At 50.4% G+C, this 70,475-nt stretch overlaps 3 protein-coding genes and 1 long non-coding RNA gene across 10 annotated transcripts; 1 reads left to right on the top strand and 3 right to left on the bottom strand.

The window, feature by feature from the left end:
- Positions 1-20,541: 20,541 nt before the first annotated feature.
- Positions 20,542-27,559, bottom strand: LOC137929949 (uncharacterized). Its single transcript, XM_068773106.1, has 14 exons — positions 27,223-27,559; positions 26,699-27,043; positions 25,001-26,031; positions 24,734-24,851; positions 24,314-24,607; positions 23,667-23,837; positions 23,423-23,594; positions 23,132-23,272; positions 22,861-23,053; positions 22,020-22,284; positions 21,743-21,920; positions 21,292-21,443; positions 21,088-21,199; positions 20,542-20,955 (listed from the first exon to the last, which is right to left on the bottom strand). The coding sequence occupies exons 1-14, from the start codon at positions 27,557-27,559 to the stop codon at positions 20,745-20,747; spliced, it is 3,720 nt and encodes a 1,239-aa protein (XP_068629207.1). The 3' UTR covers positions 20,542-20,744.
- LOC137929705 (thialysine N-epsilon-acetyltransferase-like) lies at positions 27,535-34,205 on the bottom strand. Of its 7 annotated transcripts, XR_011108849.1 has the most exons (7): positions 34,029-34,205; positions 31,336-31,457; positions 30,810-30,861; positions 30,311-30,730; positions 29,466-29,556; positions 29,132-29,220; positions 27,535-28,519 (listed from the first exon to the last, which is right to left on the bottom strand). XR_011108849.1 is itself a non-coding variant. In XM_068772769.1 (5 exons), exons 2-4 carry the CDS (start codon positions 31,432-31,434, stop codon positions 30,312-30,314), a joined length of 570 nt encoding a protein of 189 aa, XP_068628870.1. In that variant the 5' UTR covers positions 31,435-31,457; positions 34,029-34,205; the 3' UTR covers positions 29,240-29,556; position 30,311. The 7 variants fall into 7 exon arrangements, 4 of the variants coding, with proteins under 4 accessions (XP_068628870.1, XP_068628872.1, XP_068628871.1 ...); XR_011108850.1 differs by lacking the exon at positions 29,132-29,220 and having other exon boundaries at positions 27,536-28,519; XR_011108848.1 differs by lacking the exon at positions 27,535-28,519 and having other exon boundaries at positions 28,855-29,220.
- A 6,568-nt stretch (positions 34,206-40,773) lies between these two features.
- LOC137929964 (transcription factor BCFI-like) lies at positions 40,774-68,212 on the top strand. The gene is given in 10 exon segments (XM_068773126.1): positions 40,774-50,540; positions 50,542-50,659; positions 50,861-51,080; positions 62,239-62,339; positions 62,426-62,643; positions 62,826-62,886; positions 64,898-65,103; positions 66,018-66,182; positions 67,166-67,355; positions 67,499-68,212. Coding segments are annotated over 10 exon segments (1,926 nt in total). The 5' UTR covers positions 40,774-50,123; the 3' UTR covers positions 67,729-68,212.
- Positions 54,335-57,251, bottom strand: LOC137929965 (uncharacterized). Its single transcript, XR_011108854.1, has 3 exons — positions 57,064-57,251; positions 54,661-54,817; positions 54,335-54,580 (listed from the first exon to the last, which is right to left on the bottom strand). It is a non-coding gene; the product is annotated as an uncharacterized lncRNA (long non-coding RNA).
- Positions 68,213-70,475: the final 2,263 nt, after the last annotated feature.

The raw sequence follows: 70,475 nt of genomic DNA, 5'->3' as shown, positions 1-70,475 counted from the left end.
GTGGACACGGTCTTGGTTCAGCTCTTCACGGGGCACGGGGGGTTCTCTGAGTACCTTCACAGGTTCAAGCTCAAGGAGGACCCCTCGTGCTTCTGTGAACCGGGCGTGGACCAGACCGTGATCCACCTTGTGGCCCGGTGTCCCGCATTCGGGGGACTCCGGCTCGACTTCGAGTGCCGGTCTGGTGTTCAGGTCAAAGAAGACACGATACCCTCCCTGATAGGCGATAAAGCTACTAGGCAGGATTTTGTATATTATTGTAAAACAATAGTTAAAAAGATTATAGAAATAAATAAAACCTAGGTATAAGATAAAAGACTGTTATAAAATAAATAATAAATGTGCAAATATGTGATACCTAGAAAATAAGATATACAAAATAAAAAAAGGGATGAAAGAAGAGTAGTATAGAAGGGCACAAAAGAAAGAAATATAGCATGAAAGACAGACTAAAAGAATATGTGATGAAAGACTGATGAGTATGAAAATAAAAAAATATATGTGAAAAAATTACTGTAACAAAAGACCCTGTCCCACAAAAAGATAGGGGTACGAGAGACCCCCAATAGCGGGGGTCATAAAAAAAAAAAAAAAAAAAAAACCTAACCTAACCTAACCTAACCTAACCTAACCTAACCTAACCTAACCTAACCTAACCCACAGTCCGCGCCGCGCTCCCGAGCAGTACACACGCTCCCACGTGCCCGAGATCGTTCCGTAAAGTTAGAAAAATTAGTAAAAGTGGTATAAAGTTAAGTAATATAGAAGTGTTATATATAGAAAAAAGCGCGCTTTTACGAGGAATCGATCGGTACTAAGAAAATAAAAATCGGATTATAAACCGATTTTTAATTAAGAAAACAACGAATTAGACGCGGAGTGCGGCAACGAGAAAAGTGCGAACGCTGCAAATATTTGAGTGCAAAAGTGTGTAACGGCGATTGTAGAAAGTTGCGGAATAGTCTCCTCTACACCCCTGTGCAAGTTTCATAATTTTCGTGCAAAAATTAGCAAAGATACAAATTTTTAAATCATTTTTTCCGTTAAATTCTGCCCATAAATCAACAACAAGTGCCTAAAAATAGTAAATTCCAGTGAAAAATTGTGCAAAATTTTACTCAGCGAGCAACACCTCGTCCTAGGCCAGAGTTTAAGTGCCTTCACAACCAGCTAGAGGCAACCACCTGGCCAGGGCAAACAAAAACTCCAGTATCACACGCCCTTGAGGTACTGGATCCGGAGCCATCAGCCACCAGAGAAATACATCATTGCAAAGGGGACATTGCGGCCATTCCAAAACTGTGCGGACAATAAAGATAAGTTCATGTGTTTTAAAGTTATAGAGCTGCAAAGTTTTGCAAAGTTGACATTTGTTGATAAGGCCGAAACTAGCTAAAATCTTCATTTTTAAAATACGAAAAATAGCTCAAATTTATTTTTTAGTAACGCTTTATTAAGTTAGATATTCAAATTCAGTAATTTCAGAGGCACAACAAAGGTCAAATTACTTTTCATATTACGTAAAAATAAAAATTGTAAAAATTATTGCATCTCTATAGCCACTAAGTAAGAGCAGTGGTTTTTAAACCCTCTCTGATAGTTTTTAGATTTTTTACTATATTCCTTGCATGATATTTACAGCTTCTAAGTGACAATTTTATGTTTTTAACGACCTTTTGTCGATCTAGAAGTGAACGCCATTTAGTACAGTCTTCAGTGAATAGATATATATAAATTAATACACCAATACACCGAATAAATATCAAAAATTTACATGTGCCATATCACATGCCTAGTCACTAACTCATGACGTCATAACCGAGTAGAATCATACGTCGCAAACGAGTAGCAACGTACATCACACGCAACGAGCAGCGCCGAGGTGGCGAGAAGATACACCACAATACACAGTAACTCTGTCAACTAGGGACTTACACACATTAGCTGGTAATTTAGGCTCCGCCCACGAAAAATTGCTATTAAAATTCTAACAGGAACACCAAAAATTTAAATTTTTGCATCTCTAAAATTGTACATCAAGTAGATAAACATAACTAGAAATTAACCAGGATACAAATAAAAATATTCACACAAAAATTAATACGAAAAATTTTTTACAAAACAAATTTTTACACTGGAAAAAATCTCAAAATTCCCAATCTAACATTTTTTAACCCAGCACAAATAAATTAAAATAGATTTCAAATAAAATACAGGGAAAATTCGATACAAAAAGTACTCAGTCACCGTGGATTAGAACACGGGACTAGGGCGTTCCCAAGCCACGCCCCCGAAAAATTCAACCGTATTGACTGAAGACTTGTACACACTTGCGTTTAATATTTTTCTGCTGACATTTGTTGCAAAGGCCGAAACTAACCAAATCCTTATAATAAAAATACCAAAAATAGCCCAAATTCATTTTTCAGTAATACTTAATTAAATTAAATAATCAAATTAAATTTATACAAAGGCACAACAAAGGTCAAAATACGTTTCAGATTACGCAAAAAATTAAAATTGTCAAAGTTTGCTGTCTATAGTTAGTAGTTTAGAGCCGTGGTTTTTTGACCCGCTCTGATAGTTTAAGACTTTTTATATCCTGGTGTGAAATACACAGCTCCATTTGACAATTCAACTCAATTAACGGTTCATAGTAGTTCTGGCATTAGAAGCTCTTAGCACTAAGTCTTAAGTAAATATTTAAACATAAGCCAAAACATCAACACATCGAACACACATTAAAAAATTACACATACCATATCGTATGCCTATTTATTAAAAATTATTAATATATTACGTCACAACTCAGATACGGCATACGTCGCAAACGAGTAGCAACGAACGTACACGCCCCACGCGACGATCAGCGCCGCGGTGGTGGAAGGATACACCACGCAACTCACTAAACCGCGTCAACTAGTGACGTAACACGGTTGTTGGTGATTTAGGCCCCGCCCACAAATCATTGCTATTAAAATCTGACAGGAGCAACGAAATTATTTAGGCCACCACTAAAACATTGCTACTAAAATTCTCACAGGAATAACGAAATTGTCAAAACCTTGCTTCTTTATAGCTAGCAAGTAAGAGCAGAGGTTTTTAAACCCTCTCTTATAGTTATAAGATTTTACTGTTAATTTTGTAGTGTTGTAGTGTATTCTGACTCTTTAAGAAAACACTTACAACTAGAGTAGAGAGGTTTATTGCCGCAAATAGGAAATAGAACCAAACCCAGGTACTAGAAATAAAATAAGCCCGTATCTTTAAATAGAAACAAATAAACATTGAAATGCTCCGCACACCTACAAAAATGGCGGAGAAAGAGGTCGTTGGCTCTGTTGAAGAAAGCGCAGCGGTGGGGCCATCACCAAATAGCAGGGCCACAAGCAGCAAAGGCGACATGGTGGTAAACAAGGGCGATGACGTACCGGCGGGTGGCCGAGCGATAACAACGAGAAAGGTAAATGCATCGCCCGCAATTGTAGATAATGGTGCCGGGGAAAGCACATCAGCACAGGGGAACAAGCCCGGTACCTCCTCCGAGCAGGTCAGTCAGAAACCCGAACAAGTAAAAAGGAGACGCATAGTGCCGGACAAGCTTGCAAAGGGTTCGCTTGTGGGTCAAGGGGCTGAAGAAACCCCGAAAGTGCTCAACCCAGCTCAGACGGATAGGGTCAAGGAGGCCAGAGCGTGCTTAAATAAAGCGAAGCTTAATTTAGGCATCTCTCGCAACCTAAAGACGGAAATTAAGGAGGAAGTGACCCGGGCATTGGATAAGTTATACCAGCTTGTTAAAGAGGCCGAAACTGACAGACTGAAGGCCAGTGGACATTATAGGACTGCGAGCTCGACCGCCGGGCAGACGAGCGAGATAGTAGGGAGGAAAGAGGAAGAGGAAGCCTCCCTTACTGCACCCCCGAGTGTCGGGCGGCCGGAGTCGCAGCCGCAACCACACACCGCGGAGCTCTTTAAAAGACTTGAGGAGCATGGGAAACTTTTGGCGGCTAACACCAAGGAGGTAGAAAGCCTCAAGGAGTCTCTCCATGCTATGAAAGTTAACAAGGAGCAACCACTGGCAAAAGGCACATATGCAAGTGTAGCCGCCGTACCGGCAAAAGGACCGCCACCGGGGGTCGAAAAAACACACTCGGTCGCGGTCTCGTCGGGAACGGCAACGGGAGAGGAGGTGCTCAGTAAAATAAGAAAGGCACTCGACGCCACAAAAACAGGTATAAGAGTAGACAAAGTGCGAAAGGTACGGGATGGCAAGGTGATACTGGGATGTAGCACGGAAGCTGAATTGGCGAAAGTTCGCGAAAGATTAAGAACAGGGAAAGATCTTAATCTTAACCTCGAGGAACTGAAGAGCAAAGATCCTCTGGTCATTCTCAGGGACGTCATGGCATACAACACGAATGAGGACATAATAAGGGCCATTAAATCCCAAAATCAACATCTTTTAGGAGACGTACCTGAGAAGGAGCAGAGGATAGAGGTTAGGTATAGAAAGGGAACACGGAACGCGCTAACGACGCACGTAATACTCCGAGTGTCGCCGAAGGTATGGAGCCGTTTGACCGACACGGGTCTAGTGCACGTGGACCTCCAGCGGGTGCGCGTGTATGACCACTCACCACTGGTACAATGCACTCGCTGCCTCGGATACGGACACAGTAAAAGACTGTGTACTGAGACCGAGGACAGATGCGGCCACTGCGGAGGTCGTCATCATAGAAACGAGTGTACAGACAGGCAAGCTGGGAAAGCACCCACCTGTCGAAACTGCTGCAAAGCAAAAATAGATCGACAGGACCACGGGGCATTTGACGCCGACTGTCCAGTAAGGAGGCGCTGGGACACCATTGCACGGGCATCCATAGCTTATTGCTAAAGGCACCCAGGTGACTCAACGCACCCAACATGCTGGGCTCCACCAGTATCATGTTGTGCAGCAAAATTTGCAACGATCTGAGCTTGCCACGGCCGAGTTGATTAGCGAGGCGCCGAAGAGGGGATGGGCGATCGCGCTGGTTCAGGAACCTTATATCGGAGCTATAGGCGAGATGCGGCATTATCCAGGGACTAGGATAGTACAATGTGTCGCCCGGGACGCAGGCGAAGTGGTCAAGGCGGCCATTGTACTATTCGACGATGCGATTGATATCATCCAATGTCCCCAACTCACGACGGCTAACATCGCTGTCGCTAAGTTGCGAACTGGGGCGTGGGAGATAGCAATCGTATCAGTCTACCTGGAACCAAATGTCGCAGTCGGACCTTACCTGGACCAAATTAGCTCGGCGGTGGAAGACTTGGGGATGGTCAATGTGTTACTGGGAGGAGACGTCAATGCCCGCAACACGGAATGGGGCTGCCAAAGTGCAGACCAAAGGGGTATAGAAGTGGCGGCAACATTGGACCAGCTGGAGCTCCACTTGCTAAATAAGGGGTCTGAGCCGACCTTCGACACGTACAGGGGCGGGAGGCATTATTCGAGTCGCGTCGACGTAACCGCGTGCTCAACCGCTCTCCTCGACCGGGTGGAGAACTGGAGTCTTGCTGATGATATAACATCTTCTGACCACAGGGCAATCGTGTTTCACTTGAAACTTGTGAGGTCCCAAGGTATAGACGTCAGGCGAACCACACGGAAGTTCAACACCCGTAGGGCAGACTGGGAAGAATTCAATACGACTCTAACCCGGCTGCTAACTGACAGCTGCCTAACGACCGCCGAGGTGAACGAGATCACTGAAAAAGGGGCGTTGGACAGCTTTGTTGGTCGGTACATGGACACCGTGGGGGAAGCCTGCGAGCTGGTCTTGCCAAAGGTCTCCAAGCGGAAAGGGGCACAGCTGCCCTGGTGGTCTGAGAATCTCACCCTCCTCAAGAAAGACGTGGCGAGAAAAAAGAGACGGATAAGAAACGCGAGGCCGGCCCGGAAGGAGCTGGTTGTACGCGAATACGTCGAAGCGAAAGAAGCTTACCGCCTTGAGGCAAAGGCGGCTCAGACCTCCAGTTGGAAACAGTTCTGTGAGAAACAAGACAGAGAGTCAATGTGGGATGGGATATACCGCGTGATTCGCCGCACACAGACAATGCGCGAGGACGTCCTCCTCGTCCAGTCCAATAAAGTGCTGGATGCAGAGGGATCAGCCAGGCTGCTGGCAGAGGTTTTCTTCCCGGAAGACAACCCCGGGGAGGACAATGCGGACCACCAAATTGTAAGAGTTAAATCCGATGAAATCAACGCGGAGAGTGGTGGCGAAACCCTCGACCCTCCGTTTACGATGGAGGAACTCCGATGGTCTGTGTCAACCTCAAATGCCAAGAAGGCACCGGGCGCAGACGGACTCACTGCGGACATCTGCCGGGCGGCCATTGACGCGGACCCAGTCCTATTTTTGGCTCTCACAAATAGATGTCTCGCGCTTTCCCACTTCCCCACGAGGTGGAAGGAGGCGGTTGTCGTGGCTTTCCGGAAGCCCAACAAAGAGGACTATACGCACCCGAAATCTTATAGGCCGATCGGACTTCTGCCCGTCATGGGGAAAATGTTCGAAAAGATCATGGTCAAAAGAATCCGGTGGTACACTGCGCCTTATATCAGTAGCCATCAATATGGCTTTATGCCGCAGAGATGTACCGAGGACTCCCTTTATAACCTGACCCAGCACCTGCGAGCTCGCTTGGAGGAGAAGGAGATTGTAGTGTTGGTGTCACTGGATATAGAGGGAGCCTTCGATAACGCTTGGTGGCCTGCTATAAGGTGTAGACTGGCCGAAACGCGCTGCCCCGTGAATCTGCGGCGCCTTGTCGATAGCTACTTTAGCGATCGCAAGGTGTCCGTACGGTACGCGGGGGCAGAGTGGGCCAGAGAGACCACCAAGGGGTGCGTGCAAGGGTCCGTGGGGGGTCCGGCCTTCTGGACCCTCCTCATTAACCCCCTCCTGGAAGAGGTGGTAAAGGGCGGGACATACTGCCAAGCGTTCGCAGATGACATTGTGCTGGTCTTCTCGGGGCAGAAGGCTCAGGACATCTCGAGTAAGGCCAATGAGGCTCTCGCTCATATTCATGAATGGGGAGTCAAGAACAAGCTGCGGTTTGCACCACACAAAACAAAGGTGATGGTGCTAACCAATAAGCTTAAATACGACACCCCATTACTGACTATGGGAGGCGAGCAACTCGACCATACAAGGGAAGTCCGGATACTAGGTATCACGATTGACGATAGACTGACGTACAACAGCCACGTCAAAAATGTCTGTAGGAAGGCCGAGGGCCTCTATCGTCAATTGTGCAGGGCCGCGAAGGTATCTTGGGGCCTGAATTCCGAGGTGATCAGGACAATGTATCTGGCGGTGTTGGAGCCAGTGATTTTGTATGGAGCGAGTGCATGGGCGCCAGCAGCTAGGAAGCTGACGGTTCGCAGGCAGCTCGAGGCGGTGCAGCGGGGGTTCGCGCGAAAAATAGCGAAAACCCATCGTACCGCTTCACTGCACTCGGCCCTTATACTCGCCGGGCTGCTCCCCTTGGACCTCCGAGTCCAGGAGGCGGCAGAGCTGTTCGCGGTAAAACGTGGGCACTCCCGGCGGATAGTAGGCGACCGAGAACTGGAGACACCAGAAAGCTTCCTGAGACTACCACACCCGTCTGTTCAAATTGGTGTGGAGTTCTCATGCCTGGGAGAAAGTGCGGAGGAAGTCCAACTTGCCACCGCGGCTGTCGATCTGGTTATTTACACCGATGGCAGTCGCATAGACGACAAAGTGGGAGCGGCGTTCACTGTCACGCGGAACGCCGCAGAGTTAAAAACCAAAAAGCTCAAGTTGGGTAACTTCTGCACCGTATACCAGGCAGAGCTGTTGGCCTTAGAGGAAGCAACAAGGCACGCGGCCAACGAGTCGGCGCAATCGTGTGCCATTATGAGCGACTCGCGATCCGCCCTCGAAACTCTCGCACAACCGGACACCCTCCATCCCCTAGCGTTTAGAGTGAAAGAGAATATAATGAAAGCGAGAGAGAAAGGAAAGAATGTGAAACTATTTTGGGTGAAAGCGCACGCGGGGATGGTGGGCAACGAGAGGGCGGACCAGCTGGCCAAGGATGCGGCCTTAAAAAGCAAGAAGAGACCAGAGTATGAGAGGTGCCCCGTTTCCTTCGTCAAGCGACAACTCAGGTTGGATACGCTTGACGAATGGAACCGGAGGTATGCGGAAGGCAACACGGCTTCAACAACGAGGATTTTCTTCCCGAACGCAGATATAGCATATCGAGTCCTCCGAAGTATTCAGATGGACACAGTTCTGGTCCAGATGTTCACGGGGCACGGGGGATTCTCGGAGTACCTGCACAGGTTTAAACTCAAAGAGAGTCCTTCGTGCCTTTGTGATCCTGCGGTGGACCAGACTGTGTTGCATCTAATCACCTGCTGCCCAAGGTATGGTAGATTGAAGTATGACTGCGAATTGGCAATGGGCGTTGACATACAGAAGAACACCATCTCCTCTATCATAGACGACGCCCAGAGCCGTCTCGTATTTCTAGAATTTGCAGCAAAAATAATTAAAAAAGCCACAAAAGAAAATAAAGTCAGTCAGTAACAAAAATTAAACGTAAATAGGAAACAGATATTATCAGACAAATAAGTATAAACAACTGTAAAATAAATAGAGTAAGTAGAAAATAAGAAAAATGGTTAAAATTCGAAATGCATTGTAAATATAAGGTAAACATAGATAGGAACAAACATAAGTATAGAAATAAGAAATATTATTTAAGCATAGACTAAGTGAAATATTGTAATTAGCATAAGAAATAAATAAATAGCGATGTAAAAACAAAAATAACCATACTTTAAGCGTAAGCAACAATAGATATATTAATATTAAATGTATAAAATTAAGATAGATAAATGATAAAACAGAGCCGGCGGTGGGGGGTTTTAGTCAGTAAGAGTCTGACACTGTCTGGGCCCTCCATTCCCAGACGTCCATTCGAGGATTTCCCCCCGCCGCCTAGAAATTGTAAACTAGAATAAAAAAGGCTCTGACCATGTTAGAGGTACTTTTGCATTGTATAATTTAAAAAAAAAAAAAAAAAAAAAAAAAAAAAAAAAAAAAAACCTAACCTAACCTAACCTAACCTAACCTAACCTAACCTAACCTAACCTAACCGAGTCCTGCGCACGCTCCCGAGCCGAACGCACCGGTCCGTAACGCTTTACCGCACAAATTGCAAGTTTAAATTAGTTTAAATTAGTTTTGAGTGGGTTATAGTGTGAAAAATCTATCAAGTGATACATGAAAAAATCCGCCAATTAACACTGAACAAAAATCCGTGAAAAGTTTTAAAATCGGAATTTAATTGGATTTTTAAGAAGCAAAAGTTCGAATTAAGTGCGGAATAGTGAAAAAACTAAAAGGACCCGCCGCGCGCGAATAAGCGCTGTAACACAAACTTTTTGAATTGCTATCTTGTGCGCGCTTGCGTAAGCTTTACGAGCGTATTAACAAAAAATTTTTTGGATAAAAACTCGAAAAGTTATAGAAGAAAAAACAAATTCCAATTGGAAATTATCCAATTGGAAACAGTCGTCGAAGCCGGACACCCACTGCTAAGCGAGGCAGAGGGGTCGAGGGGTGCAGCCGGGAGCCTGACAACGCCGACAACGCGGGACAATATAAATTAGACAAGGTAGCCGCCGGGATTTGATTTCAAAATTAAAAATTTATAAGTGGTGGGTAGAAGTGAAAGACTGTCACGGACCCTGCGCAAATTAGCAGGGTACCATTTTTTAGGGCCCACAAAAGGGTAGACTATCACAAAACAAGAAAATCTCCACCCACCACAAAGGTCAAAATCAGATCATAAGATCGATAATAAAACAAAATTGGCTCGTATTAAAATAATAATCATACTCGGCGGCTGCCACTGAGATTGAGGTTTTCTTGACCCATCTCATAGATTTAAGAACTAGGTTAATTAGTTAGTTAAGTAGTTGCAGAAGATATAGCAGGGAAGTCTAAATAAAAAAGAGCGGGCGGTAGACGTTAAAATACATTAAAACGAATCAATTTTGCGCCGCCGCGGCCGTAACAAAACATCTGGCGCGCACCTGGACGCCGCGGACAAGGACAGCGACACCGGGCGGCGCGACCGTCTCTCTTGCACGCGTTGCGTTGCATCGGGAGCGCGCCGGCTGCGCGGACGAGGTCAACGACCCCGGGCGGCGCACCTGTCCGCATCGCGCGAGCCGCCGAGCCGTGCGTAATATAACGTAATAATAAAAGTTGAGATTTCCTTGCTATATACTGTAACATTAATCTAGTGGCCCTATTGCCTTAGGATAAGACGACAAAGCCCTATTGCACTAAGATTAAGTTTACTTTATAATTGACAAATTATTAAATTAGTTAAGCGGCCCTATTGCCTTAGGATAAGACGACAAAGCCCTATTGCACTAAAATTAAGTTTACTTTATAATTGACAAATAATTAAAGTAGTAAACGGCCCTATTGCCTTAGGATAAGAAGCGAAGTGACTACCTATCGCACTAGGGTAGATTAAAACAGACAAAGCGATAACCTAACCAAAAGAAATAAAGAAGCAGGCAGATTAAGTCATTACATTCAGTTTACATTATATTAAGTTGCCCCCGCCGCCCGCGCGTCGCACGTCACCCCTCACCACCGGGCCGCGCGCGCGTGCCGCGCCGCACCTGTGCCGGCGGTCAAGGCCGAGCGCTCGAGTGGAGCAATTAAGTAATTAAGAAGTCATAAAAAAGAATTGCATAACGTTAACAAAAAAAAAGTAAACAAACTACAGGAAATTACAAAAAGTTATAGTGAAACTAAATAATAGGAGTCTAATTCCATTAGGTTATAAGATAGTTTATATATAAAAGATCGCCCTTTTGCACTAGGTTAGGACTTATTTAAATATTTAGAAGATAGAACTTATTTTATACATTGAGTTGACATATAATTATTAAATTTTAAATTATACAGACGCGTATCCCTATTAGAAATGATTAGGACCCCCACAAAGACCACCGACGCGGGCGAGGTGAGCCAGGCAGGCGCCAGCCAGGCGTGCCGGGTGAGCACCTCGCCCACTAGAAGCGTCCGGAGGAGTGTGGGGGAGTGGGAAGGGCAGGTAAAAAAGCCCGGGACCTCTCCCCGTAGCGTCGTGCCGGCCGTGAAAGTAAAGGCGCGTACGTTGCCGAAAGCGGTGGAGCCGACACCTGCTCCCGCGGCGGCCGGGCAATCCCCGAAAGGGGACAAACCGGCTTCCGCGAACCGGATGAAGGAGGCGCGAGCGTGCCTAACAAAGGCGAAATTGCACCTGGGCAGCTCGCGCAACCTAAAAACGGAGATAAAAGAGCAGGTGATATTAGCCATTAATCGGCTCTACGAATTGTTTAAGGAGGCGGAGCTCGCACATAGAGAGAGAACCCAGGACCCAAAAGGGGGTCCAGTAGAGCAGCCGGCGAGCGGGGCGAAACGGGTGGAAGCAGTAGTGAAGGATCCACCCGCAAACCCCCTGCCGGCGAGCCAGTGCGAGCTCCTTAAGAAATTAGACAGCCACGCGAGACTCCTTGAAGCCAATACCAAAGAATTGGAGGGCTTGAGGGAGTCTCTCGTGGCTGCAAAAGTACAAGAAAAAGTGAAGCCTCCCGGCACGTACGCGAGCGTGGCGGCCGGCCCGGCAAAAAGGCCGCCACCGGGGTGCGAACCTAAGCACTCGGTGGCGGTCTCGTCGGGGACCGACACGGGCGAGCAGGTCCTGGGAAAAATACGGAAAGCTCTAAACGCCACCCAGACCGGCATAAGGGTCGACCGGATCCGCAGGGTGCGGGACGGTCGGGTCATCCTGGGCTGCGGCTCAGAGGTCGAGCTGGAGAGGGTGCGTGAGGGGCTGAGGAGGGCAGGCAAGGACCTGAGCCTAGCAGAGGTCAAAAACAAGGACCCACTGGTGCTGCTCAGAGACGTAATGGCCTATAATACTAACGAAGAAATAGTAAAGGCCATTAAGACCCAAAATAAACACCTGCTGGTCGACGTCTCTGAGGAGGATCAGAGGGCGGAGGTAAGGTTCAGGAGGAGGGCGCGAAATGTGCAGACGATCCATGTGGTCATGCGCGTGTCGCCTGCGCTCTGGGGACGGCTGACGGCTGCGGGCTACATGCACGTGGACCTCCAGCGAGTGCGGGTGCATGATCACTCCCCGCTAGTCCAGTGCACTCGGTGCCTAGGTTACGGCCACACCAAACGGCATTGCGCGGAGAGCGAAGACCGCTGCAGCCATTGTGGTGGCCGGCACCTACGCGCCGAGTGTCCGGATCGGCAAGCCGGGAAACCTCCCGCCTGCCGGAACTGCCGACTAGCTAAGGCAGACCGGTGGGACCACGGCGCATTTGACGAAGACTGTCCTGTGCGGAGAAAGTGGGACACCATAGCACGGGCGTCCGTAGCCTATTGCTAAGGGCACCCAGGTGACCCACCGCACTCTCCGCGCAGGGCACCACCAGTACCGCGTGGTGCAGCTTAACCTGCAAAGGTCCGAGCTCGCTACGGCCGAGCTGATATGCGAAGCGCCGAAGAGAGGCTGGGCGTTCGCATTGGTCCAGGAGCCGTATATCGGCGCTATTGGCGAGATGAGGCACTACCCAGGGACAAGGGTGGTACAATGTGTCGCGCGAGGCAACGGGGAGGTTGTCAAGGCGGCCATTGTGCTATTCGACGACACCATCGATATCACTCAATGTCCCCAACTCACGTCTGGCAACGTTGCCGTGGCCAGGCTGAGGACTGGGGCTTGGGAGATAGGGGTGGTGTCCGTCTACCTGGAGCCTAATACGCCCGTCGGACCATACCTGGACCGAATCGGCTCGGCCGTGGAGGGCTTGGGGACTGCCAACGTGGTACTGGGTGGCGACGTCAATGCGCATAACACCTGGTGGGGTAGCCGGTCCACGGACCGAGGGGGGGAGGAGGTCGCAGCCGCCCTCGACCAACTGGGGGTGCACGTGTTGAACCAAGGGTCTGAGCCGACGTTTGATACGTATCGGGGCGGTAAGCATTACTCCAGTCGCGTCGACATTACTGCTTGCTCGACCACCCTGCTCGACCGAGCGGTGGGCTGGAGCCTCGTGGACGACATATCCTCGTCGGACCACAGGGCAATTGTGTTCAATCTGAAGTTTGAGAAGTCCCGAGGCACGGACGTCAAGCGGACCACACGGCAGTACACTACCCGTAGGGCAGACTGGGGCGAGTTCCATCGAACTGTCGCCCGGCTGCTATCGGATCGCTGCCTGACGTCTACCGAGGTGAATCAGATCACCGAGGAGGGGGCGTTGGACAGCATGGTCGGTCGGTATGTGGAAACCGTGAGGGACGCTTGCGAGTTGGTCCTGCCGAAGGTCTCCAAGCGGAAGAGGACAGAATTGCCCTGGTGGTCCGAACAGCTCTCTCTCCTCAAGGCGGATGTCTTGAGGAAGAAGAGAAGGATCAGGGCCGCGAGGCCGGCTCGTAAGGAGCTGGTCTGGCGCGAGTACTGCGACGCGAAGGAGGCATACCGCCTCGAGGCGAGGCGCGCTCAGACCCATAGCTGGAAGCGTTTCTGTGAGAGACAGGATCGCGAGACCATGTGGGACGGGATCCACCGTGTGATGCGTCGCACGGAGGTGAGGCGAGAGGACGTCCCCCTCGTCCAGTCAGGTAAAGTGCTGGACGCAGCGGGATCAGCCAGGCTGCTGGCGGAGGTTTTCTTCCCGGAGGACGACCCCGGGAAGGACAATGCGGACCACAGAACTGTAAGAGCTAAAGCCGATGAAGTCAATTCGGGGGACCATGACGGAACATGCGATCCCCCGTTTACGATGGAGGAGCTCCGATGGTCCGTATCGACCTTCAACGCCAAGAAGGCACCTGGCTCTGACGGACTCACCGCGGACATCTGCCGAGCGGCCGTCGCCGTGGACCCCGTTCTGTACCTCGCGCTCTCCAACCGGTGTCTCGCGCTTTCCCACTTCCCCACGAGATGGAAGGAGGCAGTGGTCGTAGCGTTGCGGAAGCCGGACAAGGAGGACTACACGCACCCGAAATCCTACAGGCCCATCGTACTTCTGCCGATTCTCGGCAAGGTCCTTGAGAAAATGATGGTCCGTAGGATCCGGTGGTACACTGCACCGTATATCAGTAGCCACCAATACGGCTTCATGCCGCAGAGGTGTACCGAAGACTCCCTGTATGACCTGATCCAGCATCTGCGAACCCGGCTGAAGGAGAAGGAGATCGCGGTGCTGGTATCATTGGACATAGAGGGAGCCTTCGATAACGCCTGGTGGCCTGCTATACGGTGCAGACTGGCAGAAACTCGCTGCCCCGCGAATCTGCGGCGCCTTGTCGACAGCTATTTTAGCGATCGCAAGGTGTCCGTACGGTACGCGGGGGCAGAGTGGGCCAGAGAGACCACCAAGGGGTGCGTGCAGGGATCCGTAGGCGGCCCAACCTTCTGGACCCTCCTCATCAACCCTCTCCTGGAGGAGGTGGCAAAGACCGGGACACACTGCCAGGCGTTCGCAGATGACGTCGTGCTGGTCTTCTCGGGGCAGAAGGCCCAGGACATCTCGAGTCGGGCCAATGCCGTTCTCGCCCGTGTTCATGAATGGGGGGTCAGGAACAAGCTGAGGTTCGCACCACACAAAACAAAGGTGATGGTGCTAACCAATAAGCTGAAGTTCGACTACCCATTACTGAGCATGGGAGGTGAGCCGCTTGGCCGGACTGGGGAGGTCCGGATACTTGGCCTCACAGTTGACGATAGGCTCACGTTCAACAGTCACGTGAAGAACGTGAGCAAGAAGGCACAGGGCCTCTATCGTCAGCTGTGTAGGGCTGCGAAGGTATCTTGGGGTCTGAACTCGGAGGTGATCAGAACGATGTATCTGGCGGTGCTGGAGCCGACGATTTTGTATGCAGCGAGTGCATGGGCGCCGGCGGCTAGGAAGCTGCTGGTCCGCAGGCAGCTGGACGCGGTCCAGCGGGGCTTCGCGCAGAAGATCGCGAGGACCCACAGGACCGCGTCCCTGCACTCGGCCCTTATACTTGCCGGGTTGCTTCCTCTGGACCTTCGGGTCCAAGAAGCAGCCCGCTTATTTGAAATAAGAAAGGGTCATTCCCGGCAGGTGGTAGGGGACCGAGACCTGGAGGTACCGGTCGGCTACCTGAGACTACCGCACCCGTCTGGTCAAGTTGGTGTGGAGTTCTCCTGTCTGGGGGAAAGTGCGGAGGAAGTCCGACTTGCCACCGCGGCTGCCGACTTGGTAATTTATACCGACGGCAGCCGCATAGAGGATAAGGTGGGTGCGGCGTTCTGCGTCAAGCGGGGCGCCGCAGAGCTGTACACAAAAAAGCTCAAGTTGGGCAACTTCTGCACCGTATACCAGGCAGAGCTGCTGGCTCTAGCTGAGGCAACAGGGTACGCGGCCGGCGAGTCAGCGCAAGCCTGCGCCATATTGAGCGACTCGCGGTCCGCCCTCGAAACTGTCGCAAGATCGGACACCCTCCACCCCTTAGCGTTAAGAGTGAAGGAGAATGTGATGAAAGTGAGAGAAAAAGGGAAGGATGTAAGGTTGTATTGGGTGAAAGCGCACGCGGGGATGGAGGGGAACGAGAGGGCGGACCAGCTTGCCAAGGAAGCGGCCCTGAAGAGTAAAAGACGACCAGAATATGAGAGATGCCCTGTTTCATTCGTCAAGCGGCAACTGAGACAGGAGTCGCTCGAAGAATGGAACAGGAGGTATGTAGAAGGAACGACGGCTTCGGTAACGAGGATGTTTTTCCCGGACGTCGTCTCAGCCCACCGCGTGCTCCGCAGCATCGAGGTGGACGCGGTCTTGGTCCAGCTCTTCACGGGGCACGGGGGGTTCTCTGAGTACCTTCATAGGTTTAAGCTCAAGGAGGACCCCTCGTGCTTCTGTGAACCGGGCGTGGACCAGACCGTGATCCACCTTGTGGCCCGGTGTCCCGCATTCGGCGGACTCCGGTTCGGCTTCGAGTGCCGGTCTGGGGTTCAAATCAGGGAGGAGTCAATAGCCTCCCTGATAGGCGGAGAATATAAACAATCATTTCTATCCCTTTGCAGAGAAATAGCGGAAAGTGCAATGAAAAGAAACAAAACGTAAATATAAGAAATAAATAAATAAATATATATTAAAAAATTAAAAGTAGAAAATATAATTATTAACTATTAAAATATAAAAAATCTGTGATAAAAATAATTGTATAAGAAACAAAAATGTAAAATAAAAATAAAAAAAAGCTATTGAAAATGTAAAAAGCAAGGGAAGAATGATAGATGATCAGAGGAAAAGAGAAAGACAGACGAATTGTGGCATGAAAGATTAGAACAGAAAGAAAGATTATGTGAAGAATGAAAGAAAAGAGAATGAAAATAAAATAACTAAGTGAAAAATTCAATGCTTGCAAAGTCCCTATCCCAACATAAATAGGGGTACGAGAGGCCCCCAATAGCGGGGGTCATTAAAAAAAAAAAAAAAAAAAAAACCTAACCTAACCTAACCTAACCTAACCTAACCTAACCTAACCTAACCTAACCTAACCTAACCTAACCCACGGGGCACGGGGGGTTCTCTGAGTACCTTCATAGGTTTAAGCTCAAGGAGGACCCCTCGTGCTTCTGTGAACCGGGCGTGGACCAGACCGTGATCCACCTTGTGGCCCGGTGTCCCGCATTCGGCGGACTCCGGTTCGGCTTCGAGTGCCGGTCTGGGGTTCAAATCAGGGAGGAGTCAATAGCCTCCCTGATAGGCGGAGAATATAAACAATCATTTCTATCCCTTTGCAGAGAAATAGCGGAAAGTGCAATGAAAAGAAACAAAACGTAAATATAGGAAATAAATAAATAAATATATATTAAAAAATTAAAATAGAAAATATAATTATTTACTATTAAAATATGTAAATCTGTAATAAAAATTATTATTGTATAAGAAACAAAAATGTGAAATAAAAGTAAAAAAAAAAAAAAAAGCTATTGAAAATGTAAAAAGCAAGGGAAGAATGATAGATGATCAGAGGAAAAGAGAAAGACAGACGAATTGTGGCATGAAAGATTAGAACAGAAAGAAAGATTATGTGAAGAATGAAAGAGAAGAGAATGAAAATAAAATAACTAAGTGAAAAAATTTAATGCTTGTAAAGTCCCTATCCCAACATAAATAGGGGTACGAGAGGCCCCCAATAGCGGGGGTCATAAAAAAAAAAGAAAAAAAAAAAAAAAAAAAAAAACCTAACCTAACCTAACCTAACCTAACCTAACCTAACCTAACCTAACCTAACCTAACCTAACCTAACCTAACCTAACCTAACCTAACCTAACCTAACCTAACCTAACCTAACCTAACCTAACCTAACCTAACCGTCTCGCGCTTTCCCACTTCCCCACGAGATGGAAGGAGGCAGTGGTCGTAGCGTTGCGGAAGCCGGACAAGGAGGACTACACGCACCCGAAATCCTACAGGCCCATCGGACTCTTGCCGATTCTCGGCAAGGTCCTTGAGAAAATGATGGTCCGTAGGATCCGGTGGTACACTGCACCGTATATCAGTAGCCACCAATACGGCTTCATGCCGCAGAGGTGTACCGAAGACTCCCTGTATGACCTGATCCAGCATCTGCGAACCCGGCTGAAGGAGAAGGAGATCGCAGTGCTGGTATCATTGGACATAGAGGGAGCCTTCGATAACGCCTGGTGGCCTGCTATACGGTGCAGACTGGCAGAGACTCGCTGCCCCGCGAATCTGCGGCGTCTTGTTGACAGCTATTTTAGCGATCGCAAGGTGTCCGTACGGTACGCGGGGGCAGAGTGGGCCAGAGAGACCACCAAGGGGTGCGTGCAGGGATCCGTAGGCGGCCCAACCTTCTGGACCCTCCTCATCAACCCTCTCCTGGAGGAGGTGGCAAAGACCGGGACACACTGCCAGGCGTTCGCAGATGACGTCGTGCTGGTCTTCTCGGGGCAGAAGGCCCAGGACATCTCGAGTCGGGCCAACGCCGTTCTCGCCCATGTTCATGAGTGGGGGGTCAGGAATAAGCTGAGGTTCGCACCACACAAAACCAAGGTGATGGTGCTAACCAACAAGCTAAAGTTCGACTACCCATTACTGAGCATGGGAGGTGAGCCGCTTGGACGGACTGGGGAGGTCCGGATACTAGGCCTCACAGTTGACGATAGGCTCACGTTCAACAGTCACGTGAAGAACGTGAGCAAGAAGGCACAGGGCCTCTATCGTCAGCTGTGCAGGGCTGCGAAGGTATCTTGGGGTCTGAACTCGGAGGTGATCAGAACGATGTATCTGGCGGTGCTGGAGCCGACGATTTTGTATGCAGCGAGTGCATGGGCGCCGGCGGCTAGGAAGCTGCTGGTCCGCAGGCAGTTGGGCGCGGTCCAGCGGGGCTTCGCGCAGAAGATCGCGAGGACCCACAGGACCGCGTCCCTGCACTCGGCCCTTATACTTGCCGGGTTGCTTCCCCTGGACCTTCGGGTCCAAGAAGCAGCCCGCTTATTTGAAATAAGAAAGGGTCATTCCCGGCAGGTGGTAAAGGACCGAGACCTGGAGGTACCGGTCAGCTACCTGAGACTACCACACCCGTCTGGTCAAGTTGGTGTGGAGTTCTCCTGTCTGGGGGAAAGTGCGGAGGAAGTCCGACTTGCCACCGCGGCTGCCGATCTGGTAATTTATACCGACGGCAGCCGCATAGAGGATAAGGTGGGTGCGGCGTTCTGCGTCAAGCGGGGCGCCGTAGAGTCATACACAAAGAAACTCAAGTTGGGCAACTTCTGCACCGTATACCAGGCAGAGCTGCTGGCTCTAGCTGAGGCAACAGGGTACGCGGCCGGCGAGTCGGCGCAAGTCTGTGCCGTACTGAGCGACTCGCGGTCCGCTCTCGAAACTGTCGCAAGATCGGACACCCTCCATCCCTTAGCGTTAAGAGTGAAGGAGAATGTAATGAAAGCGAGAGAGAAAGGGAAGGATGTAAGGTTGTTCTGGGTGAAAGCGCACGCGGGGATGGAGGGGAACGAGAGGGCGGACCAGCTGGCCAAGGAAGCGGCCCTGAAGAGTAAAAGACGACCAGAGTACGAGAGATGCCCTGTTTCATTCGTCAAGCGGCAACTGAGACTGGAGTCGCTCGACGAATGGAACAGGAGGTATGTGGAAGGAACGACGGCTTCGGTAACGAGGATGTTTTTCCCGGACGCCGTCTCAGCCTACCGCGTGCTCCGCAGCATCGAGGTGGACGCGGTCTCGGCCCAGCTCTTCACGGGGCACGGGGGGTTCTCTGAGTACCTTCATAGGTTCAAGCTCAAGGAGGACCCCTCGTGCTTCTGTGAACCGGGCGTGGACCAGACCGTGATCCACCTTGTGGCCCGGTGTCCCGCATTCGGGGGACTCCGGTTCGGCTTCGAGTGCCGGTCTGGGGTTCAAATCAGGGAGGAGTCAATAGCCTCCCTGATAGGCGGAGAATACCAGCAAGATTTCATAACCCTCTGCAAAGAAATAGTTAAAAGAACAATAGAAATAAATAAAAGACAAACATAAGTAAGTAACAAAGCGACAATAAAATGGGAAAAAATTAAGAAATAAGACTGTGATAAATAAAAAATAATTATAAAATAAGAAATCCAAATGTAAATAAAAAGATAAAAATGTAATTATTAATAAGAAAAGAGGGAAGAATGAAAGCTGAATAGGGCGAATGAGAAAGAAAGATGAATTGTGGAATGAAAGATAGAAAATAGAATGAAAGAAATGACATTATAAGGAAAGAAAGAAGAGAAAGAAAATAATAAGAAATGTGAAAAATTATATTGATACAAAAGACCCTGTCCCAAACTAGATAGGGGTACGAATTTAAAAAAAAAAAAAAAAAAAAAAAAAAAAAAAAAAAAAAACCTAACCTAACCTAACCTAACCTACCTACCTACCTACCTACCTACCTACCTACCTACCTACCTACCTACCTACCTACCTACCTACCTACCTACCTACCTACCTACCTACCTACCTACGCGTCAATAGGGCGCTCGCCTTTTAACTTTTAACTGCCGCCCCTGCACTGGTTGGCCGCTTCTAAACGTTCAACTCGTTAAATAAGGTACTTTTCCAGTAGAAACAAAATTTTAATAAAACGCGTCAAAAGGGCGTGAACGATTTATAACTGCCGCCCCTGCACTGGCTGGCCGCATCTAAACGTTCAACTCGAGAAATGACGTTTATTTAGAGTTGAAGGCAAATGTAAAAAAAAACGCGTCAATAGGGCGTGAGCGTTTTATAACTGCCGCGCCTCCACAGGCTGGCCGCTTCTAAACGTTCAAATAGTTTCAACCTTGTTTCAAATTGGTATCAGGTTGTTATTATTTTTATTTGTAATATGTTTGTACCATTAGGTATCTTATATCAGGTATATTTGTAATATCAGGTTTTGTAAAATGAAAACCTTTAGTTTGTGTAAATTATTTATTTTACATTGAATATTTTAAAAAATACATGACACATCCGAAGTTAACACTCACTCAATGATGCCGTGGATGTAAATAACGGGACAGAGATACGAGCTGCGCGGCGACACGACTGCTGCAGCACGCGTCAGCGCCGAGAACACAACTACGAAAATTATTGTCGGGGTGGGACGGGGCGGATGGGAGACTCAAGTGGGAGACGGCGGAGACGACGGAGACGTCGAAGACGGCCGCGTTCGGTAGCGCACTGGTGGAGGGCGAGGCGGCGGCAAGCGCAGCGCCAGAGGCTCTGCGAGCAGCTCGGCGAACGGCTCGGCGTGCGCCCCCACCACAGCCAGCTCGTCGCCGCGTTCCAGCGACCACTGACGGCGCAGGACGCGCGCGCCGCCGCCCAGGCACCTGCCGCAAGCGGTCGACACCTGACGTTACTCGGCTACGACCAGGCGCAGGCTCGGCTTCCTTTTAGCATCGAGCGCCGCATAGTCTGCAGCGCCGCGCAGCAGCCGTGAGTATAGAACCAAAGCGCAGTACCGGTAGCGCGGAAGAGGCACGCGTGCGCGGGCGGGGCGCGGGGCACGCGGGGGACTGCTGTCGGCGGACGCGGCGCCCGACCGCGCCCAGCGCGTGCGCGTCGCCGCCGCCCCTGCCGCAAACGTCGCGTAAATATTCTAGTCGACACTTTAGAATCGGCATGTCCGTTTGACATTTAGAAATTAATAGTTGGTTGTTGAGTACCTTCGGACTCGGCATCAGAGAGCGCGCGGGGCCGTGAGGCTCGTGCGGGGCGTGGCGTGCGGGGGGCGTCTCGCGGGAGGCGGGAAGCGGCACCGGCACCAGAAGCACTGCTCTCGCTCTCCCCTTCGGACTCGTACAGCACCTCCTCGGAGCTGAGCCCAAAGCAGCCACGTTTGAACACGTTACTTGGTTCTTAAATTACAGAGTATGATTTTAACTCTGAGCAACTTGTATTCTGAAAATTCATCTAGTAGTTACAATTATGAAGTTACATAAGTAAAATGTGGAAACACCGAAATAGCTTCTGGATGTTGCGATATATATCGTGAAAACTAAATCTAACAAAAATGTTCAACGAACGGCATCGTAACACGCATTGGCTGTGATTTGTTTTACTTTATAAATACATGAACATCGGTGATGGTGTGGCACCGGGTCGACCGATAGTTACTCGAGAGGCGGCGGCGCGGGCAGCGGGCGTTCGAAGCCGTCCTTGCCGAGCAGCCAGTAGGTGTGCATCGCGCCCTTGCCCTTGATCTGGCGCAGGCCTCGTGAGCGCAGCCGGAAGCCACCGGCCGCCATCAGCCGCTCGGCCGTCGCCGCCGACACCTGGATGCGCCACGCCGCGCCTGAACACGCAACTCGCTTTAGTTACTTTCGTATCAATATTATGGTTTCAAAAGTTGGGAGAGGCGGGCAAAAAACGAGCGATAGGAAGTGGCGGGTACCCGTGGACTCCATGCGGGAGGCGGTGTTGACTGTGTCGCCGAAGAGGCAGTAGCGCGGCATGGTGAGGCCCACGACAGCGGCGCAGCAGGGTCCGCTGTGCAGGCCGATGCGCAGGTGGAGCGGCGTTGCCGGCAGGTGGCGCACGCGGAAGCGGCCGGCCAGGTGCAGCAGATGCAGCGCCATGGTTGCTACGCTCTCTGCGTGATCGGGCGTGCGCGTCGGCAGTCCTCCCACCACCATGTACGCATCGCCGATTGTCTCCACCTGCACAGCAACGCCAGGGCGTCTGCATGACACTGTTGATTACTAGCACTCGGGCGCTACACCTGCGCTTCGTCCTAATTCCACAACGTTAGCGAAAGGGCAGATGAAAATTACACGGCTAGTCCAAGACTGCCTGCGAAGTCGACGATACTCGAACTTCTTCTTCAGCGTAATGTAAAGATTCCAGTGCAGCAGAAAACAGTAGACAGATTTCCCACAAGAAAAGCTTGCGTGGGCGTTCAGTGAAAGCAATGCTACGCATGTGAACATACAAAAAATTATCGACGACTTATGTTCGGCACAGAACCGACTCAACACGTCTGTGCCTCTTAGGCGCGGCTCAGAGATGCATTCCACGCAATGAAACGGATGTGAAAGTTTCTTGAAACGTCGGCGTGTCACAAGACATTTCACGTGACATGTTCTTTTTCTGTCGGGCTGTACATACCACTGCATTCGGGACGGTATTATTAATTACATTATTAATGCTAAGCAAAAACAGCTCACGCAAATGTTTTTACTGATCCTGTAAAATGAGGATATAGTGGACAGGAGAGTGCGTGCAGGCGCGGGCACCTTGTAAACGCGGTACTGCTCAATGGCGGCGTCAAAGGTGGTGTAAAGGTCGTTGAGCAAGTCCACCACTTGCACGGGCGTCGAGCGCGCCGCCAGCTCCGTGAAGCCCACGATGTCGCTGAAGTAGATCGACACCTCCTCGAACTCCTCGGGCTCCACGCGCGAGCCTGCCATCAGCCGCTCCGCTACCGACCTGCGAACGGTTAGCCCCTGCGGTCAGACGAGCGCTGCTCTTGCCATTCAGCGGCAGGGGTTATGGACGCCTTCGTACCTCGGCAGCATTCTGTTCAAAAGCTGCTCAGTTTTCTTTTTCTCAAGGTCCAGCTGCTCCGTCCGTTCCTTAATAAGTTCTTCGAGGTTGTTGCTGTATTTCTCCAGCATTTCAAACATTGAATCCACTATGTTTATTTTTCTGCAAATTTGAATTAATTCATTATTGTATCGAAAGTCATCCGGGCAGGAACAAAATGTCGCAAGAAACATTCAAGCAATCAGTGTAACAGCAACGCAACAGAATTGTCGTGCAGTGGAGGCCCTGGCGGTTGTTGTTGTTGGCACGTACCGCCCGCGGTGCATGTGTCGGAAGAGGTCGTAGATGCGCGGGAAGTCGGGGCGCAGGTCGGGCGCCTCGCTCCAGCACTGGCGCATGAGGCCCACGGCGTCAGGCGGCGCCGCGCCCATCGACACGGACGGCCGCACCAGTGGCGGCGGCCGACGCAGTTTCTCCACGATCTCTGCAATCGCACACGCACGCTGAGCCGAAGTCAAAACGACGTATGGAGGATTCGTGTGGGAACGGCACCAACCTTCGGGCGTGAGCGGCAGCATACAGTAAGGCTCCCCGCGCACGATCACCTCCTGCATGATGATGCCGAAGGAGAACACGTCGCCCGGCGGCGAGCCGCGCAGCTCGCCTTCCCCGCGGCCCTCGACAGGTGCTTGCTCTCGTAACAGCTCCGGTGCCGTCCACAGTAGCTCTGCAGTCGGCGTCACGGTGGGTTTCATACAGTTTGCTTTTCCACAACGGTCATTATAATTTATTGATCCTTTGAAGTGGCAGACCAAAATAATTAATTATTTCCTAGTAAACGTCACGTCGAAGGGGGCTAGGGGGGGAAATCTTCGGGGGCGGCCTATGCCTTGCAGCGAGGGTGTGTCGGCAGAAAAGGACAAGAAGGGCACTCAACCGATGAAACGATATTTGTTAAACAAGCAACCAATAGAAAAGTTTCAAAACAACGGTGGCAAACTTCGCAAAATGTTCCCGTTTGACTAAAAGGTCGGCGGCAAGTGACCTATTGCTATGAGTGTCGAGAAGAAGAATAACAAGTTAATTTTTTTGGCTATTGTGCATGTTGGACAAAGATCCCTTTCGTCGTACTTCAGTTTCCCTTTTAATGTCATTCCTCACGGGGACAAGCCGAGCGTGAGCAGTGAGAGCTGGCGGCGTCACCTCTTGCGGAGCGCGGCGGCAAGTCGAGCGCCTGGGCGCGCGCGAAGGCCGGCACGCCGTAGTCGGACACGCGCAGCACCCAACGAGCGTCCACGGCGCAACTCCGTGACGACAGGCGGCCGTGAGTGCGCAGCGGTGACGCGTGCAGATAGCGCATGCCGCGCGCCAGGTCCGTCAGCAGGGACAGCCGAAACGTCCAGTCCAGCCGGATGTCATCCGCCATCAGCACCTCCTCCAGCGACCCGCGCCCGCCCGCCTCGAAAACCAGTGCCGGCCGTACCTCCGCCAGGCATCCTGCAACCGGCGCCTCACGAATCAAGTTATTACCTGCCATTAAACTCTGACAAAGGCATTAAAAACATTAGAAAACATTTTGTTATATTTAAGTTGAATATAACAATATGAGGAGCGGGCGCTTACCGACGAACGGGCTGAGGTTCTCGTGGCGCAGCGCGTGCAGCGCCAGCAGCACGTCGGCCGCGCGCCGCCGCAGCTGCAGCGCGCCTCCGGGCAACCGCACGGCGCGCACGGGCTCGCCCTACCGCGCCGCAAACGTCACTCGCTTTTTTCTTTATACAATCACGTGCAACTCGCTCCATGAACATTTGAGCAAGTTGCACGCACCAGCACTGCTCATCGAAAAAAAACTCATTTTCTCAGCTATCATTTTTTATTCTTAAATCGTACCTTGTACCTGATACGGCGATCTGGCGCAAGGCGCGTGACACTGCAGGTGGAGGAGGGTGCAGAGAGCGGCGCAGACGCGGGCCTTTCGCCCCGAGCTTCCTGCGCGCCACAGTCATGAAGCTGCTGCAGCCAGCACACCATGCTTTCCATGCCACCGCCTACGCGGTGCTCGTCTACGGGGAACGAGAAGTGCGCTGCGGGGAGCACGGGCACGACCCGGGAGCTCCGGGCACGCGCGCGCCGAGCGACGCACACACCCGCCGCCAGCAGCACCAGCAGCGCTAGCGCGCCGCACGCGGCCAGCGCGCTCACAGCCCACGCAACGCCAGTCCACGCCGCCGCCGCCAGTCGCTCGGTCGCGACCGTGCTCCACCGCCGCAGTCGGCTACCGAGGTCCACGATGCTGACGACCGAGGTCCAGTCGCCGGCACCGTCTAGGGAGCGTGCGGAGGTCACGACCAGCTGCGCAACCGGCAGCGGCCGCGGCGCTCCCTCGTACAAGAAGAAGGTAGCGCGCGCCTCTTCACGCCCCGTCGCCAGCGCGCGCAAGTGTCGCTGCAACGCGTCGATAATTTGTTCATACAGCGCGACGGACGTGCGCGTGCGCGGTCCCGCTTCCAGGTCATCATCGCTGAGAATCAGGAAACGAAAAGCAGGAAGGTGCGCTGCCGATCGGTTTTCTTCGTGTTCAGCTTCCGGGTTTTTTTCTTTTTTGTGAATATTCTTTAGGATCGAAATGAATATATCTTTTCGTGACGCGTCCATCTCGTCCGCGGCCACGGAGTTCGACCTCGAGACGTGCAAATCCTCGCTTACATTTCCGGGCCGAGACAAATGTTTAGTACCAGACGTCAATATTTCCAAAATGTCCAAGAAGTTGTTCGTTTTCAAATACGGAGGGGAGCGGCCGTCGTGCTCGTCGCGGCCGTCCCGCGCGGCGGCCGTGTGCAGCAGCAGCACGGCGGGGGCGGGGGCGCGCGCCTCGCGCAGCAGCCGCGCCGCCCGTTCGTCTGCTGCGCACAGCATCACAACTGCAGCAGGCCAACAAAAGGCATGCGTGAACTCCCTCAATCAGACCTGCTTGTGAATTATGGTACACTAATATTATATTATTATTATATTATAGGTATGGACAGGAACGCGGAGACTGCACTGCGCGCTGCCTGCACGAGGTGCATATGTATAAGATAAACAGGAAAGTTGGAAATAGTACAACATGTTTAAGTGCATCTATTTAGACAAGAAGGAAGTAGATGGGATAGAAAACTAAGTTTATTTGACATAGAATAGGGCTTAAATAAATTAGAAACAGCCGAATTAGATATAGATAAGTGAAGCTGTTACCTATACCATCGTGCTAAACGCCATTTGCTAAAATAACAGGTGGCTCGCGCGCATGTGCATGACAATAAAATTACGATTCACTTAAAACGATTACAAGAGCTTAAAAATTTGATACAATGAGCAGAGAATTAGGAAAGAAAAAAAACTGTTAATAAGACAATATAAGGCTTATACCGTGTTGGCACAGATGTATGTGACGACAAATAACAAGAAATAAACCGTCGTCGACGTGCGAGCCACTCTCTTTTGACGTTGTTGAACGACAACACAGAACGTGTACGTCTCACTGAAGCCATCTAGTGCAGGACGTGGGAAAGTTGATATAGTCTGTTATTATAGCACAAGGGTCAGTACCGTGCGGTTGCCGGTCCAGTTCGGCCTGCGAGAGGGGCTGGCGGCGCACGAGGAAGCCTGCAGAGGCCAGCTCGCCGGCCAGCGCGGGCGCCGTGCAGCCCGCCAGCAGCACTCGTCGCCAGCCGAGCCGCGCCGCCAGCGCCGCCGCCGCCGCTGCACGCCATAGCGATGTGCCGCACGCGCCTTCGGGCGACCGCGCGTGGTGCGCCCAGCTCACGGCGCGCACGGCTCGCAGCGCGCCGCACAGCGCCGCGTCCGCACCCGCGCGCCCCGTCAGCGCCACGCCGCCGCGCGCGCCCCACGCGCCGCGCACCACGGCCGCGCGCCACCCCGCGCCGCAGCTCTCTGCGGAATGGAATGTCCCACATATACCATAACATTGTTTATGCCTAATACAAAGATATTCAGGCAAGTTTCTTTCATTGCATGTTGCTGTACATTTTCATAAAAAGTATTATTATTATTTATTATTAGTAACACTACGAAGCGTGAGCTACGTTTTGCTTGTAGTAATAGTGTGCTACCTTCAAACTGTGGCTTCTCGTAACTAGAAGCTGTACGCAGTGTTTTACTCACACCGGGCAGCAGGTTTCGCAAGCGCGGGGTGCCTCGTTCGCGTGCTGCCGCCCCTGTGTGAATGTCTAGGCGGGACTCACCGTTGTACGAGAGAACGTGCAGATCGTGCGCGTCCAGGCTCCGGTTGGCTGCGGCCGCGTAGCTGCGCAGCGAGCTGGCGCTGAAATACGTCGCGTCGTGCGCCGCGCACGCCACGCGCGGCACCAGCAGGACGCGCGCGGGATCGGTGGCCGCGGCCAGCGTCAGCAGCGCCAGGAGCGCCCTCAGCGCCCGCAGCCGGCGCATGGCTCACGGAGCCGGCGCGTGCGCCGTGCGGGTCGGCGGGCGGCGGGCGGCGTGCGGCGGCGGGCCAGCGCCGCATCCCACGGCGCGCATCGGCCGCCGCTTTCCACTCTATTAAACTCCAAAGGACCTTTGATGTATTTTATTTACGAAGTAGACGTGTTCAGTTCATTAAACATTTAATAATGTTTTTATTTATATATCTATCATGTTCGATTTTAAAATATTTTGTTCTAAAATAATGTTTTTAGTTTAATATTTTATAGATTAAGTGTTTAGAGTTGTGTTTTAGACGTAATATTTTTAACATGTTAACATATTTCTCAAATACGTAATAGCCGGGATTTGTGTCAAATTATGTAAAGATTTTGGCTAAACCATAAATCACCGCGCGTGCAAGTATCGTGCGGGAACAGCACGCACGTACTGCCCGCGACCCTCGCCGGCCCGCGCGCGCCCCGCTACTGCGGCCGGCGGCGGGGCGAGGCGGCGCGCGGCGTGCGGCGCGCGGCGTGCCGGTCTCCAGGAGCTCCGGCTCGCCGCGGCCCGCGCCTGCGCACTGCGCGCTGTTCGGTCCCCCGCAGGCTTGTCACATACATTGTATGTGACGAGCGGTGTTTACGAAATCTGTACGCTATGAACGTAACTGCCGCGTACCGCTCACTCAAACGTTATTGTAAAAAGTAATGTTCAACAGATGATGACGGAGGACGAAGAGCCCCCAGCTCAGCTCAGCCACATGCTGAGAGAGCATCACATTTTGTAGTGTACATAAACCAACTTAAATAATACCCCCCAGAATCAGCAAAAATGAATGAGTGTACGAAACAAAGTATTTAGTGTTGTGTTGTCGGCCGTTGCGGCCGCTGCCGCCGGGACGGCTCCTTGCGGCGGGTGAGGTTAGCGAAGGCAGTGCTCTGCAACACAATCGCAGCGGCGCACTCAGGCCTGGCTCACCGCCAACTACAAGACGAGCGCGTGGATTGCAACAGTTTAATTTTTCTTACCATCAACAAAAAATATGAATAACTAATTTTGTTAATTTAGTATAATTAAGCAATTTTTTCAACACGTAACATTTAAAAATTAGTATTTTTAACGGGAATATTATTTTGTCGACACCGCCATCTACCGGCGGCTGTTACAACGCGACAGTTCGCGAAACACTTTTATCAGAGGGTTTCGTTTCCACGTCATATTACTGGTCATAAATATTAATTTAAAATTGTTTAGTATTAGTTTTTGAAGCCCCGTTACTTTTTATAATTTATCTAATAAAAATAATAAAAATTCTCGGTTCGGACGCCCGCCACTGCTGCAGTGCTCTGCGCTCACCGCGCTTCGCCGTAGAAATTACGAGACCAGATAATAATTTCATTTTTTTACCTCCAAATAAAAAACTCTAGTATTTTAGAAACATTTGATATTATTATTTAAAATCCTTATCAATTAGCTTCGTTCAGATGGTAAATTAGAGAGAGAGAATAATAAACATAGAAGGCTCTATTGACCACACTAGAATTTTGAAATGTCACACCATTAGAATGTTGAAGAGTAGAGAACTTGAAATAATACTTCGCTAGCGATGTGCACGTAGAAACTTCTGCGCTGCCAGGTAGCTCTACGCCGAGTGTGCGCAGTGCAGGGAGTCAGGATCTCTGGCGCTAGAGGAATCCCCTCAGTTCAGGGCAAGATTTACTTTTGATTTTTAAAAGTTCTATTTACGATGGAAGCACCCACGAAGACTCGGGATGTTTTCATTTTGATGGCGTGCGAGGTAAGGCGCGCCAAGGTAGATTCATTGATCTTTTTTAAACAGTGCGTAATAGAAAAATTAGTCAAATACCAAAATGAAACTTTGTTTTATCTTTATTTAAAAATAAAAGTGTAAATGTACCAAAATATATACTTTATACAATCGATGGTGCCGGCGCTCCGGCGCCCGCGTGCACCGCAGTGCTTCTGCAGGTGCCAACAGCTGCGAGTCGGCCGCCGCGGCGCTGCCACAACACCAAACAATATTAATTTGAGGAGTTTGTTTGTAGTTAAAGAACCGAGGCTACCAAAGCTACCAGCTGGTATGCGCACCTCAAACTATTTTCAGATTTTTTTGTCTAGAGAATTGGAAGAGCTTTTGAGACTATCTGTTGTCAACAGGCAACAAAAATTACAGCTCATCAAAATCAATCAATCAGCACAACAAAAGCTCTCTCTTCACGCTCTCCTCCATGTGAACAAGCCGTCGCAGCGCGGCCCGCAGTCGCTCCGACCTTGCAATTAATTGCGAGACAATTTTTCATTTAAAGAAAAATGTTAACTACTTTCCAAAAGTCAAACAACAGCCAACTAAACCATCGCTGGGGACGTGATTACGAATTTTGGCAGTGCGCATGCGTCAGCTAAACAATTAAGCACTTGTGGTCACGCCGCGCGCCGCGCCGCCTCTGCACAGCCGGTGTATCAAGTCGCTTACAGGCCACTCCACAAGGAATGTAACTTATTTTGGCGCCATCTAGCTTACGATGTTTTGTTTTTATTTTCGCCATATTTGTATTTCGGAGAGTGTTAGAATTAAGTATATTAAATAATGTGTGAATTTTATTGATTTCAAAACTAGTTTTACGATTTTTACTTAAATTTTGACGTCCCGCGTGACATGATAGGAGACCAGTTACACCATCTATTACTTGTATACGTAACCTCTGCGCGGAAGTGCAAAACAACTGTAGGCCGTCCACTGAACACGTGGAGTACCTTATGACTGGAGCTGATCGTCATCGATGGCGTCCTCGGGCAGCAGGTGTCCGTCAGCCACGGCCAGGATGCGGTCGCGGTCCAGGCGCAGCGCGCGGCGGCGTTCCGTGCGGCACAGGTCGCGCGCGCCCAGCCGAGCGTAAAGACGGCGCGCCGGCTCGTTGTGCGCCAGCACGTGCCAGTCCAGGCGCTCGGCGCCGAGGGCGCGCGCTCGCTCGCACACGCCGCGCAGCAGCGCTCGCGCCACGCCGCGCCGCCGCCACGCCTCCGCCACAAACAGGTCCTCCATGTACAGCGCACGCCGCGTCCAGCTGGAGTAGGCGCGGTTGCACATCGCGTGCCCCACGATCTCGCCCGCGCACTCCGCCACCACCACGAAGAACCACGGCGGGGAGCTGTCGAACCCGTCGCTCTCGAGATCTGCCGGCCAAAGTTTCGCGCGACGCGTCAAGTGGAACAATGTCGCCTGCGTCAACTGCACCGCGAGAGTCCCGCTCACCTTGTACGCTGAGCTGCGGCCCGTCCGGCATGCCCTCGTACGTCGCCAGATCCTGCGGGCACACAGTGATTAATCAGTTCTTATCAGACGGGTGATTGACTTGGCGCGGCTCCAATATCCGATTAAGCGGTGACGATAGTTAATGCCGGATAGAGCTCCCTAAGAACGGATTTTTTTCTCGTCTGCTGTCCCCCGTTGCTGTGAGTACATTAAAAAATAATAATAAAAAGTTCAAAAATGAAAAATGCAAAGAAATTGGTAAACGTGTGTGGGGTGATAAAATGATATGATTTAAAAGGTTAATACCAGTGATGAATTTGTATCACGATGAGAATAATGTAATTACAATATATTCATTTTATTCAATCCCTTCGTTTTGTACATAAGATTGGAATTCACCCATCTCTATTTAAAAACGTCAAATTATGGCAACACTTTATCTGTCAAAATCGTCCAACAATTAATAACTGCACTGTAGACATTGCGCGAACGCAGGCAACACGGGCGCAGGCGCCGCGCAACTCACGATGATCATGCGGTGAATGGCGGGCATGTCCTCGCGCCGCGCGTCGCGCACCAGCACGGCCGCCGCGCCGGCCTTCTGCTTACAAGCGTCCGTGGCCATCGCGCTTGCGTCTGCGACCGCTACTGACCCGCGCGCCGCGCATGCAACAGATTAAATACATTAAATGATATTAGAATGTCATCTATCGATAAATAGCAAGAACTATTAAGTGTGACCATTTGAAATCACATTATTAGTCTCCAACTGGCGCCATAGTGTGAACGTCATATTATAAAATTTAATTGTAAGAAATAAAAGTACAAAAAATGCATTTGTGAAAAAAAAATGTTTGCTTTCAAAACTTTACAAGAGAATCTTTTTTTATAATTCCTTAAATTTGTAACTCCGCGGGCAGTTATTATAACAGAAATAGGAATAAAACAAAGTTAAGGTACACGTGAAGATAGTTTTTATAAAAACAATACATTTAATTTCAAAATAAAACCGTCTGAATATTTATTGATGAAGTCTTTCCAATTGAACGCATCGTAAGGACGTAGCGCGCCGCGAGGTGGCGCTGCGCATTAAAATATTAAAAGTAATCAGTACGCGAGCCGGCGGCGCGACACGTGCGGCTGCTCGAAGCGACGTGTTGACTTTACGATAACGCCTTTGCTAGATATAACGAACTAAATGGTAATGCCTTTAATGACACTTATTCACTTTATTCCAATGCTATGATTTGAGGTTTTGTTTGCTATTAAAAGGTGCAATATTATATAATAAATATTACAGGGATCATATTACTAAATAGCAACATGTTAGAACAATTAATATGGTCGAAAAATATTGTTTTATTCATATTACAAAAACAGCAGAGACTTTGTAAATTCCTTCACAGGGTATACAATTACACAATTTGTATATCACTAATTATAATTAGAACATTTTTATGTCATCTATGAGTGTGGACTTCCGAGGAAGCTGAAGCTTACCTGAGGTTCATTTGTTTTGCATGTCAAGTACAACAACTACCTCCACAGCTATACTAAAGGGTACACACATAGTCAAGTTCAGGTTTTAGGAGTTTGTAAGTAGTGTCTTGTTTTTAATGTGTACTATACATATCTGATCCGAGCACCAAGTATTGCAAGGTGATATACTACATACTCAACAACTCTTTTTGATTTTACCATTAAGATTATCTGCTTATGTCATCCATATGGGGCTACCTTATTGATGATGTGCTGCAGGAGGTTGTTTTATTACTAATAACTGTTGTTACTAATAAAAATGTTGGGGATTTGTAACATTTATGAACAGAGAAATTATTCTATTTTGATGGGAAGTTATGAAATTTGAAGATATTAAACTGTGTTCCTTTAAGATTAGTATAAATATTAGCATAATATATTTTATTTTAATAAATGAATATTTGATTGAGAACCACAATGGAGATGACCTCCAGTTTAGTTGCACAAGCTCTTTTATAAAATATTGGTTCTATTGTTTTATTTTTTTCAGCCAAGATCACGTTTGACTTTACATATTACTGCACGGAATGTATTATAGGGTTATAGTTAAACATGGATTAGGTGTATCTCTAGTTATTATCCCCCTACTTTGAACGCCTGTAAAAAAGAAAATATTAACCAATAAATAATTACTTACAAAAAATTTGCCATATTCTAGTGACCTATTTGTTCGAATGGAGATTTTAAGAATTGTGAATTGGAATTAACATAAAAGAAATGTGTGACTTTCTCAAAATATCTAATTTACTGACAATTATTTTGACTTTGTGAATAAATTATGTTTTTATATGTATAAATTAATATAAATTTAGCAACAGATCATGGTTTAAATTGCAGGGAACATATGTTGTTTATTAAATAGATGAATTTAAATGTGTGTATTATTCGGAATAACAGATATTGTGAAACTAATTTATAATTGATGACACTTAGGGTTGTTACCACACAATTTCCTTTTGTTACAAAATACAGCCTGTGAAAAACAATGAAAAAATAAAGTGTTATTAATTTAATAAAATTGAGGTAAGCCAGTTTACTTTACAGAGACAAAGGAGTTGATTCTGAATGCTGTAATATTTTTCAGTACAGTTCTTTAGCAAGTGCTATATGCAATCATTGATTTTAATTTATCCTAATTTGTTTGTTACAATATATCAATCATTAAGTTTGTTTGAGTATCAGAACATCAGAAGATGTTGGATGTATACCACTTCCATCTAGTCTCATATGAATTCTAATGGATGGAGGCCTTTAGCCGGCAGTAAATGCCCTGTATGAATGTGTAAAATGAAGTTGACGATTACGTGAATGTCTGGCTATATAACTTCATGGTCGGCAGGTTACCCAGTAAATACAACTAAATTTCTGTTTGTCGTTAACGCCACTTATTTTCTTTTTAAAATCTTAATAAAACTCCTTAGCAATGATATCCCAATAAGCCTAGAAATTGTTGAGAAACACTGTAAGGGTAAACTCATTCAATTGTTAATACATGCGTCGTATCAAAATCACAGAAGAGATATGCAAGCATATTTTTACAATAACGCTGATAAACGAATCTAGGTTCGTACCTGCAGCACTAGAAGTAAGTAATTGTTGTAAAAAAAACCTGACTACACCGACTCAACAGTTTCTAATGAAACCATATATGGGAATTAAGCAAATTCCCTCCAGCCTTACTTCAAGTGAATCCGATTTTAGGCCAGGAATATCGTCCGAGAAGTAACAGGGGTCTCGAAGTCAAGTCACGTAAAGTTGTTCAGGAAGATAATGGCATAGCAGTAGTCGTTGTTTTTATTGCAAGTTTTCGAGAAAACACAATCGTAATGCGCACGAAAACAACGGACAAAGTTTTGAACTGTTGTTGTCAATTTGACATTTTAAAAATCAGGGGTTGTGTTGCCATTTTCATTGCTCACCTTATGTAGTAACATTATCATAAAACGCATTTTTATTTAGTTAAAATACTGCCATGATGATTTAAAAAAATGTAAAATATCTGCAGGTTGATTTGAAGCTGCTAACAATCGCTCAAATGCAAAAACGGGCACGGATTCCTTACTTTGACTCTGCCGCTCAAAACACTGAATTCACTGAATGTAGGTGCCGCCACTACTCTCAGTACGGACAGACACTGCACCGTCCTGATACCGCGACACGTGCGCGAGATTCCGGACGACGCGCCCTCAGTATGGCAAGCCGCGTGCACTGCACTGCATAACCAACCGGTCTCGTCGGGAATGAGGCCAGATCGTCCACAGGCGAACCAATCCGTCATCACACTACAAAGACAGGAATGAAAAGGTTTCTTCTAGGCAAGCATGTACTATCTTTGACCTCGTCATCGCTTAACATCAGGCGAGACAGAGGTCAAATACTTCGCCAATAAACGATAAAAAATTTAAACATTGACGGAATTTCTTTTGCGTATTATTCACCTTGCGTTAACGTTTTACGAAGTGATAGTGGTATTATGAAACATACCTGAAGCAACCGACCATGTCGTGGATTGACCCTTTCGGGTGCTCCTGTGACGGAATGCTAAGCTGGGGCGACAGCCCGAGCTCCCTTCGAGGTCCCTCGTGAAGGCCCTTGAGTCACTTCAAGAAACGTCCACCGATACCCCAAAGAGCTCGGAAGTATATAACGGCCCGAGGGGAGGCTCGTGATTCGTTATTTTAAAAGTCGTCTCGGGCTGGGCGCCCCGTGCGTGCTGCCGCCACGCACCCACGACATTTGCAAACGTTATTTGGGCAGCAATATAGATGGATTGAAAAAATATATTACTTGCGAAAAACGCCAACTTCTACTTTTCTTTAAATGAATCATTTAATCGCGTGGTACAACATTTGAACATTACCCTATTAGATGATTTACTATATTTAATTCAACGCATTTATTTCATTTTATTTTATAAAATATGTAATATAGAATAAGTTTCGCAACTATTTATGCACAAACAGTACAAACGAAAAATAAAAATAGGGCACAGTGAGTACACACACATGCATGGCCGCAATAATATACCGCAGCAATATATTTCAGTGGGACACGGCGGCTCAGAGCGGAATGTGATTGAGGAGGAACGTAGCCGGTATTCCAATATTAACCTTTTGCAACATTTGAGGACAATCTACTACGGTTGCAACGTTTCAGAGACTGAGCCAAAGTGAACAATATGCGTTGTCCGGCAACCTTAGTAAAACATAAGTATTTCTGTAGAACAATTAAATAGAAAAAAAGTAACGTGGTCTGTACGTGGTGCTGGATGATTCAGGTGATATCTTACTTTCTAAAACATCCGAGGGTTGCCTGCGGTGTGAATTGCCTCCAGCCAGACAAAGCAGGTAGATCGCGCGTTGCGTCGTCGCGGCGTGGGGCCGTGGTGGCGGCGTGGGGCCGTGGTGGCGGCGTGGAGCCGTGGTGGCGGCGTGGGGCCGTGGTGGCGGCGTGGGGCCGTGGTGGCGGCGCGGGGCCGTGGTGGCAGCGCGGGGCCGTGGTGGCGGCAGGGAGCCGTGGTCGCGGCGCGGATCCGGTCAGACCCCTGTCCGTTGGCGCGCAACGCCCCCTCAGCAATGAAAAGAAACCACTTCGCAGCCCCGACCTCGACCAAATTAGAACCCTAATCATTTTGTGAATGTAATTGAGTTAGAATATTATAGTGCCAGTCGCTGACAATAGATGCCGCTGTAACGTAGGCGGCGGATGGTCGCTTAGTTACCGCAATGCTTAACAATCAACTGGTTAAATGAGTTTGCGGTCGGCAGCCCGCGGCGTCAGGTTTATGAATTTAGAGCTTTTGTAACGTTTAGTTTTCAAAATACATTCGAGGAAATGCGCATTCCTATTTGCTGGCGCTAGATGGCGCCACACCGCGAAACAAAGCCATGCAATGACTGCGTCTGCGAGCCGTGTGAACGCGTATGCAGCAACAAGTCGGATGCGTGGAAGAGTTCCGCCGGCATATTGTTCGCGGTACACTTTCTTACTTCGGTCGAGGAGCTCTCGCATGTTATTAACTCGAAAAATATCCAATGTTTCAAACAACAACAACGTAATGTTTCAAAACTTTGTAATTTGGTTAAGTGGGGCTCCCATTTTCTTATCCGTCCGCCTTAATTGCTTTCAAGAAAGGGAGCTCCCGCCTCGCCGCCCGATAGCACGTCTAAAAAGCTCAGCAAGCGTGTTAAGGTGCTTTTGTGAATTAAGCCGCACGGCCATTGCACACGCTGTGCCTGTACTGACAAAATTACAAGCCTAGTTACAGAGCTGCGGGAATAACGTTATGTAGGTTTATATCATAGAGGCTTCCCTCAGTCAACAGAAACTCGTTGGACTGCTGGATACCCCGTGGAAGGGTGAAACACGTGTTGAGTAATTTGGTGGTGGTAGTTGTGTAATTCGCATTGTTTGCAGCACGCGCGTTTATCAGCGGGCGATGCTGCCGCCGCTAATTCTGGTTCACTCTTATACATTTCTTCATACGGGTTACACTCGCAGTTGCAAAAACTTTAATTATTGATTGGGAAACCCGTTGAAAGGTTTTCATTGAAAAGCTTAGCTAATAAAATATCCAGTCATATCATAGGAGTTTTTAATTGAGTTAGAATATTCTAGTTCTTCGAATGAAAACCCATCAAGAACCCTTTAAAGGGAAAGCGGGTCCGGTCTCCGCACTGCAGACGTTGCTCATGCGTTGGCATTCACTGGCGCTCGGCGTCTGACGCGGAGGTGGAGGAATTAAATTTGCTCTGGATACAAGTGCTGGTCCAAGTTTCGGAGTCCGACGCAATTACATGAACCTACGATGTTCTAATGCTAAGTGAGAGTTTGACTCTCGTCGCCGACCATGGAAAGCGTGCGCATGCGCGCTGCGTCCTGCGACCGACCCGCGGCTCTCAAAGTTTAACCAATCTATCTGTTCCTAGTTTTCGCTTTGTAAGAACACGACAACGTTCAAGTATAAGCGCTGCGAACGTATGATCTGAATTTCAGGTCGGGGTGATGTGCTCCGCGTGGCTCGCGTGTTACGGTTTCACGTGTGAAGGAATCACCGAGTCGGAATGGCGTAAGCTTGGAGGTACGAAAGCTTCACGTGGACAATGTTGTCTCTGAGCTGAAATTGTTATCTGCTCAGACTGCTGCCGTCCCTGCCATTGTAGAGAACATGAAGCAAATAAAACTAAAACTAGTCGACCTCAAGGCTTTTAAGTGTGACCACGAAAATGTTCCAGATGCCGTCTCAGCCGCCCGTGTGTTCTTCAGGTTCAGCTGGACACGTTTCTGGTCCAGGCATTCGCGAGTCACGGGGAATTCTCGAAATATTTTCAAGCTCAAGGAGTATTCTCCGTTCATGTTCGTCCGTTCCCCGGGAGAGCATGACCAGAGAGACCAGACCGTGGTGCACTTAGTCACCGGCTGTTCCGCCTTTGGCGCTGAACGAACGGATTGCCAACCTCGGTTACAGAAAAGGATAGAGGAAAGTAGCATCGCGTCATTAGTTAGCCAAGACAGAGGACGCCAGATCTCATTGAATCAGATAATAGAAACAGTAATTAAAAGAAATATGACATAGATCAATTTAGAAATATAAATATTGCGAATAAACTGTGACAAATCGAAATGAAAAGGGTGATATAGAAAGGTAATAGTAAAGGGCAATAAAATTATGGAGACAAAATATTATTCAAATAAACATGAAAATTTAAATGAAGACCAAAACCAATAATTTTAAATTGTTACAATGTTCTGGAGAGAAGACAAAGAAGGAGAGCAATGTAAATAGGTAACAAAGTGTGGAAAAGAATGAGAGATCTTAAGAAGGACGAAAGAGGAGCCTGGAAATAACAAAGAAATGTGAAAAACATATGTAGCTAATGTCCCCGCGTACACGTGGCAGGGGAACACGGCATCTCTCTAGAAGGGGAGCCTAAAAAAGACCTCGAAAATGTTAAGGCTTTGATTGAGTTTGCACACCAATCTATAACAGATTTGGCATTAAACGTGAAACTGATCTCGGCACGGAGGTGGACGCTATCAAGATACTACGAGAAAATGCTATCAAATACTTTGCAGCACTTCACGACCAACTCGCTAAGTTGAAAAAGCGACTACAGGAACACGAACAAAATCATTAATATGACTAAATTGCTCGTAAAGGCGCGATGGTTCTTCTTCGTTTGGGTTAGGTACTGAAAACATTTAATAAAAAAAACCCCGACTTCGCAAGTGCTGTCAATTCGAACAGACAAGGACTTGAAATTTTATTTTCTAATAATCATCACACAGCATTTCGTTAAAATCGCTTTGGAAAAGTTTGAGAGCCACTAATGATTTTTATGTATTGTTTTTTTATACTCGACTTCTTTGTCATCCCGGATGCATTGAGCCCGCTTTGTTGCCAATACGTTTTAATAAACAAACCCTATGTGCAGTGTGCATCGCTCGCATCACAGGCTTGTGAGGAATGGTTGCCATTTCGCGCGCTTACGTTTTCATTGACTGAGTGTACATGCCCAGGTACAGTTCATCACTTTTAATGTTGAATTGTTTTCGATGACCTTTTTAATTTGAAATGGCGCAGATTTGCTTTGATTACCAAAATGTGCGAGAGTTGCGGACGATGAGAGGTCATTTGTTTGATTGAGACGCGGCTTGCAAACGGTATTAGAGATTGAGAGCTATTCGATGATCGCTACTGAACACGGAGACGTGATCAAGCTATCACAAGACGGTGCTATCCTCGATCGGCGGTCTGATGCCCCTCAGCAGAAAATATTTGGACTTCACACTCATTATCGCTCAAAAAACCAAAAATCTCGTCCACAATGCACATTTGTGTCGTTTATATAAGCAACCTAAATCTTAGTAGTTTCTTATTAAATACAACTGCAACAAGCCTCGCACTATCTAGCAAATATAGTTTCAGAAACCGTGCTGACAAGTTTATCATCTTGGATGATTTCAGGTCAGACAATAAGGGAGAGTTACTTTTACATAGCTCGGGTTATGTAAATACCTTGAACAAGAACAAGCGGGTATAAACTTTAATGAAAAATCGTTTTTAATCTTAGTTTAATGTGCCAAATGGAATTTATAATAAATGGAAACCAAATGATTACGTTAAGAAGTTCCGCTTCAGATCCGAATCAAAACAAGACGCTGCAGACTTTGTCAAGGAGGAACAGACTTGAGGTCCTATGTTTCTCTAAATCACTTAAAACTATGAAACAAATGTAACGAGAGGAGACTTTGATGGGAAATATATTCAAATTTACTCGCTACTTGTGTTGCATTTTCAAATAATTTTTTTTTATTTTTTATAATGTGTCAAATTTCTTCTATAACTCAATAAGCGTTATGTTCGAAAATATCGGTGTCGGGCAGAATGTCTTTTTGCACATTTATTGCAGACGAACTGTTTTCGAACGTAATAGTTATTTGAGCTGTTTGAAATTGCAGGCATTTGACAGGAGCAGACCCGTGCAGACCTCGGGCCAGACACAAGGGAATATTATGCGATGCCGGCTTCGAGGCCAAAGGCTCCAAATCTCTATATGAGTCCAGTATTTGACAACGAGAAGGATAAGAAAAGTGAAGAACTGGAATAATACCTTCAGCATTTTTGTTACTGACGCAAGCACTTGTCGTCAAAGCTCTAGTTGCCGAAAAGCCGCTTGCACATCGAGCATCTGTTGCAGTGGCACGTGAGACGACCCCGCTTCCGGTCGAGTGGGGCGACCTGCAACGTGCGATAAATGTGACGGCGGCGCGCTCAGTACCCGCCTGTGGGGGGCAGCTGGTCCCTAGAAGGAAAGTGCGTGGCGCGGGTGCGGGCCGCGGCGGCGAGATGGCGCGATGCGCGCGTGCGCTTGTGGCGGAGTGAAGGCGGTGTGCGGGCGGGGTGCGGGCGGCGCGGCGCGGGCGGCGGGGCTCCGCGCGGCACAGAGCGCAGTCCGTGCGCCGCTCGCCGCACGCCGCCGCCAGCGCGGGCCGCACTGAGCACGCAGCGCCCGCCCCGCCGCGACGCCGACATGGCCGCCGTCGACGATCACTACCATTTCGGTGAGTGCAGTCTTTTTCCGCTCGTTTTATATGCGCGATTTACAACAACGCGCAGTTTTATTTTATTTACAATACTCGATATTAAAATAATCTATAACTTGCTTTACAAATAATAAAATATAAACTACAAAATGAAGCAGTAGTGCACCCCGGACGCTGCGCGTGTTGGGCGTGGTGCTCGTGGTGCTTGAGATGATTGTGGATGAACGCTGCGCGTTGTGCTTGTGGTGCGCGTGGTGCCCGTGGTGCGCGTGGTACGCGGGGACGCGAGTGCAGCGCCGGGCGCGATTAGATAAAGCGCGCGGAGTGCGGCGCGCGGCGGCGCGGGCGCAGTCGGCGCGTGCGCGCGGCGGCGGCCGCTTCCTTGTTGTTGTTACCGAGTGTTGACCGTGCGGCGGGTGGTGCCGACGCGGTCCGCCGCGCGATTCGCGCAACTTCGAAAGTTTCATTTGCTCGCAAACACCGCAAACGTCGCGCAACCGCTAAAGAGTGCCCGTGCGCCCGTGCGCCTGTGCGCGATACAAAACAAGTTATTTCGTTTCGCGCGGCTCGCGCGCTCGAGCACTTCGCTTCCGGAGTTTTATGGCCGCTTGAAACGTGCGCCGCGCGCCACTCGGCCTGCAGCCTGCAGCAGCGTCGCTAGCGCACAGTTGTCGACTGCAGGCGACGGCTCCGCGCGCCCGCACCCGACGCTACTTTGTAAGAATGCGGAAGCCGACAGGGCGGCGCACTCTTACATCAACATCTCCGGCGCCGTCGGTCGCAAGCGCTGCGTCCCCGCGCCGCGCACGCGTCGCTGCACGGGCGAGAATGCTATTGTTTTCAGCGGTGAAGTAACGAGATGGACGTGTACCGCATACATTGACGCGTGCGTTTCGGAATATCGTTCGACAAATAAAACACCAGCACATTAACATTTCCATAAGAGCTGACAATAACACCGAGTGCCCGCGTTCCGGCGCGCCGACACATTGCCTCGAACCTATTCCCAACGTCAGCGAGCGGCGGTGCGCGCGCAGAGTAAACAAAAAGGTTTAATGTGGGGGGCGGCCCCCGACGCCGCGTCGTGAGCCCGTGGCGGCCCGGCAGCCGGCAGCAGCCAACACTACTAAGCATCGACAGATTTTGAATAATTCCTTTATTACTTTGATCTCATCTAAAAAACTGTGGCATTTCCACAACGTCGTGCCTCGCTTAACTTCATAATCAACAGCTTGCAGGTTATTTTATTGTTTGCTCACAATTTCTTCTTCTGGGGGCAAGGACGGGCGTATATTTCAACTAATTTGAGCGACCACTTCTCTCTTACCTGTTGCCATGCGGCCAGAGACGCAAAAAAAGTCTTCTCACTTCAGAGACAACGAATGCTCCGCGGGACTTCTGCGTTCATCAAAACGCAGCCTAAAGAACAGCTGTCCATTGCAAATGTAGTCTTTACTTTAGAATAATCTAAAAGATTTTGGATTACTTTCGTTATCAAAATAGACCAGCACTCAGTTACATGAAGCGTTGTCAGCATAAAAGCCCAGAGAGCAGAAGCCCAGAAACAACAAACTGCCAAACAAATGAAACCCGCGACCAAAACCCGCCGTGAGTCTCTCAGGTCCGTACTCGTGTTTGGACAGAAGCACCGACGCGGACAAGAATGGAAACCACGAGGCGAGCCTCTAGTTCTCTTATATTCCTTGAAGACTTATTCTGCGACGCAGATACGCACAACGCACCCCGCCCTCAGCGGAAGCACAAGGCTCGCGGGGTAGAGACCCTGCAGCCGCACGCGCGGCGGTCCTGTCCAGACTCCAGACGCGCGGACGCGGCCTCTGCACTCGGTCAATAACAGTTTATTGTTTCATTTCCAGTTCTACTAAAAAACTATTTTTGAATGAAAATCAGATGCCCAAAAGAACAATTCGCATGCAAAAGCCACAAAAAAGACGTGAAAATAGTTTGGCTGCCGCGCATGCACACCGCGCGCGCGAGCGACTTGATTGTGCGATTTCTGTGCACTTTCTGCAACATACTAACCACCCGACCTTATATTGTAGACCAAGCAAGTCTCTCTGCAAGCGCTCATTCCTATGCGCTGAGAAGCGGCGCAGATATTATCTGCGCCGCTTCTCAGTGCCGAGCACCGACACGCTTTTACGAGGACTGCAAATATCCTTGTGGTTATTATCAGTGCGTACATTGACAGGTGGACCGATCATGCAGAGAACTGCGCCGTCAATTGCCGAAGAAATTTTTAACAGCCGCTAGATATTTGAGGGCGTTTCGTAAGCAGCGTCGACATGTTTTACGCTCTGTAGACTTGTGCATTAAGTTGTCTATGTCTCTCATGTAAGTTATCTAAGGACATATGATGGAAGAGGCAGCAGGAGTAGGTCGTGCGGCGCATTGGCATGGGCAGGCGTGCGGCGTGCTGCCGACTGACTGACACGGGGCCGGCGCACGGGGCCGGCGCGAAGCGTTGGCGGTTTGTTTTGTACTTTTAAAGCGACGTTGTGTGCTCGCAGACTCGCGATCGTATTCACGAGCGACAGCAGCATCCATACTGTTGGGCAGTGTGAGTGTCCACAGCGCAACGTGCGGGCGCAGCGGGGAGGGGGGGGTGCAGGGCGCGCGGGGCGGCGCGATAAGGGCCGCCCGCGCTGACCCCGCGCCGCGTGTGCGCCGCACGACGCGCGGAGAAAAAAATTCCGAGCCGCGCATGCGCAGTCGCCGCGCTCAATAATTTACGTGACGCAAAACATTTGCATTGAACGCATTTTGATAACTGGGGTGCAGTAGAAGATTTAAAATAGGACAGACCACCTAAACCGATCAGCAATAAACACTTCAGCTATTCGACGGTACGCAGGAAACGAAGCTGCGCCATACGCCACCGCACGGCGGCATGCGGGCTCGGCTACGGTCGGCTCAGTTTCGCCCCAGGCGACGCCCATTCAAACGGAACAAACGGCCTCGGCGGCGGGCGCTAGTTCCGTCACGAAAGTGTTTATAATACGGTTTAGTTTTGTCGCGATAACGAATGTTTTTTGTGAGGAGGTTAGCGACAATAACAAGTTATGTAACGACGCGCGCCCCGACGCCCGCCGCCTGCCGCGTTATCTGTCGCCGGGCGCGACGCGGCGGCCGTGCCCCGGAGCGCTGCCTCGGCGTGTTACCCTAGTTCCCCCTGGACCTGGTCCTGTGTCCGCATGCTTCTCAAAGAAGTTAATCTATCCGTGAAATCGTCATTTTTCATTCAGCTGGTAGGGCGACAAGGGCAGATATGTTTTCTCCATTTGCTTAATATACCATGTATGTCTTATGTACATGCCTTTATGGAGAAATAGGAAAATTTATGAGGAGATAACGCGAAAGAAGACAATGCGCACACAGCTGAGAACGTCGCTGCTGCGGAGGCCCGCGATGCCTTCCATAAATACAACTTTGTTATTACGATGCGCCTTTAAATTGATACAAGCACACAGGTTTTTGAACATGTCCCTCATCAGCAAGCGCAAAGTCGCTCAACGAGCCGAAGAGAGCTACGTTCGGTGATATATGATACGTAACGAATCGGCATTTGCAGTAGCGGCAGGACGGCCCAACGCCAACGAATCGGCATTTGCAGTAGCGGCAGGCCGGCCCAACGCCAACGAATCGGCATTTGCAGTAGCGGCAGGCCGGCCCAACGCCAACGAATCGGCATTTGCAATAGCGGCAGGCCGGCCCAACGCCAACGAATCGGCATTTGCAGTAGCGGCAGGCCGGCCCAACGCCAACGAATCGGCATTTGCAGTAGCGGCAGGTAGGCCGCAACGCGTGACAGCCGGTCGCGAGCTCTTGAAGTTGTGGAGTGGAGACAAACCGTGGAAACAGATCACCAATTAAGGTCGAAAGACGCTGGATGCTGCTTCTAATCGATCCTATTTGGGACCTCTGAGGGAGGCGCGTGCCCAGCTGAGGTCGTTTACGGGATTAATGATTAAGATGAGGTTTCAATATGATTGTTTTGTTCTGCAGCTCCGAATTGTTTATTCGGCGGTATGATCTTGCGCCTAACGCCGTGCAAAATGCAACAGCTTCTGTAGCAGGTTCAGAGCAGTACAACTCTCGACAATCCTTTACCCTCAAGTGTCAGAAAACTTTGGCCACGTTATGTGAAAAACGAAGCTTTAGAGAGAATTTTGGTCTAAGCCAAAACGAATGGCTTGCAATCCAGGAGTCGTACAGAATGCACAGTAATGAGAGCCGAGGGGAGGGGGGGGGCACGTGCTCGCCGCAGATGCAGATCGGTATCAGGCGCGCTATCAGGCCGCCGTGACGTCACGGACGCATCACCGCCGCCCGCAACCTGCAACAGGACTGCGTTGGAGCGTCGGCTCAAATATCCAATTGCGATAATCTCCATGCAGTTCAATATTTTGAACGTTGCGTTGAATGGGCGAGCGAGCGGGCAGCGAGCGGCGGCGGGGGAGCGGCGCGGGGCGCGGGCGGCGGGGCGCTCTGTCTCGCTGATAACGCGCGGGCACGACCTCCGGCCTGCGCTTCGAAATATTAATATCTTATTTATTTAACCGACCTCCTCCCCCCGCGCGCCCGCCCCCCATGCCCCCCGCCTGCCCCGGGTGACAGTTGCTTATCGATGAAAATGTTATTGTTTGTAACGCGCAGCCGGCCCAATACTTCTATAGCTGTCCTTTGGCCGGTTTTTCGGCAGCGGGCTGGTCGGGCCTCGCCGCCGCGCCGCACTTATGTTTATTTATTCGTCGCGAAAAAGTAAATTCCCTCGCTACACCGCTCGCCAAAGCTCGGCGCCGCACAGACTCACGCCGAGCAGGACGTGTCGGCAGTCGCTTCGGGCTCCCCGGACTTCTGCGACTTGCCTTCAAGCCATGTTCCTGTACCGGGACGCGTTTCTGACCACTGTGCGATAAGCGATTGTTGTCATTTAGGAGAACCACACTCGGCGAGTGGTCCGTCGATCTATAAAATAATAAACAACGATCAGCGCCGCGTGTGCTGCGCTTGACAACGCGTCACCAAATCATTATCAGGAAATTACACTTAACGAACCTTTCGGTCTTCCCGCGTTATATAATATTTAATCAATAGAATCTCTCTGCATTAGACGCACCTGGCGAGAGCTCTCTGGAGCTTCCCTGGTCGCAAGAGTCCCGTGCGGGTCCGCGCTACGTCCGCTTCTTTTCCTCGTTCATATTATTAATTTTACTTGCACGGTACAAAGCAAACAAGAGATAGTATTGTTTGATGATGTCAGTTCAAGAATTTTTAAAAACGGAACATTTGACTAATTACGTCGATGTAAATAATGCTCTCTTAACGGCACTTAATTGGTTTTATGTTAATAATTTGTTTTTAAACGGTGAAGGAACTTAATTTAAAAGGAATTTAATTTTCACTAACAAATGTCGAACACGTATTTAATGATATACTTCTTAGAACAACGGAGTTCTGCTACCGGCAGAGCGCACAAAGTTTCCGGCATCACGACAGACTCTGTTCAAATTCATTTACGTGCACTTCATCGGCGGCAGCTCATTGTTTAAATGTAAGCAATGAGCTGCCACCGGCTCGAAACGCTCATCTGTTTTTAAGTTCACGGACCCTTCCGCTCAGTGAACTCAGTCCAGATGAAGCTGTAAAAGCCCTAGGGCTAACAGCACCTAGTTCTAGAGAGAAAATGCAAAGCTTATCTGTCGAGATGAGCCGGCCAGAAACTCAACAGTTGCTCTTTTAAACAAAAATGTAATAATATTTGGTGCGCACATTGTAATCAACCGTGTAAATGAGCCTACAAAGCTAGTTTCACACATTTCGCTTAACTAAAAATTGTCGAATGATATGATAGAACTTATTAAATAATGTACTTATATATACTATTTTTGATCTTCGACTGAGGTATGTCACGGTACTCTAAATTGGCGCACACCTCGGCAGCGTTCCCGGCGACTGGGATTCGTTCGCACAGTTTGTACGTGATGAAGCCGGCTGCAGCGCCGCGTGCTACGGCACGCTGCTGCGCGGCAGTGCCGATGCAAACAGGGATCGTGCCGTAAAGAGCTTAATTTAATCGTAAAAAGTCTTTAAGAGAACAAAAAATAAATTTAATTCTTGTCGGTTGCCTCTTGATGCGTGTATGTCCATAAAAACATTAACGATGCCTCCAGTAAGTGTGATGCACATACAAAAACAGCGGAAACAATGATATTCATGGCATTTTGAATAAAGAATTATTGAATCTGACCGTCAGCGCGTACAGAACTTATCGAAAGGTTTGTGCAGAGTCGCACGGGACAACGCAGCGCCACCGCCGGCCCCACCCACACTAACACATTCATTATGTCTAGTGCTATATTCTCCGATGAAGTGGTTGCTTATTGCAATAACAATTGGAAGATATTATACCTCATTAAATACGCCCAAACGAAACATTATTTTTAAAATTATTTAATTGTTCTGCATTCATGAACAACAAGATAATAAAAGATGACGCGTCAGTAAGATCACGGTGAGAGGTGTTCCTGTATTCGTTGCTCTATTTAATTATAAATGCGCGCGGCGAGAATTTGAAATTGCTGAAGAAGTAATATTGTGCATAAACATCGCAAACGGACAGAGGATCCGCCGCTCCGGGAGCGAGCACGAGCAGCGCGGCCCCAGCGCGCCGCCGCCGCGGGTCGGCTCGCCGCGCCGGAGATAAGCTGCTCTAATAATAGCTTGCGGGTCAAGGGTCGAAGGCATCTCTTTTGTGCATTTTTTTAAAATCTTCATAAATTCTCTCGTCACGTCGTTAAATTTTTACTAGCATAAGTTTTTGCTTTAACCCGGATTCATGAGAGAACTAAAAAATCGTATCGTGATTACGATGTCATTATCTACGAAGGCGCGACCGTATCTGCAAGTGTGAGTAAATAGGTACAGTACCCTGCAGCCTACGCGTGCATCCTGCGCGTGCGCCGTGCTCGCCAAATTGCTGCGACGTCGGAGAAATTGTCTCGTATCAATATTAACAAAATTTTTCGGTAAAAGATACCGCAGACGAACACACCGTGCGCTTTTGCGGTCGGTGCGTGACCCGTGCTAGAGAGATAAGAGAGATGAAAGCTTCCCAGCGCACACCGGGGACTGGCTCTCGGTGGCGAAACCATTTTGATTCATTTGGACGCGCATCGACTGAGAGGTAGCACATGCCACGGCCTTCGGACAGAATACCCGTGGAAATTCAAGAAAACACTTGTATATGTATGAAGCAGTCAAAATGGCCACCTAGGAGCGCATTGAATTTGGTCCCTCGGGATGTTTCGAAAAAGGAATTAATTACCTCCCCAAGGAACGAGAGAAGTACATCGACAACGCGAAGTCACAGTGAACACTGCCGGCGAGGTCGCGGCGGCGCGCGGCCTGCAGGTAGAGCGGTGCGTGGGAATGCGTCTCTTGCGCACATTTATTGTAGCGAATTTTTTTGGAGCACGAAAATGAATGCGCTTAATCTTTTTGAAAAGAAAGCGAGGAGAATGCCGCGCTAATGCGCCTACCTAGAAGCGCCGCATTGTGCACCGGCACTCGCGCGCACAATGGCTCCGGGCTGCCCTTTGTTTTCCCTGAGAGCTTAAGCCTAAGTTAAGGTGGTCATTACTTAATTAGCTAATAAGGGGAACGCGGCGACGCACATGCTGGCATGCGGCTGCGAGCGGAGCGGAGCGGGCGCGGCGCTGCGGCGGCAGGTACGCGTGACGTCAGCGCCCGCATTGTTCCCGGCGCGCGCACGCCGCATTACTCACCTGCGACGACGGCGACCCCATTATCTAGAAAGCTAGTGCAAAAGATTACGTCCATTGAGGCGGTCAATAGCAATTCCCGCCTCGAAAAGGAACAGCTAATGACTCGTTGTCGAGGAATGCACCGCCGAATGCGCTCGCAGCGACCGCAGCGACCGCAGCGGACCCGAGCCCAGCCTGTGCTGCCTGTTGTTGTGAAACGCGCAAGCCTCTGTGCCACTCGGTTACTTCTTGCAGCGATCGCCCGCGGGAACATTGACGCGCTGCTCGGCGGGCGGCGATACGGCGAGACGCGAGCCGGCTGCGGCCGCGCGGTCATTAGGAGGCGGCGCGTCACCGGCCGCCGCTAACGGCCCTGGTGTCATTTGCGGTCGGGCGCCGTGTGCCTTGAATTCTTTGGCGACTCGTTTGAATGTTTCAATTGCTCTGTATCGCGTTGTTTTACTTTTTATGAGACATAACAGAAATAGGCAAACAAGGACTGCACCGCGCTGCTTGCTGCTACGCACCAGGGCACGCCCCGTGTGCTTACGTAAGGTGTGACTTTGGTTGCACCCGGTTATCAAGTGTCAAAGTCCCGAAACAACGAAATGTTACGTGAAGATTGATGACTTAGTTGAAGGAGCCGTGGTGTATTTGTTCGTTAAGATGGATATATCATTTGACAACCCCGCGAGCGGCCGATTTGTTGTTTTAATAAACGCGGCATTATCTCAATACAAAATGAGTCTGAATACTGCGCAGAGACCAGAGGCGGCAGCCAGTAGCACCAGGCCCTGTGCCTCGGTGCCAAGTTCCCTGTTTCGCATGAATGAACAATAGACCAACAGACCGAGGAAGTAAAAAAGAAGTCGACCCTTTTATTTTAAACGAACCCTGCGGTTTGGAGTTGAAGGATCGACGAGCACATAATTGCAATTAGAAGGCGATTTGTCTGCTCGACCCTGTAAGAAAAACTGCAGCGGACGGAAACAAAAGTTGTCCGGGGACGCCCCGCGGCGTCGTCCCTCACAGCGGCCCGCAAATGTTTTGACGCGGGCTGATCCCAACACAAACACAAACAAAAACAAAAACGTGCAGACGGATTAGGCACATGTCGGAGACTGCGCGGGGCCGCGCGGCGGGGAGCCGCGGCAGCGCTAATGCGGGGAGATTTATTAGCGGCCGAGGGGCACGCGGGGGGCGCGCGGAGTCGCGGGGCGTGCGGGGTGCGCGCCTCTGGACATCTTTATGTGCTCTTCACAGAAAGCTTGTAAAATTTAAAAGGCGACGACGTCGCAACGGTCGCGCCCCTAATTTATAGCCGCCGCGACGGCCCGCGACGGTGATTATCATTTTTTGTTCTTTTAACAGGACTCGCTGGTTGCTATTACTTTACCAAAATGAAAAGCGTCACATTTTCTCTTCTTCACTTTATTGATACGGGGAAGGTGGGCAGCACCATGTATGGCCACACGGGGCACGCGTGGATGTGTACGGTGGCTTGCTGTTCAATTCCCAATCTTAAACAGGGGAGGATGATCTGTTACCTAGAGATGAGGGCCGACAGAACGAACGACAAATCAACTCGAGGAGTTAGAATGCCTTGAGATGTAGAATACACTTTGTGGGGTGCCGGCGCCCGGGCCCGTGACCGCAGCGCCGAGGAGTACAAAATTGTGCCGATAGTTAGACGGCGGACAATCATTGCCAGTTGAATCAAAGCAAGGGAGTCCTCGGTACTCCGCCATAAGCTACCCGATAAAAATTAAATTAGGAACCAATCCTCCAAGATCCCACAAAGGATAATTCATGGTTCAAACGTTCATTATACTTCGGACCAAAAGCGCACACCCTCCGCTAGAGTTTCCGTAGAGCACCAGAGACATCCTAATAATTTTTTGGTTATTGAAAAATTCCTCGACAACAAACACAAATTTGACAAATGCAACAATTCTTTGTCAATTCATTTCTTAACAAAAGACAGCGTACGATTGAACCGCAGTTTCCGCGGTGTCCGGGAACTTTGCACCCTCTCGACAGAGCGCACCGTCCGCGGGGGATGCGGGCACATGGACATAAGGCGGACAATGAGCGGCGCGCGTACATACGAGCGCGGGCAGCGCACCCGCGCCGGGAGCCCATTGGTCGCCGCGTGAATAAAAGTGGATCGGATGCGCCCGGCCGCTACAGCTACTCCCCGCCCCCTCCCTGCGCCGCACGGTCCTCCTCGCTCCCGTCCCCTCCCCCGCACCGCCGCACCGCCGCCCCGCGCCCGCCGCTCGGTCGCGGGCGTGTGCGCCGGCGCAGCGCGCTGCGTCAGTGTCCGCACGACAGCCGCGCGAGCAGCACGCCGCACCGACGCGGTACGTAGTGAACCAGTGAGCATGCTGCACGACGCCTGGCCCGGCGCCTGGCATCGCGCCGAGAGCTTCGAGCTGGACGCGCTCATCGCCGAAGTCAACAACAACTGCATGAAAGGTGAGTCCCGGGCCGGGCACGACTAACGGATTGACGGCTCCGGAGCTGCCGAGCCGAGGCACGGTAGCACGGCGCCCGGCTCGGTCCCGGCCCGCCGCGGCCAGTGTTCCGTCGCGTGACGAGCGTCCGGGCGAGGCGGGTCGCGGGTCGCGGGGCGCGGCGGCGCGGTGCCGCGCGGGGACCAATGAGCGCGTGTTGCAGAGGGCGAGGCGGAGAGCGGCGACAGCCCGCCCCCGGGCGTCAGCTACCAGGAGCTGCGGCCGGCACACGCGCGCGACATGCAGCCCTACGCGCTGGACGAGCCGCTGTTCAAGGGCGCGGAGTTCGCGCGCGCGCGCAGCCCGGAGCGCAGCCCGCCACGCCTGCACTACGACGCCTACGCGCCGCCGCCGGCCTACGCGCACGACCACCACGCCGACGGGTGAGTACCGCGACGCACGGCTCTCGCACTCGCGAGCTGCACATCATTCCATTTTCCATCTGTCACGGACTCGGTAACCAAATGAACCCGGTAAACACCTTTCCCGTTAGGACTAGAATTTGTTTCTAGGCGCCGCGGCAGGAGGTAAGAGCGCGTGCGCGTGCGCGGTGCAGTAATCGCCGCCGAGATAAGTGGCAAAACAAGCGATAGCGCAATCTGCGCCCGATTACGTTCATTGAGCGGCGCGTACTACACGGAGTTATCTCGGGCGCCTGCGCGCCGCTCCGCCGCCTCCTTTGCAGCGAGGGACGACACCGCTTACCGCACATTGGCAATAAGCCGTAATCGCGTCTCAACTTTTCCTGTTTTTGTTCAAACGCGCGAAGCTTGCTCCACATAGGGCTCACGTTCACGGTTATAGAGAAACCTGTGATTTTAGGATTCTAGAGCTCTGACTTGATCTAAAATGTTGAAGCCAGAAAGATCAACAGCACCGACGTCGACAAGAACTTGGGTTCTAAGCAAGTTGAATTTCTATTTGTATCGGCAGAGCTGAAGTCGATACAAGAACGTCTTCGCGGCGACGGCTTAGGGAGAGCATGCTCTCTAGTCACAATTACGAGTAGATTTTTATTTAATCCAACTAACGGTGCTGGGTCTGCAACTCCTCCGGTCATGTCTTTTCCACCAGACATTTCCTTTAGGCTGCTGAATTTCTTCGACATTCTGCTGAATGTGGTTGCGTTGTGTACGTGGAGCGCCTTGTGCCGCGCCGGCATAGCGACAGATAGCGCCGGCGCTGAGCCGTGACGCGCGAATATTTTACCAATAATTTAAACCATTTGACAGCAAACTGCTTTTGATGGAAATTTCGTTTCGGTTGACTTTGACTGGTTAAATGTATTGAGCACAGAATTAACATAAGATCGGGCTTTAAACGCACTCCGTTCCAGAGTGCGACGGAACTGTAAAAGGCAATGCGCGGCACGCACGCAGGTCCAGCGCGCGGCGGCGTGCGCTCGCTGTTGGCAATTAGGCTATTGTTTGCGCCTCGTTACTGTAAACATCGCTGTGTGCCCACAACGTGACCCCCGCTCGCCTCCCGCACGCACCCGCACGCACCCCGCACGCACCCCGCAGGCCGTGTATGCATCTAGGTTAGAATAATGTTAGGCACAGTTGTTTTGATTGTAATTCTTAAAGGAATACATTAAACTTAGAAAGATGTGAGGTTACAGAAGCTCTCGGTGCAGTAACGGCAGCGCATTAGTCCGCCGGCGACTAAGTCAGCAGTTGCGCTCTTAAAGATTATGTTTAACTTTTGCAAAAGACGTAGTCGGCCTTTGCGGCTGTAAAAGTTGAGGACAAAGTTAATCTTCCTGTCTTACTGTCTTACTATACAAGGAAACAGTGAGGAAGCCTCGACAGAGCTGTCGATGGTGGGAGAGTGGGTCTGGCGTTAGTGCAGTTTCTACACGTCGTACGTTAATGTATTAGGAAACTCAAGTTCGAACAATTAAAGATGGTTCAGGCGCGAGGGATCCATGATATTTACTTTCGTTTTGCCGGCCAGGTGCCCGCGGCGCGGCGTGAGCCGTGAGCGTCTATCCGAATCAGGTTGGGCAAACATGTTGCCGGATGCAGGGCGCTGCCCGCTCCGTCTGGGCACTATTGCAAAATTAAGTGACACGCTCATTTGCAACAGCACGGCGCGCGGCTGCGCGGTGAGAACGTGATGTCGGCGTTCGAAATTAGCAGGGAGAGAGTTCCGCAAGGTACTGATTGCGCGACAATTCGCAAGACACGTCGATAGCGATTGCGGATCTGCGGAATTTCGCAGCGGTCTGCCGTGCACCGCGCGAGCTCACGTAATCAACGGTTCCTCGGCAGTGCCTGCTGTTACGAAGCCTGACAAATTTATTATCGGGAACAAGAAAGTGATAACTGTCTCTCGGAGGCTGCTATCATCTGGGAAGTTGCGCAAGAGTTACGATTCTCCTAAAAGAACCGGTGGAATATGAAGGCTGTGGTGCAGTCGCGGTGAACGCAGAATATAGTAGAGTGTTATGTGTCCGTACATTACAGAGAACTGCTCCACGGCGAAGTTGGTTGTAAGAGCTGGAGCTGCGATTGTTTTGTTGTCGCCCAGCGAGTGTAGCATCAGGTGGATAAACATTTGCAGATAGCGGAGAGTGCACCTGGGAAAGAACTACTCTATCACCGCGCGATACACTAATTCTGTTTGTATACCGCGAGGCGGACAGACAGCCTCGTTAAAGTGAACAGAAGACGCTGAGAGCAGCCCGCCCCGCCTACAACTGTCCGTTTGGAAATCTACAAGCGAGACCTTTATCATTGCATGTCTTTTCGGTTGGAATGATGACGGTGACCGAAGGGTGGGAAAGAGTACGGATGTGGTGGAGAGAATAGGCTTCGCAGTCGGTGGGCACAGGCTGCGCGGCGGCGGGCGGCGGGCGGCGGCGGCGGGCGGCGGGCGGCGCGAGCCGCGCGGACGTGCCGCGGCGGCGCGACGTGTCGATAGCGCGCGCATTGTTCGGTGTTCGATAACGTCGTCCCCGGCAGCCACGTCCGTCCGTGCCCATCCGCGTTCGCCGCGGCCGCGGGGACACGTCTGTCACTCGCCCTTAACCATTCTCTTGTTCGTCGGCGTCCGCGGATCCGATTCTCCCGAAATATTAAATTATTAAAAATCTTCCGTCAGGCGCCGTCCCGCGAAGTCTGTTGCCGTGCGTGGACCACTTGTCCTCTGTCGGTCGTCCCAGGGCGCTTCAAGCTCCTGCCTTGACGCACGGCGCGTTGGCAGATCACTTTCACGCCGTGTAGATTTATCACTTTTAATTTGCTAGGTTATGTACGTAATATTTTTCAAGGTTTTAGATTATAGTTTCGAAATTAATTTAATACATATAGAATTTTGAAAAGCGTTTGATGTGGTGAATCATCACCAGCTGCTGCATGAGCTTGGCCATGCAGGTGCGCGTGGCTCCTCGTTGCAGTGATGTGAACCCGTCGAACCATGAACAACTACCGCTGCTATTTAATATCCGTGGATTTATATCGCGATGGTTCCGCGCACTGCGGCACCATATTTCTTCTTTAAAGTAATTATAAACCGTGTCTGTGAGAGTTTCAAGCGTTATAGAGAGCGATTAAAATTTTAAGTAGGATATGTCCGTCCAAAGTGGACATTTTATGGAATAGTGAGAAAAAAAATTGAAATTATGCTAGAGAATTACTATTATTATCTGCCATTGCACTTATAAACAGCTCTGGTTGCATGAGGTCATCGTTGAAAATAACTTAATACACCTTAAAATCAGTTTAACAACATGACCTCGACGGTTTGGCGCGCGGGCAGAGTGGATGTAATTCACGCATCGCAGCAGTTATCACAGAAACAAGTTGGTCGTCACCCGCGCAGGGCGGCTGGCTGCGCGTGCCCGCCGACAACGCCGGGAGCGTTGATTGGATCAAAACGCCTGTAGATGTGTTTATTTTATATATTATTAATCCGCTTTGCGCCGCAGAAGTAGGTTTAGGTAAGAAGACAAATCTTCACCTGTTTGTTCATTCACTGGCGGATGTTTAATTTTTTTCGGCAAAAGCAAATGCCAACACGTAAAAGTCAGTTGTGTTAATCGGAACAACAAAGCGACGAGCTTTTCCGAATATCCCCTGCGGCTCTCTCACGATCTGCGGTCGAAATAGAAGTTAGCCTGAAAAATAAAATAAACTTTTTAAAGATTTCTTTGATTTTTGCATACGGTGTGCCGCGGTTCTCTGGGCCGACCATGCGACTGAATTTCGCTCTTCACAACCATTCGTTGTTTGTTTCTTTCAATCAGAGACCTAGCCGTCGGGTTGATTTGTTTTACGTGCATAAGCACCGTCTATAATAAACACTAGGCGGTACTCGCAGCGGACGCTCGTCCCCGCGCACCTGTTTCACAAAGACATAACCTTATTCCACCCAACCTACCGGCTCGGTGTAAAATAATTTCCTGTTAAAATTTGAAAAAACAAGCTTCCGTCGTTACACAAACGCTTATTCCTGCAAGTTTACAATAAAAATGAATCTAATTAAAAATCGAAAAACAAATCGGCTGTCGGCTTGTTCCGGGCCCATCACTTTGCCCGGCAGACCACTAAGCGTTTTAACGCTGGGCTTGAATACAGTACATCTCTGACGTGTCACCAATCCAATTATATCAAACGACACCAACTGCACCCACCGCGCACAACTTACAAGGAAAACTTATCCTATTTATGCTTCATACTTGATTGGTGATGTCACGCGGGACAAGGGGATGGGCTTTCGAGACAATGTCGGTCGTGTGGCGGCGCCCGAATGTCTGGCTTCATCCTTCGCCAATTGAATATCTGCACAGCACCGAACTTCGACATCTGCGTTGCTCTTTGATTGTTATCTGTTCATTCGTTCGTCCTGCTCGAGCGCTCCTCGAATACTGCCGCCTGCCCACAATCCCACAGTCCCACAGTCCCACTCCCACTTCCATGAGTTGCAGAGACGACAAAATCGATTCAATCACCATCACCGTTGTATACAGGATTGCTTAAATGCACACACAGGCAGGTGAAAGCTCGATTAAAAAAATATTTAAACCTTTTACATCTATTCCCAGTCACCTTTATAATGTGTTCACTGTGAACATATTCAAATAATTCTTCTGTTGGAATGGAAGCTATTAACCAGTGGTATGGTTGATAACTTCTGTCAGTATAAACTCTGCCGGAACAGATAGTAAACAATAATTCATTTTAAGATGATCTGAATCTGAAAAATACTTTTCATATTACCATGTTATTACCGCGCAATTATTACGTTTTTTTACGTCATTTTTTATTTCTGAAACCATTGCCTTTTGGATAGGATATATGACGTTTATTAATTGACAGAAAATGAGGTACACTCTCACATTTAAAGTTTTTATACCATTAGTCGATCATTTTGTAGATAACATGTCATAAGCTAACATTATATGATGAGTGCAATCGACCGCTATGGGAGAATATGTTGAGCGATAAAATAGCCGATGTTATGTTTGCATGTCGGGAAATACACTGGATAGGAATAAATAGGATAGAAGAAAAAAAGGAACATTGAAACGGTTTCTATTTGGTCGTCATTCTGAGCTTTTCATAACATTCTCTGTCTGTAAAGAGCACCAGCTGTTCTTCGGTGATGGTATGTTAGCGACGTGATAGTTATAGCTTATAGGCCTGCATACACAGACTTAAGAGCCGAGCGTATACTGTTCGGATTAAAGGCATTGCGTAGTCGACATACGTTTAGCTGTAAGGTGTTTCAATTCAGATCTTTCGAATGAATACTAATTGGCTTTTGTGCTGAAGAACTGAAATTCCTGAAAAACGAGCTGTAAAGGGAATCTGCATTTTAATGATCTGTTGTCATACAGCCTTGTCTTTACGCAACAATGCATTAGCGGGGAGAAATAAATGTTCTCCACTTGCTTGCGGCGAGACATCTTTTTTATGAAGTATTTTTTTTTATACATTTTTCAAGAGAGAGTTCGTTTTTTATTATTATTTGTTATAAGACCGCGGTCACATGATTTAGGTTGTCCCCGGCATCATTATATGGCACGTTATGGTTTACGTTCACGAGGTTTTGTGATCCAGAAAAAATAATATAGGCCTATGTAGATTCTGCCGTGGCGTCCCTGCGTGTGTGTGCGTGTGTTTCCGCTCGGCGCGGGTGTGTTTGCTTTGTCCTCACAATTTTATAATATCCTTAATAAATACCGCGCGGGTTGACTTATTTGAAGGCAGTTTTGAGTTTAAACGGCAACTCTGTAAATAAGGGGGGGGATTCACATTGGACTCGAGGCGCGCGACTTTGTGCCGGCGGGATGTTGGTGCTCAGACGAATCGGCGACGAGGAAGTCGCGACGGGCGCCGCGGCCGCCTGCGCCTGACTCACCCGCTCAGCGCGTGTTTGTTCAGCGCGACCTTTAGCCGCAGCGACCGGTGCTCTCGCGCTGACGGTGCGACAGCTCATCAGAGCTGACGGCGTTCCTTTGTTGCGGAGGACACGGGCCGGGCGCGGCTCGCTTCAGATCGCATTCTTTGTACAAAGAAAACGAAGATAAAGTACTTGAAACATATTGCATTCTGAGGCGATTGATAAATTTTCAATGTAGGGTGATTTACTATAGAAGTATTCAAAAATTAGGAACCTTTGTTTAAGTTAAATTGTCATTGTACGTACGCGGACAAATCAGCGTTGCAGCCGATAAAGGAAAATTGTCGCGACAGCCGAGCCAGCGCGCCGCGTCCGGGCGCAGGCGTTAGAGCCGACCCTGTTTGGTTCAACATTAACTCGGGAGCAAACCCGAGGCCCCGGCCTGCTTTGTAGAGTTTAGCCCCGTCTTCTTTTGTGTACTAGTGTCACGCACCAAGAGCGCCTTAGTGCGTTTGTGGTCCCGCGGCGCTCCTGTTGTGTTTGTGTCGCGGGGGGGGGGGGGGGGAGCCGCGTTCTACGTTAATGGCGTGTCGCAACTGCGGCGCCGACCATTAGCGAGCCACGTCAGCAGCGCCCGCAGCCCGGCTCGCTTCCAAGTCGCGCTAAAGTATCTCAGGCTGACTTGAAGCCGGCGGTTGCGACGCACCGCCTCGTACCGCCCCGCACCGCCCCGCGGCACCCCGCAGCGCTGCGCCTTATCAGCGCCCATTGCGTCACGCGCCGCACACACGCGCGCCCCTGTGCGTGCACACGCGCGCTACCACGGGCGCGCACACATGCGCGACGCGGCGCACAATTTTTACGTGAAAGCGCTAACTGTTGTGTTTGAACTATATTGATGTTTCCGCGTAGAGAGTTTGAGGTCGACGTTAATGCTCCGCGTCGGGAGCGCGGCGCTCTTAATCGATTGGACACTCGTCGCAACAATAGGCGCGCCGCGGCTGTGTGCGCGCGCGCACGTGCGTGTGCGAGTGCGTTCCGCGAACATGCGATGCCTACTTCCTGCGCGCCGCGACACTTAACCCACTAACGGCTCGGCTCGGGGACGCGCCGATATTCGCAGCCGCTGCGAGATTTCGCTCGTGTGCGTTATGCTCCGTTCTAAAACGGCAGAAATTTGAATTCGTATGTCAATGTCATCAGCGCTACTGATAGCCAATTGTCTCTGCAATCATCTCGCTGACGTGAGCGATATTTCAAAACAAAAGTTAAAATTTTAATGCTGTGGTGTAGGCAGGCTGCGCGGGTGGGTGTGAAGAGGCAAAGAGAGGACAGAAGGATGGGCGTGGGCCGGGCGAACACCGCAACGCCGGGACGTTCTTGTGCGCGTCCCGTTTTCGCGCCTTCTTCCTTGTGGCATCAAGTAAACATTTAATATCCGACCTCGCTGCCTGCAAATGCTCTGGGGGTTGATGGACGTGCAGAGGGATGGATATCTTTGCCCATCGTCACGCAATCTCTCATTAGCCAGTTTGTAGCGACAACAAACAGAATTAGTGTCCGGTTCCACACGCGATAACGACGGGCGCGGTCGACGCGCGGTGGCAACGGGTAGGGGGGGTGGGGGGGTCACAACGGCCGGGGAGGAAGCTGCGTGTGAGCAGAAGCGCGAGAGCGACGCGCCGTCCGCGAGCACTGCTGCGTGCATGGCAATAAGGAAAAGCTTACACAACTAGGACAGCGCGCACCGCCGCTCCAATATTTATTTAATTGGTCCCGGCGCGCGCCGCGCGACTTATCTGTTGCCATTAGTGGACGTAACTCAATATGTCCGCGTTCTGTTTTGTGTTGGAGCACAGAGCTGTATCGGACGTCGACCTTAGCCCGCGCCTGCTCTCGTGAGTCACGGGCGCACTGCAGCAGCGGCTGAGCGCGCGTCGCCGGCCCCGGCTGCGCGGCCAGTGCTGACAGTGACTCTACCTCCCGCGCTCCGACCGCGATGCTAGGCGATGCTAAAAAAATATCAAACTGAAGTATCACATACCAGCATCTCTCAATTTCTAATGGAGCAATGAGATTACTATAGATCTGAGAGTTTACAGTGAAACCAATTAAAATCTGCGCTCGTTTTCACAAAGGTTCTCAATATGACACAAATTCATTTCCATTTCGTTACATCACTTAGAAGTTCTCTACAGCACACAAATTATTTTATGAAGCTTAGCAAAGCCATAAAATAATTTTTCTGCGCCTACATCTGTCTGTTAAGGAAATTTGATAGCACAGGTTGCGGAACTTTGTTTGTTCCACAAACACACAGGCCCTCATTGAATTCTAAAGTTATTCCTCCTCCTAAGGAAAACTGTAGCAGTGACGCGATTGGTCGGCTCATAATGAACTTGTACAAACATTTACTTCAACACTTTTAACATTTGGCAAAGTGAACTTAACGCTTCAAACCTTTTATTAGATTTTTAACGTCGCATAGCTTATTAGGCTCTCCCTAATAATAATAAATTCACATCGTCTGTTATTACTTGTGTCTTTCTGTTTTGACGATTAAAGACGTGTCGCATGCAAACAAAACCATCCCGGGGCTGTCCCGCACGAGGTGAGCCAAATCTGTTATATAAACGAACAATAAAAAGGCTCAATTGTGTCCCTTGCGTTCGCGCTATCGAACCACTGATCTCGGAGAAAGTTTTCTGTTCCCGCGCATCGCTTGCATTTTATTGTTTAAATAAGAACTTAATAATCCGAAGGTCTTTTTCTAAGGTACAGAATTCCTGTCAATTACTTTTAATGTCTGTACGCTTTGCCAACACGTATTTCTTCCCAAGTCTCAAAATTATTTTGTATGGACTCAATCGTTGAGCCTTGCAAAGTTTTACAAGGTCATCATTTGGCTAAACAATAACAGAGCAAGGCGGCCTTTTGTCCTGAGGAATGTGTAACGTAACGGACCGATACTCCGACAACTGCCTCTGGGAGAGGAGCGTTGCGTGGAATTCATACCAACTTACAGCCCCTTCTATGGTCGTTCGTTGTGCTCTGAGGGACTATGATAGCCCATTAAGAAACAATGTAAAGAGGTCAACCTTAGTCGAGGAAGTCTCCGTGTTTGTTAACCTGTCTGTACCTCATTGCGCCGTCTCCCTGGCAACGGGATGAGCGATGCGCTCGAGGTTCGATCGCCGCTCTTCGTTCTTAAACCTTTTCCACAAAGGTAATCGTCGCTTCAGATGTCGTATATCTTTCGGTGCTCTCGGGATCCATTCGCTGTGAAGTGTTTGGTGGGGGCGGCGGCGAGGTGCGGCGCTAGCTAATGTTTGTGCGAGTTTTTGTGGTCGCGCCGGGCCCAGCGCGCCGTTTGACACGTCTCAAGGGCCCTCGGCTCGTTTACAAATTTGTTTGTGTTGTTTTTGTGCGCTCGAGCAGGCTCGAGTGTTTGCGAGCAGATGTTTGTATAGGCCGTCCCGGTCCCGGCCCGCGGTGGAGTTGTGCAAATACAAGCCGCTCGCGGTCGCCGCGTGCGTTGCGTGCGTCGCGTGCGTCGCGTGCGGGCGTACACGTGCACGTGGCGACGCGCGCTTCCGCTCGTGGCCGTGCGGAGCATGCGGGCTGCGGGGTAACCGTTGTCTCTGCGGGTGGGTCCGACTCCTCGAGTGAGTGAGCTAGGCCTAGCAACTGAAAGCCTTACAAGTGGAGCCCATAGCGCGAGTTTACTGCTGAGTCCTGCGTCGCAAGCGGCAGCGCGTAAGGCGCGGGTTCTCGCGGCCGAGTCTTGTGCCCGGACCCCGTGGCCTATGCTTGTACGGTTTCCGGTAATATCTAAAAGCCGCTGGTGTGGCTGGCGAGCGCGGGTCGCATGGCACGGGGCGCGAGGGGGGGCGGGGCGCGGGGCGCATGTATCGCGATAAGCTCACTTCCGCGCGTTCCGAGCCATTAGCCGCAACGCGCTCCACTTGCGCCGCTGCCCGCAGCCGCACCGCACTCATGTTAAAAACAATAACTATTTTAAACAACACTGAACCGTCAGTGACATGAATATTTTTCATTTGATTTTTTTGTACGTTTATCGAACCATTGCCAGCGGCTATACCGCCGGTCAAGTCCGAGGGAGTCCATCTCGTCTAGTCCACCCCCGTTTACGCGCAGTCGAGCGCTGCGACGGCGCGTCGCCGGGCGAGCGCTCGTCGAAGACACTCTCGGTGCGGGCGGACCGACATGTCGAACTCGAGCGAGAGTTCCCGTTACGATACAAATATTGGGGAACATATATACATAGCCTATTGTTGAGGCAGAGCCGCAGCTTTATACGGGTGGGCGCGTACACACGCTCACAGCCGTGCAACGAGACACGGCCGCCGCGCGAGCGTCAATGGACAGCGACGCGTTCGGCGTGAACCGAGTTTGTTTATGTCGCAGAGCGCGGTCAGCGCGGCCGCTTAAGGCTGTAATGTAAACAGGAGCGCAAATAAGGTGCGAAGGTTGTGCGCGGGTCGCGATGCGGGGCGGGAGGGGGCCAGTTGCCATACCGCGTGGGCGCCACGGCTCGGCTTACGCCGTTCCGCGAACTGTGTTCCCGTGTAACGATAGATTTCATTCACACAGCGCGTCTGCAGCGCGGGACGGCCGTTACTCACACGCAGCCTTTAGCTGACGTCGCGCAATCCGAAGCGTCGAGACGAGACGTAACATAAACACGCTCGCACAAACACATACGCACTCGCAGCCATTCCGCACACGCAGGAGAATCTCGACAACTTGTTATATTTAAGATTGCGAGCGAGCAGCGACGCGGTGCACCGCACTAAGCGCTTCTTCCTCGGGCAGCAGGCAGGCACTGATAACTGAATCGTCTTCTGTCTTCAAGTGCCAGTACTCAACATCGCAATGCTAGAATTGTCCTTACAAATCGGCTCGCAAGTAGAAAGGTATTCAAAAAGTACCTGTTGACGTGTGACGTGTCGAACACACGAACAGTGCGCGGCGCAGTGCGCGGGCAACGGCCGCGCGTCGTAAAGCGCGGTAACAATGCAATCGGGTCGCGGTTGTTTGCGCGCCGCGTACTCCCGGTCCCGGTGCGCGCGCCCGTTAGCGCGGCCGGTGCCTCCTGTGTGTTGTTGTATACAGAATTGTCGCCATTGTGCTTAGCAACAGTTGAAGTAATGCGTTGTGTGCGCTGCGCAGGTCAGGCGGCGTGTACTCGCGCTGCGGGTACGCCGCGGGCTCGCCGTACTTCGGCAGCGGCGCCGACCTCTCGCAGCCGCAGATGTGGACCTCCAGCGCAGGTGACAGCCCTCGGCACTAACTTTATCTGTAACATTCTAAGCGCTTTTAGCGATAATATGTACAATAACTTTCCGTGTGTGTCCAGCTGGCTCGCCGAGCTACAGCAGCGGCGTGTTGGAGGAGTACGAGGCGCCGGAGGGCGAGGGTGTCGCCGGGGGCGCGGGGGGCGGCGGTGGAGCGGGGAGCGTGGGTGGCGCGGCAGGCGGCGCGTTGCCCGCGTTCAGCGCGCGCTTCGGCGGCGCCTTCGCCGCGCGCCCTCCCGCCTACGCCACTGCGCCACTTCCCACCAACTACACGCACCAGGTGAGCGCGCCGCATGCACTTGCACCCACACGGGCTCGGCGCAATGGCGCTGTGGCCTAATCAGCCCGAGCGCTTAACGTGCCAAGCTAAAATGACTCAATCATGAAGAGCCTGTTGCCAGTCATAGCAAACGGCAACACACACGTGTGCAGCGCAGTGATCGTCGACGTGTCGTGTTACAGGAGGTGTGGGCGCTGGAGAGCCGCCGCCCGCAGCTGTCCGCCGCCGCCAGCCTCAGCGCGAGTGAGTACTCCCTTCCGCTCCATTTCTGACTGAGGTCGATAGCAAAGCCACCAGATCCTCTGCAGACTGAGCCACGGCTCCACGGAATAGAAGGAAGTACACGAGCGCAGCAGCTGCAGGCGCCAGGCCCGTCCTGGCCGCGGCCACGCTTGCTGCGGTCCGTGCGTGCTGCGCGACAAGATATTTGTGCTATATATGTAGAAGCAATTAATGTTTAATTTGAATTTTGAACCTGTTTTCTGTGTATTTGTGTTTTGTCCCTGTTTGTGATTGTGTGTAAAGCAGCCGTTTCCCGCGCATGTCATGGCGTCGCGGCCCGGTGTCCCCGCGCTACGTCTCCGTACGTCGCGCGTTGTTCGGTCGCGTCGGGTTACAGGATTTTGTTAACAATAATAGCGCGTAACCGCGTCGGGGCGGGCGCGTGTGCGCGGCACCCCGCGGAACCCCGCACTACCCCGCGGCACCCCGCGCCACTTAACCTCCGTCTGTCGTCGCGGCACTCCGCTCGGGTCGCGCGGGTCGTAAAATAATTAATGTCTTCCTCCGCAAAGCTCTAGCCACACTCAGCTCAGGCCACACCGCTGCCTCAACGTTCAGTTAGCCTAACGAGCAGCGTTGGTTCAAAACTGCGAACCCGACGTTCTCGCGAACTTCCGCACGCGACCCTGGCCTCCGCGGCTTTTCTGCTTTGGAAGTAAGTTAGTAGAAGTAACTGTCTCATTGAGGTTCGCCTCCCCGAGCACGTCGCGGGTAGTGGCAGGGCGGCTAAACTTTTATGAAACACTTGCGCGCGCGGCTCGTTGTTGCGGTGCCGGGTGCGCTATCGGCGCTCTATCTGCTAATTAGCGCCTGTGCATTCAAATGAGGCGTCGCTCGCGTCCCTCGCCCCGCTGCCCGCCCCGCTCCCCATCGCGACATTCCAATGAGACAGCAATAAATTGCTACCAAAACCGATAAGACGAAGGCCGGCGTCGCGCCTGGCAGCCGTGCGACAGTACCCGCGCCGCTGTCGCCGCTGCGCAGCGCGCGCAATAGTCGCTGTTGGCATTGGCCAGAGTTCATTGAAACTTGCTAACAAAGCGACGAACCGACAGACGAGCACAACAAATACGCTCAGCGCCACGCGCCGGCCCGCGGGCGGCCGGACGCCGTGTTTGCGTAGGTTCCGACAAAAAACACGGGTCTTTCCAAATGAAGTCCTTCCTTTAAACCGCATTAAAATCGCATTCCACTTATGGCGACGGATAAGGCACGTGCCGCGCCCGCTGACGTCATGAGCCTTCTGCCCCCTGCCCCCTGCCCCCTGCCAACGCGCCCCGCGTCGGACCTTATCGGGCCAGATCTGTTTTTTTTTTCGGAACACCACGTCTTTATCACCCTTAATGAGTCACGTTGGTCCAGGATAAACAAATATCATTTGCGGTTTAAATAAACAACAGACATCACATAATGGCGGTCCGTGGCGATCTGTCGCGGTGTCGACGCAGGGCCGGTAAAGATCATTAGTCTCCGTTGTATTCATTAATTGTTGTGACGGACCGCAAACAACGCTCGGGTATAGGTTTCGCGCGCCATGTTACCTTAGTGTCCGAGCTGGGAGAGGCCTAAGTGGCCACGCACGCGTTGGTGCACCGACGACACGGCAGAGCGCTACCTATTCGTTCGATCTTTTTTTTTTGTAAGTCGCGTTCGTCTCGCGTAAGATAGGGTTTAGACAAAATCAAATACAAAAGTCTACTCGAGCGGAGAGTACGCATCCAAAGACCGGACTCCGTTGGCCAGTTTCGACTTCCGGGTAGGCACGTCGCGCGAAACAAAGTCGCGAGCCCGCGCGACGCTTCCGGGCGCGAGAGCACGTCCGCGCACGTGCGCGCACGTGCAGCCGCCGGGCGTCTGCAAGGCCGCGCGGCGTCACGGAGCGCGGGCACGCGGGCGGGGCGCGGCGGTCCCGGGGCAGCGGCTGATGACATGCGCGCGGCGGCTCGCTGACGCGCACGTTGCGTGTGCGCAGTCGAGATGGCGGAGTTTTTCACGGAGGGGCGCGAGTGCGTGAACTGCGGCGCCATCCACACGCCGCTGTGGCGCCGCGACGGCACCGGCCACTACCTGTGCAACGCGTGCGGCCTCTACAACAAGATGAACGGCATGAACCGGCCGCTCAAGCAGCCGCGGCGGCTGGTACGTCAGCGGCACGCGGTCGCCCCGCCCGCGCCCGACGTACGCAGCCCTCGTCTCACTAACCCGCCCCAACGACCCTCGCCCCCCGCACCCCGCCCGCCCCCGCACCCGCACCACCCGCCCGCGAGACATCCGCGCCCGACGTAGTGACGCTTGTGTTGGTTGCAGTGGCCGCGGAGGGGGCCCCGCCGGGCGCGGATTTCTACAAGGGCATCCTCCTCCAGGGCTATAGCGGCGTGGCGCCGCTCGCGCTGCCGCCCGCGCCCGCCGCGCCGCTCGCCGCCTCCACCCCCCCCGACTACAAACAGAAGAAAGGGGTACGTGGCCCCCACCAGCGACCTGCCTGGACCTCCTGTCGGGCACCGCTCCCTACGCTCCTCTCTCTCCCGCCTCTCCCGCTCGCTAACATACATCGCTTCTTCCATGCTAACGTTGTACACCTCACCGTGCATGCGCCTGCGGGCACCGGACACGGCACGCCCCGCAACCGCACACTGGGGGTCGCCGCTGCGAGCGAGCCGGTCAGTAGTTGGGAAAATGATTTCTTGGAGTGTTCTCCAAGCAGACGACCATAGTCATGTTCAATTTAATTCTTTTATGTTTGTAACGAAAATCATTATAAGAAAAAAGCAGTTGTTGTTTCAAATATCAGTTACAAGCGCGTTTAAATTTGGCTCGCTCGTTACAAAGCGGCAATTCCCCAGACGCTCGCTGCGCGCCCCAGCACGCACCTAGCTAACGCATTGATTTTTTTAAAAGCATTTTCAGCACACGACCACAAAATTCAGAAACAAGGTATTTCGTAAATTGACCTTAAACTTTGAACAGTCTATAATTTAATTTTCGTGGTCGCGTGCAACGCAGCCTCGGTGTGTGCTCGGGGCGTAGGGGGTGCATGAGGGGGTGAATGGGGCGTGCCAGGGGACCGCTCACTTATCCAGTGGTGTGCGCAGATGGGGACGAAGCGACCGGGGATGTCGTGCAGCAACTGCCACACCACCACCACGTCGCTGTGGCGCCGCAACGCTCACGGCGAGACCGTCTGCAACGCGTGCGGCCTTTACTTCAAGCTGCACAACATCAACCGCCCGCTTGCCATGAAGAAGGATTCAATACAGGTAAAACTCAAAAAACACTCAGCGCCGGAACAAATACCCTGCGCATTTGTTATTACGAACTTCTTTACTTGCTGAAAGCCAACCTTTGTTGAATGGTAAGGCGCTACAAGAGGAGAGCTAGTATTTAGTCGAATGTCTGTTATCGGGAAACGAGTGCATCTCGACGACGTTCGTGGTACCGCACATTCACTTGACTGTCCACTTTGGAGCACCTGCATTGATCAGCCGTGTGCGATAACAGAAAAATGACAGAAGAGTTCAGTTTCATAGAAAACTAGAAAAAACTGATCTGCCCTATAAACTGTATCGGTCAAATATAAACAAGGCGTCAAGATTTTTTGTACTTGCTCGGGCAGAACGTATACTAAAATTGGAACATTTGGATGACACGCAAAATTGAAAAGCGTTCCTTTTATTTTGGGCGGCTAATCCGCGTGGAGAATCGGGGCTTCTCTTTGAGATCATTATAGTCAAGAAGGAGGCGGCCGAATGGGCTCGACGGAGGGCAAACCGCGCTCGGAGACGACGCTGTCAACGCAGGGATACGTCTCGTGATAATCCTCCTGAGAATGGTGTTTCCCCACCATAAAGAGGGCGTTTAGCGTGGGGACCCTACATTCCTCTTTAACTTCTCTGAGGCGGGCAATGGATTGAAGTTGTCTTGAGGTACCATGATAGCACCACGAGAGTTCCAGGAGAAACGAGAACAACGCACATCCCGGAACTGGCCATCCAAAATAGCACAGCGCGAGGGATTACTGGTGGACATTAACTAGGAGATAATACAAGCCGTATTACTCATAAAGCTCTGCAGGCAAGAGAGTCTTAGTGGGTAGGAGTCCCATTTAACTCTGTCCTCCTTCCAGGGCCTTTCGATTATCCGGAAGATTTCCCTTCCGAAACCAAAAAAACGTGTCTGCGGCATCAGAAATCCCGCACGTCTTTCTCGTGCGTAATCTAACGGGATTATTATAAATTTTCAGACTAGAAAGCGAAAACCAAAGAACAGTATGAAAGGAGAAAGGAATCTCAGTAAAAATAGTTCGCACAGCACGCACAGCACACACGCTGCACACGGTGGTCACGGCACGCACGTGGGGCACGCGGCGCACGCCGCACACGCCGCGCACGCGGCACACTCCGTCTCCTCTGCTGTGAAACTGGAGAACTTATGTGAGTACAATTTGATATTTTGCAGTGGCGGAAGAACTTTTAAACGTGCAGGTGTTGAGTCCTAAATCTTTTCTTCTACGGAGCAGCTGGCCGTGTATAACCCCTTTTTTAACTAACCCTCTAATATGTCATTCTCGATGCAGTGGATAATGGGTCGGGCGCAGGCAGCGCGGACAGCCGCGCGGCGCTCGCGCTCGGCTACTACGTGCAGCACGCCATCAAGCTGGACGAGCCCCCGCCTGCCCATGCGCACGCTCACGCGCACACCCACGCGCACGCGCACGCCTTGCCGGGCCACGCGGCGCACGTGTACGAGGAGGAGTACCGGCGCGCGGAGGGCGAGCGAAGCGCTGCCGTGTCGCTGGCCAGCTGAGCCGCGCGACGCCGCCGTGCCGCTGGCCGGCTGAGCCGCACGACGCCGCCGTGCCGCTGGCCGGCTGAGCCGCGCGACGCCGCCGTGCCGTTGGCCGGCTGAACCGCGCGACGCCCGTAGACAAAGATTTTATATAATTTATGTAGTCGTACGTATGCTCGAACCAAAAAGCCGCGCTGCGCCGCGTGCCCCTTATCTAACTAAATAATAATAATGAAGATAATAATAGCGAGGAGGCTGTTCGTCTCTAAGGAAAGTTTATTGATATTATTAACTAGCGAGTAAGTGGAAGTGAGCTCCATGACTTTAATGCATTCCTCGAATTTATGTAAACAATCGTTCCTAGTGTGCGGGGGGTGGCGGGTGCGCAGTAGATCTGAAGGCTCCCGGAGCCGACCCGCGTCGCGCCGCGCCCCTCGGTGTACATATTTTATATTGCACGCAGCGGAATGAATGACAAATAATAAATCTATTTTAAGAAATATTATTGTGTTTCTCTTTATGTCTGCCGGGGCACCCGCACTCACCGGCCAAGAGCCCTGTGCTTTAGTTATCGGCACGAGGTCCACGCGCGCTCAGCATCTTGCCACTTCAACCTGGTGTATTGTAGCTGGTGTACAGTGTGTGCGAGGTGGCCACTGGCCGCTGCCGCGTGCCGGGTGGCGCTCGAGCCAGCGGCAGCCGCAATACCAGCTGCGGGAATATCTAATAACAAACAAGTCGCCGAGCAGCAAACACTTTGTTCATAATTTTAAAGAAACTGTTTTAGATTAAAGCTTAACAACATTATTTAAATTTCAAAAATAAAAACCATTTCAATTATTATTGCTTGTAAGCCACGTTGCGAGCAGATGCTCACATGCACCCGACTGGTACATACCAATTACAAGCGGGCGCAGTATGGGGATCTGCAGGGGAAATGAGCAAACAGATACACAAGTTACAACAACAACAACAACAATATAGTCAGAAGTGGGCTCTGTTCGCGGTTGACAACCCGCACACGCGATGTTTAAGAAAAGTCGTTCTGACCTCTTTCATCCCGCTCACATACTCGAGAAAGATGCTTGCGTGTTCAGACATGAATGACATCTTAAATTTTCGCGAACGTTGTTCCCCAAATAAAAGCAATTATTTAACGATTACTACTATATTTTTTATTATTCGAATGCTGCAAAGCATTATTTCATGCCGGTCACTAAATTGTGAGACATAACATTGAACGGATGGAAGGTAAAGCTAAAGTCATGCTTTACTGAAAAATGTTCAAAAAAATGTTTGAGTAGCGAGACAGTTTATGGAAATAATCAAACCCGCGCCCGGGTCGTGCCTCCCCCCTGCGCCCGCGCCGTGCTCCCCCTCCCCCCCTGCGCGCGTCGCTGTACACCGATTGTCACATTAGCGGTAATCCGGTAATTATAATGACCGGTAAAATTTTAAATGTGATAAACAATGTTGTTGTGTATTTATCGCTTATGTCGATCGCGTCGTGAAGTAAACTAATAAATTGGACATGATTATTTTCAAATTACATTAAAATTTTGGGCTAATTAATTCGAAGAGTAAAAATAATAGTTTTGTTATGTACAAAAGGATTCACGCAAATATATGTCCGAGTGCAAATATGCAAAGTTTACTAAACAGTATCAAGCAATAACAGCTCATCGACAGCCCGACGAACTGCAACGAGTTCAGGAGCACTCGTAGACACGCGTGAAAACTTTGTAAATACAACTGAGTGGAAATGTCGAGACTAGACTAGACTAGACTAAAAAGGGACTGCAGTAAATGGTTAAATTACAGCCGGGCGCGATGAAGGCAGCCTGCATTCGCGTTGTTAGAGTAAATTATGAAATGAATTGTTTTAGTTTTTTATCGGCGACTTAAGTTGTTGTTACCAATAGATTAATATTAGTTATTTGTATTTAAACTCAACAAGTTTCGTGAGCTTCCGTATGGATTGCGGCCCGGACAAGCCGCTCGCGTCGTGCCCTCGGTGCAGGAACGCTTGGATAGACGTACTCGCTAGAAATTCAAATTAAAGTCATTCTACAGTTTTCAGAATATAACGAACATTTGTAAAGTTAGCTTCCCACAAGGAGACCGGTAGCGGCAGAACTCGTGGGACCACACGCCGTGGCGACCGGAACATCAAAGCAGAGCTGAATGAAGGGCGAGAAGTAAACTCGTGTGTACAGATGATAAGAAAGGGGCTGAAAGGAGGCAACCACCACTTTACACCAGCAAGTGGTCCAGAGCCACCTGCTAATATGTTTATCGGGCTGAAGCAATGCGCCTCTATGCTGTTCACCGACGCGTGCAGCAAATGTCTGTAGACGGTCGCAGACGGGTCTGTCGACGACGTGGGGAGCGGTGTGCTAAAAGTCGTGCCGAGGAGTGCGTTGCTTTTAGAGCCGGTTCGTGCACGGTGCGGAGCAGCATTTTTATGATCGGGTGAACGAAACTTTTGTTCATCGACTTGGCCACAAGCGCAGAAGAGGTAGTTCGACGGCGCAACGCTATGTAGGTGTTGTGCTCACGTGGTACTTTCGTCGGCGTAGACCTTGAACCCGCTGACACGTTTGGGTCAGTTAACATCCTGTGCCCTCAACAGTGGCAGCGTTAAGAGCTGCGATTTCACAAAAATTGGAAAATATTCCGCATGGCCGTATAATAAATAAATAGCTTTACAGTAAAGTAACCTTAATTCGAACTCTGCGGAACCTATAACAAACCGTATGTGGAGC

The sequence above is a fragment of the Battus philenor genome, unplaced genomic scaffold, assembly GCF_028537555.1.
Source record: "Battus philenor isolate CCGP_79_NKW_IND1 unplaced genomic scaffold, ilBatPhil1.0.hap1 SCAF_5, whole genome shotgun sequence".
Classification (NCBI taxonomy): Eukaryota; Metazoa; Arthropoda; class Insecta; order Lepidoptera; family Papilionidae; genus Battus; species Battus philenor.
Note: the sequence above shows the minus strand (reverse complement) of the source record. Positions and strands in the feature narration are given on the sequence as shown.

What these genes read in the sequence shown, in the direction of transcription:
- LOC137929949 (XM_068773106.1), bottom strand. Translation starts at nt 27,559, where the DNA reads ATGCGCCGGCTGCGGGCGCTGAGGGCGCTCCTGGCGCTGCTGACGCTG. An exon ending in CTCTGATGCCGAGTCCGAAG is followed by an intron (nt 21,200 to 21,291) that starts GTACTCAACAAC and finishes CGTTTGCGGCAG; the next exon opens with GGGCGGCGGCGACGCGCACG. An exon ending in GTGCCTCTTCCGCGCTACCG is followed by an intron (nt 20,956 to 21,087) that starts GTACTGCGCTTT and finishes CGCTTGCGGCAG; the next exon opens with GTGCCTGGGCGGCGGCGCGC.
- LOC137929705 (XM_068772769.1), bottom strand. Translation starts at nt 31,434, where the DNA reads ATGGCCACGGACGCTTGTAAGCAGAAGGCCGGCGCGGCGGCCGTGCTG. An exon ending in CCATTCACCGCATGATCATC is followed by an intron (nt 30,862 to 31,335) that starts GTGAGTTGCGCG and finishes GTGTGCCCGCAG; the next exon opens with GATCTGGCGACGTACGAGGG. An exon ending in GCCGCAGCTCAGCGTACAAG is followed by an intron (nt 30,731 to 30,809) that starts GTGAGCGGGACT and finishes TTTGGCCGGCAG; the next exon opens with ATCTCGAGAGCGACGGGTTC.